Raw genomic sequence first — 71,304 nt, forward strand, 5'->3', positions numbered from 1 at the left:
AATATACAGGCTGCCGAAAGTCACATCAAATCCACTGACATCTCAAAACTCATTACTGGACATTTCATTGCACTCCAGGGAGAAGAAATCCAGCTCCACCCACCAGAACACCGACACAAGCTTCCCTAGCCAGGAATCCTTGACAAGCCACCTGTCCAACCCCACCCACAGCAAGGAACCTCCACAATAAAGAGGAGCCACCAACTGCCAGAATACATAAAGGCCACCCCAAACACAGCAACATAAACAAGATGAAATGGCAGAGAAATACCCAGCAGGCAAAGGAACAGGATAAATGCCTACCAAACCAAGCAAAAGAGGAAGAGATAGGGAATCTACCTGATAAAGAATTCCAAATAATGACAGTGAAAATGATCCAAAATCTTGAAAACAAAATGGAGTTTCAGATAAATAGCCTGGAGACAAGGATCGAGAAGGTACAAGAAAGGTTTAACAAGGACCTAGAAGAAATAAAAAAAGAGTCAATATAATGAATAATGCAATAAATGAGATCAAAAACACTCTGGAGGGAACCAACAGTAGAATAACAGAGGCAGAAGATAGGATAAGTGAGGTAGAAGATAGAATGGTAGAAATAAATGAAACACAGAGGAAAAAGGAAAAATGAATTAAAAGAAATGGGACAACCTCAGAGACCTCTGGGACAATGTTAAACACCCCAACATTTGAATCATAGGAGTCCCAGATGAAGAAGACAAAAAGAAAGACTATGGGAAAATACTGGAGGAGATGATAGTTGAAAACTTCCCTAAAATGAGGAAGGAAATAATCACCCCAGTCCAAGAAACCCTGAGAGTCCCAAACAGGATAAACACAAGGCAAAATACCCCAAGACACATATTAATCAAATTAACAAAGATCAAACACAAAGAATAAATATTAAAAGCAGCAAGGGAAAAACAACAAATAACATACAAGGGGATTCCCATAAGGATAACAGCTGATCTGTCAATACTCTTTCAAAACTCTTCAGGCCAGGAAGGAATGGCAGGACATACTTAAAGTGATGAAATAAAATAACCTACAGCCCAGATTACTGTACCCAGCAAGGATCTCATTCAAATATGAAGGAGAAATCAAAAGTTTTACAGAAAAGCTAAAGCTGAGAGAATTCAGCCCCACCAAACCAGCTCTCCAACAAATGCAAAAGGATCTTCTCTAGACAGGAAACACAGAAAGGGTGTATAAAGGCGAAGCCAAAACAATAAAGTAAATGGCAATGTGACCATACCTATCAATAATTACCTTAAATGTAAATGGGTTGAATGCCCCAACCAAAGGACAAAGACTGGCTGAATGGATACAAAAACAAAACCCCTATATATGCTGTCTACAAGAGACCCACTGTGAAACAAGGGACACATACAGACTGAAAGTAAAGCACTGGAAATAGATATTCCATGCAAATAGAGACCAAAAGAAAGCAAGAGTAGCAATACTCATATCAGCTAAAATACACTTTAAAACAAAGGCTGTGAAAAGAGACAAAGAAGGACACTACATAATGATCAAACGATCAATCCAAGAATAAGAAAAAAAAAAGAAAAGAAAAGATAACAACAACAAAAAAAGAAGATATAAAAATTATAAATATATAAATGACCCAACTTAGGAGCACCACAATATGTAAGCCAAATGCAAACAAGCATGAAAGGGGAAATTAAGAATAATATTATAATAGTGGGAAACTTTAATACCCCACTCACACCTTTGGCTAGGTCAACTAAACAGAAAATTAACAAGGAAACACAAACTTTAAATGATACAATAGACCAGTTAGACCTAATTGATATCTATAGGACATTTCACCACACAACAATGAATTTCACCATTTTCTCAAGCACACACGGAACCTTCTCCAGGATAGATCACATCCTGGGCCATAAATCTGGCCTTGGTAAGGTCAAAAAAATTAAAATCATTCCAAGCATCTTTTCTGACCACAATGCATTAAGATTAGATCTCAATTACAGGAGAAAAACTATTAAAAATTCCAACATATGGTCTTTATCTTTCTGGCTTACTTCACTCTGTATAATGGGCTCCAGTTTCATCCATCTCATTAGAACTGATTCAAATGAATTCTCTTTAATGGCTGAGAAATATTCCATTGTGTGTATGTACCACAGCTTCCTTATCCATTCATCTGCTGGTGAATATATGTAAATTCATGTCACTGTATGGCAAAAACCACTACAATATTGTAAAGTAATTAGCCTCCAACTAATAAAAATCAATGAAAAAAAAAAAAATTCCAAAATATGGAGGCTGAACAATATGCTGCTGAATAAACAACAAATCACAGAAGAAATCAAAAAGAAATCAAAATATAAATAGAAACAAACAAAAATGAAAACACAACAACCCAAAACCTGTGGGACACTGTAAAAGCAGTGCTAATGGGAAGGTTTATAGCAATATAGGCGTACCTCAAAAACAAGAAAAAAGTAAAATAAATAAGCTAACTCTACACCTAAAGCAACTAGAAAAGGAAGAAATTATGAGCCCCAGGATTAGTAGAAGGAAAAAAATCTTAAAATTTAGGGCAGAAATAAAATGCAAAAGAAACAAAAGAGACCATAGCAAAAATCAACAAAGCCAAAAGCTAGTTCTTTGAGAAGATAAATAAAATTAACAAACCATTAGCCAGACTCATTAGGAAACAAAGGGAGAAAAATCAAATCAATAAAATTAGAAATGAAAATGGAGAGATCATAACAGACAACACAGAAATACAAAGGATCATAAGAGACTACTATCAGCAACTATATGCCAATAAAATGGACAACTTGGAAGAAATAGACAAATTCTTAGAAAAGTACAACTTTCCAAACTGAACTAGGAAGAAATAGAAAATCTTAACAGATCCATCTCAAGCACGGAAATCGAAACTGTAATCAGAAATCTTTCAGCAAACAAAAGCCCAGAACCAGACGGCTTCACAGCTGGATTCTACCAAAAATTTAGAGAAGAGCTAACACCTATCCTACTCAAACGTTTCCAGAAAATTGCATGGAAGGTAAACTTCCAGACTCATTCTATGAGGCCACCATCACCCTAAAACCAAAACCTGAGAAAGATGCCACAAAAAAAAAAAAAAGAAGAAAATTACAGGCCAATATCACTGATGAACATAGATGCAAAAATCCTTAACAATATTCTAGCAAACAGAATCCAACAACATATTAAAAAGATCATACATCATGACCAAGTGGACTTTATCCCAGGGATGAAAGGATTCTTCAATATCTGCAAATCAATCAATATAATACACCACATTAACAAATTGAAAAATAAAAACCAAATGATTATCTCAGTAGATGCAGAGAAAGCCTTTGACAAAATTCAACATCCATTTATGATAAAAATCCTCCAGAAAGCAGGCATAGAAGGAACATACCTCAACATAATAAAAGCTATATATGACAAACCCACAGCAAACATTATCCTCAATGGTGCAAAATTGAAAGCATTTCCCCAAAAGTCAGGAACAAGACAAGGGTGCCCACTCTCACCACTACTATTCAACATAGTTTTGGAAGTTTTGGCCACAGCAATCAGAGCAGAAAAAGAAATAAAAGGAATCCAGATTGGAAAAGAAGTAAAACTCTCACTGTTTGCAAATGACATGATCCTCTACATAAAAAACCCGAAAGACTTCACCAGAAAATTACTAGAGCTTATCAATGAATATAGCAAATTTGCAGGATATAAAATCAACACACCAAAATCCCTTGCACTCCTATACACTAATAACGAGAAAATAGAAAGAGAAATTTAGAAAACACTTCCATTCACCATTGCAATGAAAAGAATTAAATACTTAGAAATATATCTAACTAAAGAACAATAAATTGGAAAATTCTAAAAGAGGTGGGAATACGAGACCACCTGACCTGCCTCTTGAGAAACCTATATGCAGGTCAGGAAGCAACAGTTAGAACTGGACATGGAACAACAGACTGGTTCCAAATAGGAAAAGGAGTATATCAAGGCTGTATATTGTAACCCTGCTTATTTAACTTACATGCAGAGTACATCATGAGAAACGCTGGGCTGGAAGAAGCACAAGCTGGAATCAAGATTGCCAGGAGAAATATCAATAACCTCAGATATGCAGATGACACCGCCCTTATGGCAGAAAATGAAGAGGAACTGAAAAGCCTCTTGATGAAAGTGAAAGAGGAGAGTGAAAAAGTTGGCTTAAAGCTCAACATTCAGAAAACTAAGATCATGGCATCTGGTCCCATCACTTCATGGGAAATAGATGGGGAAACAGTGGAAATAGTGTCAGACTTTATTTTTGGGGGCTCCGAAATCACTGCCGATGGTGATTGCAGCCATGAAATTAAACGACGCTTACTTGTTGAAAGGAAAGTTATGACCAACCTAGATAACATATTAAAAAGCAGAGACATTACTTTGCCAACAAAGTTCCATTTAGTCAAGGCTATGGTTTTTCCAGTAGTCATGTGTGGATGTGAGAGCTGGACTGTGAAGAAAGCTGAGCACCGAAGAATTGATGCTTTTGAACTGTGGTGTTGGAGAAGACTCTTGAGCGTCCCTTGGACGGCAAGGAGATCTTACCAGTCCATCCTTAAGGAGATCACTGGGTGTTCACTGGGGGGAATGATGCTGAAGCTGAAACTCCAATACTTTGGCCACCGCATGGGGAGAGTTGACTCATTGGAAAAGACCCTGATGCTGGGAGGGATTGGGGGCAGGAGGAGAAGCAGATGATAGAGGATGAGATGGCTGGATGTAATCACCGACTCGGTGGACATGAGTTTGATTAAACTCCGGGAGTTGGTGATGGACAGGGAGTCTTGGCGTGCTGCAATTCATGGAGTTGCAAAGAGTCAGACACGACTGAGCGACTGAACTGAACTGAACTGAACTGACAGAAACAAAAGACCTATATATAGAAATATATAAAACACTGGTGAAAGAAATCAAAGAGAACACAAATAGATAGAGAAATATACTGTGTTCATGGATCAGAAGTATCAATATAGTGAAAATGAGTGTGCTACCCAAAGCAATCTACAGATTCAATGCAATCCCTATCAAGCTACCAATGGTATTTTTCACAGAGCTAGAACAAATAATTTCACAATTTGTATGGAAATACAGAAAACCTTGAATAGCCAAAGCAATCTTGAGAAAAAAGAATGGAACTGGAGGAATGAACCTGCCAGACTTCAGGCTCTACTACAAAGCCACAGTCATCAAGACAGTATGGTAGTGGCACAAAGACAGAAATATAGATCAATGAAACAGAATAGAAAGCCCAGAGATAAATCCATGAACCACGAAACTTATCTTTGACAAAGGAGGCAAGAATATACAATGGAAAAAATACAACCTCTTTAACAAGTGGTGCTGGTAAAACTTGTCATCCACTTGTAAAAGAATGAGACTAGAACACTTCCTAACACCATACACAAAAATAAACTCAAAATGGATTAAAGATCTAAACGTAAGACCAAAAACTATAAAACTCCTAAGCAAAACATAGCAAAATATAGGCAAAACACTCTCCGACATAAATCACAGCAGTATCCTCTATGACCCACCTCCCAGAGCAATGGAAATAAAAGCAAAACAACAATAACAACAACAACAAAAATAAAAACAGACAAATGGGACCTAATTAAAATTAAAAGCTTCTGCACAAGAAAGGAAACTATAAGCAATTCTCCCTTCAGAATGGGAGAAAATAATAGCAAACAAAACAACAGAAAAAGGATTAATCTCAAAAATATACAAGCAACTCCTGTAGCTCAATTCCAGAAAAATAAATGACCCAATCAAAAAATGGGCCAAAGAACTAAACAGACGTTTCTCCAAAGAAGACACAGATGGCTAACAAGCACATGAAAAGATGTCCAACATCACTCATTATCAGAGAAATGCAAATCAAAACCACAATGCAGTAGCATTTCATGCCAGTCAGAATCGCTGCTATCCAACAGTCTACAAGCAGTAAATGCTGGAGGGGGTGTGGAGAAAAGGGAACCCTCTTACACTGTTGGTGGGAATGCAAACTAGTACAGCCACTATGGAGAACAGTGTGGAGATTCCTTAAGAAATTGGAAATAGAACTGCCATTTCATCCACCAATCCCACTGCTGGGCATACACACTGAGGAAAACAGATCTGAAAGAGACACGTGCACCCCAATGTTCATTGCAGCACTGTTTATAATAGCCAGGACATGGAAGCAACCTAGATGTCCATCAGCAGACGAAAGGGTAAGAAAGCTGTGGTACATATACACAATGGAGTAATACTTAGCAATTAAAAAGAATACGTTTGAATCAGTTCTAATGAGATGGATGAAACTGGAGCCCATTATACAGAGTGAAGTAAGCCAGAAAGGAAAACACCAATACAGTATACTAATGCATATATATGGAATTTAGAAAGATGGTAATGATAACCCTGTATGTGAGACAGCAAAAGAGACACAGATGTATAGAACAGTCTTTTGGACTCTGTGGGGGAGGGGGAGGGTGGGACGATTTGGGAGAATGGCATGGAAGCATGTAGATTATCATATGTGAAACGAATTGCCAGTCCAGGATCAGTGCATGACACAGGGTGCTTGGGGCTAGTGCACTGGGATGACCCAGAGGGATGGGATGGGGAGGGAGGTGTGGGGGGTTCAGGATGTGGAACACATGTACCCCTGTGGAGGATTCATGTCAATGTATGGCAAAACCAATGCAATATTGTAAAGTAGTTAGCCTCCAATGAAAATAAATAAATTTATATTGAAAAAAATTATCTCCAAACAAAGGAAAATGGAAACAGACATTTAAATCCTAGGGGCTGTTTCAAAATCAATTCTGAAATAGAAGTTTTGGAGATTACTGAAAATACTAAGAAATTAAAAGACCTCAAATAAACAACCTTACTTTACACCTCAAGGAATGAGAAAAAGGACAAATGAAGCCGAAAGTTAGCAGAAGGAATGAAGTAATAAAGATCAGAGCAGAAGTAAAGAAAATAAAGACAAGAACAATAGTACAAAAGGTCAGTGAAACAAAGACCTGGTTTTTCAAAGTATTTTTAAAAATTGATAAACCTTTAGTTATAGGAAAATACAAATAAATGAAATTATAAATGGAAGAGAAGACTTTACAACTTTATACTCTAGAGATATTTACAATCATAGGAGGATGTGAATAATTATATACCACAAAGTTAGATAACCTATAAGAAATGAATAAGTCCCTAGAAACACAACAACCTGAAAACCTGAATCAGGAAGAAATATAAAATTTAGATAGATCAAGGACAAGTAAAATTGAAACAGTAATTTTCAAAAGCCCAATACAGAAAACTCCAAAAGCAGATGGCTTAACTGGTGAATTATGTGTAAATCTATGGCTGATTCATATCAATGTATGACAAAACCCACTGAAATGTTGTGAAGTAATTAGCCTCCAACTAATAAAAAACAAAAAGAAAAAGAAAAAAAAAATAAAGCATTAATGCCAATTCTTCTTAAAAACTTCTGAACAATTAAAGAGAAGAGGTCACCTCCAAACTCTACAAGGCCAGCATTACTCTGATACCAAAGCCAGATAGGGATAGTACAAGGAAAGAAAACTCTGGACCAATATCCCTGATGAATACAGATGCAAAGAATAATAGTAAGCCAAATTCAAGAACATATTAAAAGGGTTGTGCATAATGACAAAGTGGATTTATCCCTAGAATGCAAAGATGGTTCAACATATGCAAATCAGGAAGTATGATACTTCATGTTAATAGAATGAAAGATAAAAGTTACATGATCACCTTAATAGATGCAGGAAATGCAATTGCCAGAATACAACCTTTCCTAATAAAAACCCTCTGTGTATACACAACCTATTGTGTATAGAAGAAACACATCTCAACATAACAAAGGCCACATAGGGCAAACCCACAGGTAACATTCCAGTCAATGGTGAAAAAGTAAAAGATTTTTCTCTAAGGTCATTGTCAAGAGAAGGATACTCACTCTCATCATTCTTATCCAATATAGCACTGGAATTCCTAGCTAGAGTAATTAGGCAAGACAAAAACATGAAAGGCATCCAAATCAAAAAGAAGTAAATTATCCCCATTTGCAACTAATTTTATATATAGAAAATCCAAAAGGCAACCCAGAACTGTTGGAAGTAACAAAGTCAGTAAAGTTGAACCATTAAAAATATCAAGATATGAAATAAGCATGTCTATAATGATGAAATATCTGAAAATATAAACATTTTAATAGTTCAAAATAAAATGCCTAGAAAAAAGTTAACCAATTAAGTGAAATATCTATACAATGAAAAGCATACAACTTTGTTGAAAGAAATCAAAAGCACAAACAAAATGAAAGATTGTGATGTTCATGGATTGAAAGAATTAATATTGTTAAAATGGTCATAGATTTAGAGAAAAATAAATAAATTTATAGATATAGGTCATCATCTATAGATTCAATTCTATCCCTATCAAAATTCTTTTTTTTTCCACTTTTGGCACAGATTTTATTTGCTTGTTAATCATCTAGGAGAAATCTTTCCTTCCATGAACTAACATAATCTCTTCCAGACTTCTTAAAATGCACAGACCTACTGGTCTAACTGTTTTAAACAAGAAAGAGTGTAGAGGCAGAGAGGAGAACTACCACCCTTATGCTGTCTGCTTGTGTGTGTGCACAGTAGTGTCTGACTCGTTAAGACCCCAGGGCCTGTAGCCTGCCAGGCTCCTCTGTCCACGGAATCTTCCAGGCAAAAATGCTGGAGTGGGCTGCCATTTCCTTCTCCACAGGATCTCCTGACCAAGGGATTGAATCCACATTACTTGCAGCTCCTGCATTAACAGGAATATTCTTTACCATGTGCTAACTGGGAAGTCCTGAGAACCGCCATCTGATGTTGCTATTTAGTTTCTAAGTTGTGATCTCATGGATGGCAGCACGTCAGGCTTCTCTGTCCTTCGCTATCTCCCAGAGCTTGCTCAAACTCATGTCCATTGAGTTGGTGATGTGATCCAACCATCTCATCCTCTGTTGCCCCTTTTTAATCCTGCCCTCAATCTTTCCCAGCATCTGGGTCTTTTCCAGTGAGTATACACTTCACGTTAGGTGGCCAAAGAATTCAACCTTAAACTCATCATCAGTCTTTTTAATGAATACTCCGGGTTGATTTCCTTTAGAATTGACTGGTTTAATATCCTTGCAGTCCAAGGAACTCTCAAGAGTCTTTCTTGGCACGACAATTCAAAAGCATCAATTCTTTGATACTGAGCTTTCTTCATGGCCCAATTCTCACATCTGTACATAACTACTGGAAAAACCATAGCTTTGACTATAAGGACTATTGCTGGCAAAGTGATGTGAGGAGAACATAGGCAAAACAGTCTCTGACATAAATCACAGCAGGATCCTCTATGACCCACCTCCCAGAATATTGGAAATGAAAACAAAAATAAACAAATGGGACCTAATGAAACTTAAAAGCTTTTGCACAACAAAGGAAACTATAAGCAAGGTGAAAAGACAGCCTTCAGAATGGGAGAAAATAATAGCAAATGAAGCAACAGAAAAAGGATTAATCTCAAAAATATACAAGCAACTCCTGCAGCTCAATTCCAGAAAAATAAATGACCCAATCAAAAAATGGGCCAAAGAACTAAACAGACATTTCTCCAAAGAAGACATACAGATGGCTAACAAACACATGAAAAGATGCTCAACATCACTCATTATCAGAGAAATGCAAATCAAAACACAATGAGGTACCACTACATGCCAGTCAGGATGGCTGCTATCCAAAAGTCTACAAGCAATAAATGCTGGAGAGGGTGTGGAGAAAAGGGAACCCTCTTACACTGTTGGTGGGAATGCAAACTCGTACAGCCACTAGGGAGAACAGTGTGGAGATTTCCTAAAAAATGAAATAGAACTGCTATTTGACCCAGCAATACCACTTCTGGGCATACACACTGAGGAAACCAGATCTGAAAGAGACACGTGCACCCCAATGTTCATTGCAGCACTGATTATAATAGCCAGGACATGGAAGCAACCTAGATGTCCATCAGCAGATGAATGGATAAGAAAGCCGTGGTACATATACACCATGGAATATTACTCAGCCATTAAAAAGAATTCATTTGAATCAGTTCTAATGAGATGGATAAAACTGGAGCCCATTATACAGAGTGAAGTAAGCCAGAAAGGAAAACACCAATACAGTATACTAATGCATATATATGGAATTTAGAAAGATGGTAACGATAACCCTGTATGCAAGACAGAAAAAGACACAGATGTACAGAATAGACTTTTGAACTCTATTGGAGAAGGCGAGGGTGGGATGATCTGAGAGAACAGCATAGAAACATGTATATTATCAAGTGTGAAACAGATCGCCAGTCCAGGTTGGATGCATGAGACAACTGCTCGGGGCTGGTGCACTGGGAAGACCCAGAGGGATGGGATGGGGAGGGAGGTGGGAGGGGCGTTCAGGATGGGGAACAACATGTAAATCCATGGCTGATTCATGTCAATGCATGGCAAAAACCACTACAATAATGTAATTAGCCTCCAACTAATAAAAATAAATGGGAAAAAAAATAAATAAAGTCCTGTTTGCTCCAAATGTGTGTTCTCAGATTGAGGATGCTCTGATGGGATGAAGGACATCTCATGAACTGCTTTCCTCACTCATTACCTGTGCCTCACAGTTTAAAACTTGATGACAGATTCCTTGCAGACCAGGACCTGGTGCTAACATTTACATCCTGCTCAGTGCTAGGCAGAAAGCTATGTTCCACAGATAGTTTCTCAGTGAACAGAGAAATGAAATAATGAGGAAATGAACAAATAAGTGAATGCACAAGTTAGCAGTACCTGACAGATTTCTTCTGTTGTCTTTTTGCACATGAATGCTTTACTCACAAGAGCCAAAAAATGGAAACAACCCAAGTGTCTTTCAACGTTTATCCATGGTGAATGATAAACAAAATGTTTTGTGTTCACACTATAGAACACTGCTCAACCATACAAAGGAATGAAGTACTGGGATGAGCCCCAAGAAGGTTACTCCATGATTAAAAAGCCAGACACAAAAGGTCATTTTTTGTTTGTATTTATATAAAATATTCAGAGTATATCATTGAGACAGGAAGCAGAACAGCGGAAGTCAGGGCCTGGGAGGAGGCAGGGACAGAGTGATGAACAGGTGTGAGGTTTCCTTTGGGGTTGATGACATATTTTTGAGTTAAATAGAGGTGGTAGTGGCACAATGTTCTGAATGAGCAAAATGACACTGATTTGTAAAAGCTGATTTTAGGGAATTCCATGGTGGCCCAGTGGTTGGGACTGAGCATTCTCACTGAGAGGCCCTGGGTTCAATCTCTGGTCAGGGAAAGAAGATTCTGCATGCCTTGTGGCACAGCCAAAAAAATTAAAAAGTTAATTATCTATTATGTGAATTTCATCTCAATGGATCAAGAATAACCAAATTCCCAGAATGGAGTGTAAAATTCTTAAAGAGGGGTAAATCTCATATAATTTCAGACTTAGGCATCCTTTTGTGAAGTAACATGTCTTTTTAAAAATGTTTGGTCACTTTTCCAACATAAAAATAATATATGGTCACCAAAGATAAAAGGAAGAAAATCAAGATGACCTGAATTGTGCCACATAGAAAGAACAACAGTGAGTACTTTTGTGTATGCTGTTCTTATAGTTTTTCCAATACATATTATGCACATGCATAATACATCCACAGGAGTGGATGTATTTATGAACAGAGTCATATTGAATAGGTGTTTATAACATACTTTTATCACTTAATGGTACATTATTATTTCTATTTTCTGTACTTTCAAGAGCATGTTACATAGTTTTTCCTCTTCCTTTTATTAAAATATAAATGACCTAAAATATATTAGTATACAACATAATGATTTTATATTTGTATATATTGTGAAGTGATTGCACAATAAGACATGTCAAAAAGCATCAACACACATAGTTACAATTTGTGTGTGTTTGATGAGGACTTTTAAATTCTACTCCCTAAGCAACTTTTAAGCATGCAACCCAGTATTATTAATTATAGTAACCTTGCTGTACATTGCATTCCTCGGACTCATTAATTTTATACCAGGAAGTTTGTGCCTTTTGATTACGTTTATCCATTCTGCTCACTTCCCAACCCCACCTCTAGCAATCATCAATCTGTTCTCTGCATCTATGTGTGTGTTGCTTTTGTTCATTTGTTTTTTAGATTCCAAATATAAGATCCTATGATACCTATATTTTTCTGTCTGACTTATTCCACTTATAACCATTTATAAGCCCTCAGGGTTTTGTCCATGTTGTTGCAGATTGCAAGATTTCATTACTTTTATGGCTGAATAATGTTCCACTGTATATACAAACTGCATTCTCTCCGTCCAATCATCGATCCACAGATTCTTAGACTCTAGGCTGCCTCCATGTCTTGGCTCCTGTAAACGATGCTGCAATGAACTTGGGATTACAATATCTTTTTGAATTAGTGTTTTCATGATCTTTGCTTAAATACTCAGAGGTGGAATTGCTGGATAGTATAGTAGACCTATTTTTAATTTTTGAGCAACTTCATACTGTTTTCCATAGTGGTTATATCAATTTACATTCCCACTGGGCTCAGTCACTCAGTCATATCTGCTTCTTGCTACCACATGGACTACAGCCCATCAGGCTCCTCTGTTCATGGGATTCTCCAAGCAAGAATGCTGGAGTGGGTAGCCATCCCCTTCTCCAGGGGATCTTCCAAACCCAGGGACTGAGCTTGGGTCTCATGTATTACAGGCAAATTCTTTACCTTCTGAGCCACCAGGGAAGCCTACGTTCCCACTAACAGTGCACAAAGATTCCCTTTTCTCCACATTCTCCAACACTCTTATTTGCTATCTTTTCCATCATAGCCATTCTAAAGTTATGCAATGACAGTTCATTGCGCTTTTGATTTATATTCCTCTGGTGATTAGTGTCAGGTGTCATTTCTGACATAAACCTTGGTTCTCAGAAGGTGGAGGACAGGGAGTCCATGGTCAAGGGTAAAAGATGACAGACTTAACTGCCATAAATACTGTGGCCTTGGGGTGGGGGCAGATGCATTGTATGCAGTCAGATGGGTCTTGTTTTGGATCTGCCTCCAACTCTGCAAGCCTGTTTCTTCACCTGTAAAATGGGGATGTGCACACACATTTACTGAATCACCAATGGACCAGTCAGGTAGAGGGGGAGTGTCTACACCCTACAGAACCCTGAAAGAATGCCAGGGCCCTGACTCTGCGGGCAGCTGGCTCCTCCAGGGCTGGGGTCAGCCTTATGTCCATCTCTTCTCCTGCCACAGGTTCACCAGGACCTGCAGGATGAGCAGGAATGCCTGGACCAGCTGGCCCCATTGGGCCGAAAGGGGACAATGGCTCTGCTGGAGAACCTGGACCAAAGGGAGACACTGGACCACCTGGTGAGCAGCTGGGCGTGGAATGCTGGTGTCTGCAGGTGGTGTGCTGCTGCTAGGACACGGCAGTAGGTGTGCACAGATTCCACCCCAGGAAGAGGAAAAAGGTCATTCTCAAGGTGGCATGGGGTTATTTCAGGGAAGGCTGGAGCTCCTGGGGAGGGCAGAGTGGGGGCAACATCTTTAGGAGGAGGCTGCCTGTCTGAGTTCTATTACAGCCCCATTTTTTATGCACTCGCACTTCCAAGGAGATTCAGTGCCACTGACTGGGCTGGTGCTTTTCCCCAGGGCCTCCAGGCATGCCTGGTCCAGCTGGGAGAGAGAGTCCCTCAGGGAGGCAGGGGAGCATGGGACCTCCAGGCACACCAGGCCCCAAAAGAAAGACTGGTCCCAAAGGTAGGAGGGTGGTATGTGGTGGGTGAGGGAGGGAGACGGGAGGGCTGACATGGGCAGCCCTGGTGGGGACCAAGGCACGTGTACAGTGCCTGGAAAAGCCTGGATCCTCCGCGCCTGGTAGCCCTGGCCTGGGCCTCACCCTCAACTCTCCCACACTGGCTGAATTTCCCCAATACTATTCCTGGAAGGGACCAAGCACTCAGGAGCAGTCTCCCAGGTCACTCTCTCACCTGGAGCTGTGGGTGACAAGCTGCACTGCTGAGGAAATGGTACCTGCTGAGCACACTCTCAGCCGTGTTTCTCCAATATGTTCCTTCCTCAGGAGGAGTGGGTGCCCCAGGCATTCAGGGCTCCCCAGGCCCCGCAGGTCTCAAAGGAGAGAGAGGTGCCCCTGGTGAGCTGGGAACCCCTAGAAGTGCTGGCACAGAAGGTGAGCACTGGTCATGGGCTGGGCTCACATTCCTTGTGCCCACCACCACCAGCCACCAGGTCAGAGCTGGCATTCCAGGACGAGAGCCAGTGTTGGGCTCTGGGAACTGTCTGTCTCTCGGGAGAGGATGGTGCATATAGCATAGACTGTCTGTATCCAGGGAAGGCTGGTTGTAGGGTTATTCGACAGTGTATGAAGAGGATGCAAGGAGAGCTTCCAGGCACAGAGGGATATTTGTATGTAGGAGGGTGTACTGCTGAGGGATATGACAGTCCATGTATTGGGGGAGGTAAAAATGCTGGAAAATGTGCCCAGAACACGTGCAATGATTCTTTTCTGGTCCCAGGGCCTGCTGGAGCCATCAGTCCACAGAGACCTTCAGGTGCTATGGTCCCGCCAGGACTAAAGGGGGACAGAGGTTATCTTGGAGAAAAAGGAGCAAAGGGAGAGACTGCAGTCCCAAGGAAGCCCTGGAGACCCCCACCAAGGTGTGTGGTAGGGAGTAGACCTTCTTCAGCTCAGTCCCTCTTCTCAGGCATCCCCCTTAGTTACAGGTGGGAGTGGAAGCAGGAAAGAATAACAGATGGACAGTGAGGCGGACCCTGGTCTTAGCCTCTATGACTCACTGGAGAATAACCTGAGCAGTTTTTCCTTCTGATCTTTGGGACAAGCAAACCTCCCTTCCCAATTCATCAGATAACCTTGAACTTCAAATAATCATGCCACCCGCCCCCCCAAACACACACGCACACACTCAAAAGGAAGTTATATCAGATTCCTAGAGTTTGGAATTAAAATGTCATCCGGTACAGTGTCAGTGAGGTGCAGGAATCTGATGAGGGAATACTGTTTACAAGAGAACCACAGGAAATCCCGTGGGCAGCAGAGGCTGGCTGTCAGCAGAGGTGGGCCTCCTATGGTTCTCTCCCAACTCCTTCCCCACCCCCAATATGCGTTGCACCTGGACACCCTCCCCTGAGGCCTGAGCTCTGAGTGACCCCAGGCTATGCTGGACCCATCTTCACTCAGCCTCTCTCTTCTGCAAACATCAGTGCTCTCAGGCATCAGTTTGTGATCTTAGAGGGACAACTACAACGCCTCCAGAATATCTCCTTTCAGTGTGAGAAAGGTGAGTTCTAGACCTGACCCTGAGCCAGGCCCTGATCGTGGGCCTCAGACTGGGTCTGGGGTTGGCTTGGAGTTTGCGGGGCTGGGTCTAAATTGGACTTGCTGGGACCATGACTGGGACTGGACCTGGCCCTGGGGCAGGAGTGGGGCTAAGGACGGGGCTGGGACAGAACCGTGCCCCACATGCTCTGGGAGCTCAAGCAGATGCACGAGACAAGGAGGAGGATGCAGTCCATGTCACCAGTTCAGCAGACCTTCACCCCAGCCTACTCTAGGCAGGTTCCTGTGACTGAGAAGGGGACACCCAACCCAGGATGCATTTCTTCCCTCTGTGGGGCCAGGTATGCAAATGCCCAGAGAAGCAGCCACACAGCCCAGGACAGCAGAGAATCCAGATCTTGTCCTAAGAGTGGGGGTGGGATGCTTCATGTGGGGTTCAAGGCTGCTGGGGTCCTGACCTTGGTGTGTGGCCACCAAGTATCTCACCCTAAAGCTGACCTTAAGTCTGGCAGGAGCAGACTGCCTCCAATATTTGGCCAGGGCTGGACTGTTCCTGCATCTCCTTGGGTATTTAAAGCAGAGATTCTTCCCTAAGCCTGGATTCTAAGCTGGCAGAGGCCTCCTGGAGCACACACCTGAGTGCCCTGTGCCCTGGGACTCTACACCAACTCTCCCTCCCCCTTCTCTGCTCTCCCTGATGACAGTTTTAAAGGCACATCACTTGTCAAAGCTTGTTGATCCAAAAAAGGAAGAGTTTTCTGAAGGAGCAGAGCATAAAGGGGCCTGATTGGGTGAGACAAAGGGTTGGCCCCTAAGGACTCAAGTCAACTAAGTAATGAAGTAGCAGGATGAGAATTTCCAGCAGTTTGTCTTCCTCCTTGCACAAGCATATCTGGACACCTATTTACTCCTTCATATGCAGACTGAAACAAACAAAGGAGATCTTAGGCATATGTGTGGGCCACACATGTGTACCTAAACACCGTAACTCAGTTGACAGCATCTACATACGTGAATACACATGCACACATATGCACACACATCATGATGGACCTTGAGTTGACCATGTACCTTCAGATGGACACACAGATATATTCACGCATGCACATGCACACCTACCCAGATGTGTGGGATATAACCAATTATGGCACTTGAGCTTGCACTGACCTTGTCCAGGGCTGTCTGGGTGCCATCCTGACTCCATGGAAAATCTGGTCTCTGACTGCTTGTTGAAGCTACTCAGAGGGAAAGGTCAGTGGGTCAGGGTGCAACCTGGGTTCCAAACCAGTCCCGTGAGAGCCCTCTTAGGATAGCTGAAGATTTCCATGCACAACTCTGGAAGTCAGAGGGGTATGGATGGGATGGAATAAAAAGAGATACATAACATGTTCACATAGGGGATACTGTTATGTAACGTATCTCTACCTTAGAAATAAGGGTGGAGACTCTGAAAAGGGAAGTGATTTTCCCTTGTCACCTGGACTGTCATTGCCAAGGTGGAGCTGAACACATGACTTTCTGAGGCCCAGACAGGGCTCTCTCCAAAGCTGATCCCACCCTGCCCTCCTGCCCCCACATAGAGCTCTCAGATGCCGTCATCCCCTGCTCAGTGAGTGGTCCAGGGAGGCTGACTGGCTGTAGCATCACCTGCAAGCATACGGAAGCCAACACTGGACTGCCCCAGTGCTGAGATCAGCACTTGGCTGCTCTCTCTGTCCTCCCTTTCTCCTCACCCCTTCACACAGCACAGAAGCGCTAAGACAACTCCACACGCCCGGTCATCATGCACGGGTGAGAGTGAGCTGCCTGCTTGGTGTTTTCCACTCTCAGGAGCTGCCCTGGACTATATGGTGTCATTTCCCTGCCAAAGCCCTAAGTATTTACACATTAATTAAAAACCCGGTTCTGGAATACAACAGTGGGAAAAACAGAAAGTGCACATGGGAGCTTTGGTGTCACGTCCAGCAAGGTCTGATCCTCATCTACATTTGACAATTGGGCAACTTTGGGCCTCTGAAGTAAGCACCTGAGTTCTGGGGCCTCACCTGTACCTGGAGACCACGGCACCACTCACAGGGCACATCGTGGAGCCAGGACTGCTCTGAACCAAGTGCCTCACTTTCTTCCTATCTAGTACCTGGATTGGAGGCTGCAGACTCCAGTTGAAGCACAAGGTCTAGGTGCTGCCACATCCCCAACCTGACTCTCCTCTTCCCCTAGCAGTGCTCTTCCCTGAGGGCCGGAGTGTCAGGGAGAAGATCTTCAAGACAGCAGGCTCTGAAAAAATGTTTCAGGATGCCCAGCAGATCTGCACACAGGCCAGGGGACAGTTGCCCTCCCCACATTCTACAGATGAGAACGAGGCCCTGACTCAGCTGGCCACAGCCCAGAACAAGGCTGCTTTCCTGAGCATGACCGACACCAGGAAGGAGCATACTTTCATCTACCCCATGGGGGAGCCCCTGGTCTATTCTACCTGGGCCCCCATGAGCCCAACAACAGGGTCACTGACAAAGGCCCGGAGAGGTGCATAGAGATCTATTGGGATGGCAACTGGAACAACAGAGCTTGTGCTGAGATGCGCCTCATGATGTGTGAGTCCTGAGCCCCCCAGGGAGGAACGGGGCAATGCCAGGGCTGTGTGCTGCCAGAATTCCAATAAAAAGGTGACCCTTGACTTCATGACTTCTCCACTGAGCCATGAGGTAAGGCCAGAAGGCAGGCCTTCTCTGGAACTCCTCCATCAGAATAAAGTTCGAAACCGACTTCACACCTGGAAGGCTTGTCACAACAAAAATGGGCAGGGGGCAGCCTGCTGACTTAGGGGCAAGGGCTAAAAGGAGATCTCCAAGATGCCCCTGTTGCAAAATCCAGTGTCTCCTCAACAAGACGGGTGTCTAGCCCTCCACCTCTGCCAAACATGGGCTGCATTTGACCCCACTGGTCACTGCCTCCTCCTTGCCTTTCATCTCCTGCCTTCAATCTTCTTCTCCTTCAGTCTTTTTCTCTCACCTCTCCTCCTCTCCTGACACTCCACAGAGGGGAGCAGGAGCCTCAGCTCTGGCTCCCTTCTCTCCTTGCACTCACTCTAGGCTTGCGCTCATTCTCTCCCATGGTTTCAAATTCCTTCAATTGAGGCCTCCCCCAGGTAGAGCCCTGTTTGGACCTCTCTCCAAACCCCAGAATCCTCTCACCAATGCAATCTGTAGCCCTGGGGCTGGAGGTCATGGCTTCCCTTTGCTGGAAGGGAGGTACTAGCCTCTCTGGCCATATTGAGTGGCCTTACACCCAGTAGAATCTTCTCACCCTTGACCTTGACCACCCAGGATCTCTCTTCCCGTGACAGTGTGACTGTGGATGGCTCATCAGAGAATGTACCATCTGCACAATTTTAATCCCTTCTAAAGTTTCAGGCAGAGAGGGTGTCCAGCCATGTTCAGATTCATCCCCCAACCTCTTCCTGCCTTGAAGTACAAGGGATGTTCATCTTCACTCTGCCTCAGGGATAATCTAGTCAAACCCTTCTCATTTTACAGACATGGAAACCAAGACACAGAGAGGAAGGGAACCTGCACTTTGTGAGGTAGGAGATAGTGTGCCTCTGGGCTGGACACCTGGTGTTTGTCAAGTCGAGTAAAATTCAAGCTTTGTTCACACCCAAACTCTCCAAGGACAATGCTAGTGGCAAAAGCGGAGCTCTGCTAAAGCAAAGAGATAAGGTGCCCACTCCTGAGTTCAACAAAGACTTCCCTGTCTACACATGCACAGGAAGACTTCTTTGGGGTGGAAAAGGGAACGGGCTTCACCCCATAAGTGTGGACATGCACCCATAGGCCTCTGTGGTGGGATCTTAGAAAACATTTTCACATGCACATTTTGAGGGTCCATGGACCAGTCAGGTATGAAGGTATTAACCAGATATTTGGCCAAAGGTAACAAAGATCCTAATGGACTATCTTACATAAGTTATTTATGTCACTTCTTTACTGCACTCCCCTGCATTCAGGACGACCACACTCCACCATGGGGTGTGTGTCTCTGCTTAGCTCTGACTTACTGTACTCCTCCTCATTAGAGAGGATGCCCATACCCTTTCTCTCTGGGGACGTATTTCTGCTTTGCTTCTGTCTTAAATAAACAACCTGTTTCTCTGTGTGCTCTGCCATACAGTGTGCTGTGTCTCTAACAATAAACTTTTAATCTATTTACAGTTTTTGCCTCCTTGAAACATTCTTGCTTTCAAATGGGGGAAAGAGCCAGAGTCACTTTGCTTCTAGCCTCTAGTCCCTGGGGTGTGTTGGCTAGGATTCCTGGGGTTTCATCCAGGGTACCCAGCAGGGAACTAAGATATCCCTTCAGGAGCGCTCACTGCTCTCCCTCCGAGATCAGGAGCACTGGTGCTGAAACTCACTCATGTAAAAGGCCATCTGTAAAAGACCCCAGAACTTGCACTTTCAGCTTGTAAATCTTTACATCAAAGGCCTCTGAGTACATGGTTGATTTTACTGACTCCCTACTGCAAAGAAAATTTTAAATGAAATCTCTACTTCAGAAATTGGAATGAGGCCTGAATGAACCACAGGCTCATGGAAAGGGGTGATGAATACCCCTCCCCCAGACAGGAAACCGGCCACTCTTTCCTTTGTTCCCAGGAACCAGGAGGACTGACCTCTCTGGCCCTTTCTGAATAGACCCTGAGTCCCACCCCTCTTCCCAACACACTTGCAGCCACACTGAGTATATGGGACAGCATGTCTGAAAACAAAGCCACACCTCTCAACAGCGTGCGTGCAGCTCAGGCTCCTGCTAAGATCTTTCTCCTGTTACTGAAAATATCCCCAATTCCTGGCAGTTTCTGAAATATAAACAGTTACACAACAGTGAGCAAACAGCTCTCCAGTACAAAGACCATGCCTGGTCATTCTTATCAAGGGAGTTTAGGGCAGCCTGTTTTTATTGCAAAAAGAAAAACAACTGGATCTAGTTAAGCCCAAGGGGAGGCATTTTTTTCTGAGAATGGAGAATTCTGAATTGACTTGAGAAGGACTGGGGGGGGGCAGGGCATAGGCAAACTGTGCCACCTCCCTGGCTTCTGCCTCTCTCTGCCCATCCTCACCTCTTGGTTATCAGTTGGGAGAGGGGTGAGGGCAATATAGAGGTGTGGGAATTGGAGGTAGAAACTACGGGATGTAAGATAGGCTCAAGGTTGTGTTGTACAATGTGGGGAATACAGCCAATATTGTGTAATACCCGTGAGTGGAAAGTAACCTTTAAAATTGTATAAAAATGCACAATTAAAGCAAAAGCAAACGATAAATACCTGGTTCACAGGAGTCACTTTAGATTTGATTCCAAATGCAGCAAGAGCAAACTAGAATAATTATTTGCCCAGTAGAAAGTATTGGTAATTGTGTCCTCTTGTTTCAATGAAATCTTATCACATTTTGAAACCTATTTTGGGTTTTGTATGCTCTTGCCTATGAGGAGATACCAGGTCAAGTGAAGACAGACAGACACCCATTGACACAACAGTAGGTTATAGGCTGGGGGAGGTAGAGGCTGAAGCATCAGAACACAAAGTAATAGATTAAACAAATTGAGAGAATGTCATGGGATAGATCAGATCATTGATTGAATGTATTTTCTATTCTTTTCTGTCTGAAAGGCAAAACTTAGATGCATATTATGTGAATAGAGCTAAATTAGACACAATTCAATTTTGGGATCACAATATTTCCTAAAAGGAGCATGAGGTCTTGACCCACTGTGGACAGTTGGATCAATAACCTGTGAAGGTAGTTTATTTTTTGGCAGGAGTACTTGACTTAACAGCTTTGGTGAGGTCACATAGCATGCAGTGACTAGTGAATGGAAGTAGCCAGCACATAATACATTATGTTTCTCAAGTTAGTAAAAGTCAGTTCATTTATTTGGAGTTATCATGCAAATGAATAGCATAAACCTCACTTGAAACTCTGCTTGCATAGATTAAGACCTTGAAGAATGCTTTTTGATCAGCTGGAGATTCTTTTAAAATATGCTCAAATATTCAATAATCATGTCATCCTTGGATTTTTAAAATTTAAAGTGGTTGGTATAACCATATTTTTCTGTGAACTCAGAAAGGAAAAGAAAAGCCAGAAAATTCATGATATCTATTTTTTTTTTAAACAGTAGTGTTCTGGGGAGTTGGCAAATAGTAACTCTTAAGGACACATTCAGAAATTTTCAAAGTTGGTCATTAAACCATTTGTAGATTAAATGCATGAAAATTAGAAAACACTATGAAGAAGTACTTTTTACTTTGATGAGCTACTTTGCCAGGACACCAGTAGATAGACGTATATGGTGAGCAAATATCCTAGTCCATAAACAAAGATGAACAAATCCTGGCATTTGGATTGTAACGCATCTGCTATCACTGGCAAAAATGAGGCTTAGAAATAGGGTGGTGTGCTATCATTCAAAATTATTCACCAAAAGTCATTAAAGTAGGCATATTTAGAATGTTTTTCATGTCCTTTGTGCAAATTTTCATATTTTAATTCTTTTCAGAACAGAATATCAGTAAAATGTTGGGCTTTTAAGTGAATTAATATGCTTCCTTCTGTTAAAGATGATAAATTATTTACCAATGGTTATTGCTTTAGTTTTGAAAGGAAATGTAATGCCAGTCAACTTAGTACTTTCATGGTTAAAGATATTTTTATTATTTACTTTTTAAAAATCCTATTTTATTTCATGGTTTGTAATATGGCATTTCTACTCATGTAATTTAGACAGTGCCACTAATGATATCCCAGGAAAATGATATTTACATGATAGAAGTATTTGGCAAATATACTGTTTCTTTTCCTATTATTTTTTATATTTAAGAGACCATATCACTTAAAGCCATTTTTTTATTAGAGTGTATTGAATTTACAGTGTTGTATTCACTTCTGCTGTATAGCAAAGGGATTCAGCTTTATATATAGCTGAATATATATATATACACATGTGTGTGCATGCATATATATGTGTGTGTGTGTGTGTGTATATATATATATATATATATACACGTACACACATTCTTTTTCCCTACTTTTCATCATGGTTTATCACAGGATATTGAATATATCTCCCTATGCAATAAAGTAGGACCTTCTTATTTATCTAGTCTGTATATAATTGTTTGCATCTGCTAACCCCAAACTATAACTCTATCCCTTCCCCATGGCCCCTAAAGAATGTTTTAATTGAACAAATTATGGATCATCTACAATCAGAAATATTATACATTTCTCTTTGTCTCTAATAACATTGATGTGTATTCTGAAATAATCACAATCAACATTTAAGCAAGACTTTAGAACCTATTTTGTGTTTTGTTTTTAACACTAATATGTCATTTTCATAATTATATTGTCTTCTTAAATCATAATTTAAAATATTGCATTGTATTCTATCAGATTGATATACTGAAACTTACTAGTTAACTTATTGTTTCACCAGAAGAACTTGATTTCCATTCCTGTTTCTTATCCTTGGTTTTCTGTGAATGCCATGTTTATTTCTGGAAAAGTCTGTGTTATTGCCTAGAGGGCTATTTCCTAGAGGGTTATTTCCCTTGGCAGCTGTCACAATAAATCAGTAGTAGAATAATTTGCTGCAGCAAATATAATTTGTCCATTGTCTTAACACCATCTCAGAGATTCATCCTAGAGCGCCTAATGGGCAGTGCAGGTAATATGATAATCACATGGGAAACGTGAACACCACCCGTTCCTTACAAGTACAGGGCTGACGCTTCCTCACCAGCTGCTGCTGCTGTTTAGTCCCTAAGTTGGGTCTGACTCTGCAATCTCATGGGCTGTAGCCTGCTACGCCTCTCTTCTGTCTACGGGGTTTTCCAGGAAAGAATCCTCGAGTGGGTTGCCATTTCCTTCTCCAGGGAATCTTCCTGACCCAGGGATTGAACCTCGGGTCTCCTGCATTAGCAAGAGAATCTTTTACCCCTGAGCCACCTGGGAAGCACCCCTCACAGCTGTAGCCTCTTATTCACTTCCCACCTGCTCTGGGGAAGAGGAATCCCTTTCACGTGACTCACTTCTGCTTCAGCTCCTACAGGGAATAATGAAGGCAGGCTTCAGAAAGTTTTATTTTTTCTCCTTTGATGCTCATTGTCACAGTTTTCTCAGTCTTTTCTATATATGTTGTCTTTTTTCATCAGTTATCATTGTTCTGTTTTCTTTCATTTTTTCCAGCATTGTTTTATTTATTTATTTTACTATATTGCACACCTTTTCTTAGTCTTTTACATGCTTCCTTTTCTCGCCCACGTCTCTATTAAAAAAAATTTTTTTCCTCTGATTTTATTCCATTCTCTTTTGAGTTGTCACAGCACAGTGTTAGAAGAGCAGTTTCTAAGTCAGGTTTTCTGGGTTAAATCTCAGCTCTGTCACTTGCTAAATGCATGACCTTGGGCAAGATATTTGTTCTCTCTGTGCTTCAGGGCTCTCATCTGTAAAATAGGAATAAATCTAATCCTCCCATAAAGTTGTGTGAAGATTAAATAAATTATTACAGGTAAATTGTTTAGAAGTGTGCCTGGCCCATAAGAGTCTACTATTAATATTCTAATTGCTTCACACCCTTTATTTGTATCTCATTTTAATTCTCTTTGGCATCTCTGTCATTTCTTGAGCCACACCTTTTTCCTCCATTGATAGCCTCACATGGGTTTATTTTTTGTTACTTTGCTTTCACTTGTGTTCCTTTACACTATTTTTGCTCCTTTAATTCATTTCTGCATTTTTCTATGCACAGAAAACATTATAATTTCCTTACAATTCCCTAATTCTTGATATATTTTTGTTTTATTGAGAAGTAATTGGCATATGTCACTGCTATTCTCTCATTCTTGACCTCTCTTTACTGTCTTTAGGTCCATTTTATTCATAGTAGGAATGCAGTCTTCTCTAGGTTTTACATTTATTCTGTTTCCTTTAACATCTCTTCCATTATTGTTTATCTATTTCTTCATCATTTACTAATCTGGACTAGTTATCTGTAGAGATGACATTTGTTCACATATTCTCTTTGTGCTTTATATATCATGTCTGCTTCTCTCATCATTTGTTCTTCCCTTTATGGTTATACAATGTTATACGTCTTCTATTGCTTTGTGTTTTTATTGATGAACATCTTTGCAATTTTAGTGTCTTTCACATTTTTCTCTTCTTCTTTGTTCTTCTTTATTATATTGTTATGTTTCTATGTATGAATACTTCTATACTCTTCATTTCTTTGAATATAAGTTTTCTTCTCACTTATCATTTGCTCTTTTTTCCCTAAACTATTCTCTCCACCACCTCATCCTTTCTTATTTTCAATTCAATAAATTTATTTCTCTAGAGAGTCTATTCTTGATTTCAGAAGCCTCCTTTATCTTATATTCTTTACCCACAACCTCCCTATATTTTTCACATCCTTTACTCTTTTTTCTCTAGCATAATTTGAATTCTCACTTGCTGTTAATATTTTCTCTTAAGGAAATCTTGCATGATTTATAGAATACCATCAAGGAACTGCTGTACACATTATGGGAGTCTCAGAGATAGAAGAGAAAGAAAAAGGAACAATATATTTAAGGAGAAAATGGCTGAAAACTTCCCAAATCTTGGGAGGAAAAATGGGCAATGAAACTAATAAAGCTCAAATGACACCAAGTAGCATCAACCCAAAGCAGATTACTCTGAGACATATTATAATCAAATTATCAAAATCGAGAACAAAGAGAATTTTGAAAGTAGTAATAGAAAAGCTACTTGTCATATATAAGTAGAAGAGAACTACTTATAATATAATATAATATATAAGAGAACTCCCATAATACTATCAGCAAACTTTTCAGCAAAACCTTGCAGTTCAGGAGAAAGGGCATAATATATTCAAAGCACTGAAAGAAAAAAATTTAAACTGAGAATACTTAACCTCAAAACGATAATCTTTTCAAAGAAACAGATAATGTCTTTCCCAGACAAATAAAAACAGAGGGAATTCATCACCACTAGACGTGCTTGTAGATCAACACCAAAATCAAATTGATATTCTTTGCAGCCAAAGATGGAAAAACTCTATACAGTCAGCAAAAATAAGACCGGAGTTCACTATGGCTCAGATCATAAATTCTTATTGCCAAATTCAGACTTAAATTGAAAAAAGTCGGGAAAACCACTAGACCATTCAGTTATGACCTAAATCAAATCCCTTATGATTATACAGTGGAAATGACAAATAGATTCAAGGGGGTAGATCTGATAGAGTGCGGGAAAACTGTGGATGGAGGTCTGTGACATTGTACAGGAGGCAGTGATCAAGAACATCCCCAAGAGAAAGAAAAGCAAAATGGTTGTCTGAGACCTTACAAATAGCTGTGAAAAGAAGAGAAGTGAAAAGCAAAGGAGAAAAGGAAAGATATACCCATTTGAATGCAGAGTTCCAAAGAATAGCAAGGAGAGATAAGAAACCCTTCCTCAGTGATCAATGCAAAGAAATAGAGGCAAACAACAAAATGGGAAAACTAGAGACCTCTTCAAGAAAATTAGATACCAAGGGAATAGTTCATGCAAAGATGGGCTCAATAAAGCACAGAAATGGTATGGACCTAACAAGCAGAAGATATTAAGAAGAGGTGGTGAGAATACACAGAAGAACTGTACAAAAAAGATCTTCATGACCCAGATAATCACGATGGTGTGATCACTCACCTAGAGCCAGACATCCTGAAATACAAAGTCAAGTGCGCCTTATGAAGCATCACTATGAACAAAGCTGGTGGAAGTGATGGAATTCCAGTTGAGCTATTTCAAATCCTAAAAGATGATGCTGTGAGAGTGCTGCACTCAATATGCCAGCAAATTTGGAAAACTCAGCAGTGGCCACAGGCCTGGAAAAGGTCCGTTTTCATTTCAATCACTAAGAAAGGCAATCCCAAAGAATGTTCAAACTACCACACAATTGCACTCATCTCACATGCTAGCAAAGTAATGCTCAAAATTCTCCAAGTCAAGCTTCAACAGTGCATGAACCATGAACTTCCAGATGTTCCAGCTGGATTTAGAAAAGGCAGAGGAACCAGAGATCAAATTGCCAACATCTGTTGGATCATCAAAAAAGCACGAGAGTTCCAGAAAAACATCTATTTCTGCTTTATTAATTACACCAAAGCCTTTGACTGTGTGGATCAGAACAAACTGGAAAATTCTGAAAGAGATGGGAATACCAGACCACCTGACCTGCCTCTTGAGAAATCTGTAGGCAGGTCAGGAAGCCACAGTTAGATCTGGACATGGAACAACAGACTGGTTCCAAATAGGAAAAGGAGTACGTCAAGGCTGTATATTGTCACCCTGCTTATTTAACGTATATGCAGAGAACATCATGAGAAATGCTGGGCTGGAAGAAGCACAAGCTGGAATCAAGATTGCCGGGAGAAATATCAATAACCTCAGATATGCAGATGACACCACCTTTATGGCAGAAAGTGAAGAGGAACTAAAAAGCCTCTTGATGAAAGTGAAAGAGGAGAGTGAAAAAGTTGGCTTAAAGCTCAACATTCAGAAAACTAAAATCATGGCATCTGGTCCCATCATTTCATGGCAAATAGATGGGGAAACAGTGTCAGACTTTATTTTTGGGGGCTCCAAAATCACTGCAGATGGTGACTTCAGCCATGAAATTAAAAGATGCTTGCTCCTTACAAGAAAGTTATGACATAACCTAGACAGCATACTTAAAAGCAGAGACATTACTTTGCCAACATAGACAAGTCTATGGTTTTACCAGTAGTCACATATGGATGTGAGAGTTGGGCTATAAAGAAAGCTGAGCACCAAAGTATTGATGTTTTTGGACTGTGGTGTTGGAGAAGACCCTTGAGAGTCCCTTGAACTACAAGGAGATCTAAACAGTCCATCCTAAAGGAAATAAGTCCTGAATGTTCATTGGAAGGACTGATGTTTAAGCTGAAACTCCAATACTTTGGCCACCTGATGTGAAGAGCTGACTCATTTGAAAAGACCCTGATGCTGGGAAAGATTGATAGCGGGAGGAGAAGGGGACAACAGAGGATGAGGTTGTTGGATGCCATCACCGACTCAATGGACATGAGTTTGAGTAAACTCTGGGAGTCAGTGATGAACAGGGAGGCCCTGCGTGCTGCAGTCCATGGGGTCTCAAAGAGTCAGAAATGACTGATCAACTGAACTAAACTCATACACATATGTGCAATGGAATATTATTCAGCCATGAGAAAGAAATATATCCTGCCATTTACAGTAATACGGATGGATCTTGAGGACATTAGGCTAACTGAAATTAGTCAGACTGAGAAAGACAAATACTCTAAGTTACCACTTATACATGGAATCTAGAAAAGAACAAATTCAAAAAACAGAGTAAATGGTTACTAGGGGATGACAGGGAGAAGGGTTAGAATATTTTTTCTAGTGTACAAACATGCAACAAGTAGTAAATATGTCCTAGAGATCAAATACCTAGTGAATATAGACAATATCCTATTGTAATGAAACTAAGAGATTAGAACCTAATATTCCATCCACTAAAAAGAAATTATAACTGTTTTATGATAGAGGTGTTTATTATCACTACAATGGTAATCATATTACAATATATAAATATATCAAATTAATATGTTGTACATCTGAAATATACACAGTGCTGTATGTCAAATATATTTCAATTTTTAAAAAAATGAAATTTTTGCATTCCAGAATCTAGAATCCAAGTATGTTTGAATTTCTCTTTCATTATCTCTAAGGATCAAGGTAAAGAGATGATCTGGGCTAGCAATTTTGAATCAATATTTTATATCAAGTATTTTGCTAAACAATTTTTACAAGTTATATTATACAATGTGAAGGATTAAATAAAAATAAATTTGTCTATATCTTCTACCAGTGGAAGAAAACTTGGTTTGGTGCATTCACTGATGGGGAAGGGACCTGCACTGGATATTCACCTCACAGTAGAAAATGAAGTCACATGAGGACATTGCAGAGAATGTAAGCAACAGGGTCCATTTGATTATGGGATGTTGTCCTTGATGACTATAGTCAACACTAGAGAATAATGAAGAGTATATACTATGTGGACTCCGGATGAAATAATACCCATATTATTTTCAGACCAGGATTCCTTTTTAGCACTACTGTTTCAGATGGCTTTGACACAGGACAGCTTATGGACTGGTAGAATAATTTTGAATGGAATAGTTCATATAAAAAAGGGAAAAAAATGTATCTAGTGATCAAAGAGACAGCTAGAAAGAAAGTAGTTAATCTAGAGGAAGCCATATTCAGACAGACTACCAACAAATAAAGTAAAGCAATTTATTAGAGATTGGGTTTTTTTACAAATGTTATAGTAGCCAATAAGCTATGGGGGAGCTTCCCTGGTGGCACAGTGGTTAAGACTTCTTGCTTGCAACGCAGGAGATATGGGTTCCAATGTTGGTCAGGATCTCGGATCCCCCATACCTTGCTCCATGGCCAAAAACTAAGAAACAAACCAATAAGCTATGGGTTACAGGGACTTGAAAGAGGGTACACTGTGGAGAAGACTTGTTTTTCTTTTTTTGGCTGCACCATGTGGCTTATGGGATCTCACTTCCCTGACCAGGAATTGAACTCGGGCCACAGCGGTGACACCCAGGTATCCTAACCACTGGGCCACCACTTGTTGGGGGTTCTTTGTACCTTTGTGCCAACCCCTTCTTGAACTCTCAAGAAGACATGTTTCTCTCGCTTCCCTTTGGGGTGTATGAAATAGCATTTACTCAAATCCTAGTAGTTAATGTTTATCCCTTGGGAATACATGTGGCCTTAAGTGGCTGAGTGGTACAGGCTCAATTTGAATGGATGGTCAAGAAGGAATGTGCATAAAATAATGAGGAATCAGGCTGGTTGGGCATGTGGTTTATTCCTTTATTCCTTATCTCCAAGGTACAAGAACAGACCATTTCTCTGGTAAGTTCTGAAGTAAGTGATTATGAAACAGAGGTACATTGGTTACAAAGATCTTGGGTTTGAGAGCCCTAGGAGCCCATACAAACCCTGCCCCAAATCCCCCCTCCCCTACCCCTTCGGATAACCTAATCGTCTCAGTTCATTGGGCTCATAGTTGGTTGGGGTTGAGACACAATTATCCCTGGTTGAGAACTGTTGTTCTCCAAAAGCTAGGAAGATAGTGGTTGGGGTATATCTGAGTCTCTGAAAGAGTCATTTGTATCCAAAAACCTATGATTCTGCTTCAAATGGCTTGCAAGACCCTGTGTTCATCTGTTCTGCATGGAAGGAATGGAAATTAGGCCTCAACAGAAAAGTGTCTCTCCCAATACAGCCTGAAGAAAGAGTGGTGATTCTAACTGAGGTGCTTTTCTTCAGGACATGGCTGCTTATGTCTGAACATCTGTACTTAAGAGATGAGCTTATAGTCATATCAAGTGGGCATGTGCCCATTTAAGGCATGAATTCACTGAAGGCATGACTTTCAATCCATGCCTAAACCAGGAGAGGCATCTGAGCCAGAGAAGGTGATTTTTCATTTGGGTCCCAGCTCTTAGCAGAGGGGGAAAGGTTTTAAGGAATGCCTGTATACCTGAGGACTTAAGTACTCTGGGTAGTGAAACGAAGGCAGATCACTATTTCCCCTAAGAATCAAAAAATGGGAAATATTAAGATGTCAACTTTAAGGAAATGAAAGGACAAGATAAGCAATAATGTATGAGGACCCCTCCATTCTAGCCAACCAATGGAGAAGCCACTCCTAGCCTGGTGTGGACAGTTGCTCTGAATTTGCACGTAGTTTGCAAGGACGAGATGAAAGGTATCAATCGAACCCCCTAGATTTGGCCTCAGAGACATTGCCCTCTGCCTGACAGGTCACGGGGGAAACAGCGGAATCTTGCTTCTTCTGATGTCCATGTCTCCTTTTTCCTGCCCTTGTTATGAATTTTAGAATCAAAGAGCTCAGCACCCAGAACAGAGGAGAAGTGGGTCTGTGAATGCTCTGGCAGAAGGCCTCAATGCCAGACCTCCCCTGACAGCTCCCAGAGACCAAAACGAAAGCAACCTGACCACTGCTGTTGGGATGGACCTCACAGGCCTTTGTGCTTTGCAGATGCCCTGCCTTAAGACTGAAGTAAGAGGGAGAGACAGCAACAAAGACATTAATGGTTATTGGACAGGGCATCTTACATGTTCGAAACAGAAACTCCTAGAGTGACATGCCACCGTTTATAGTGGATAGGAAATGGCAGCAATTTTTGGCACTGGGGAGAAGTGTCAAAGTGTCCCCCTATCATTTACAGGGGTAATTAATGTCAGCTGGGCTTATCTGTTACCAGGGAAACCTGCAGCTAGGGCAGCAGCCAGCATGTAGGCAGTTACTAATTAAGCCCTATAATTAATAGGATTGGGTAGTCCTGTGAGTGGAGCAGGGACTGGTTGAGCAGGGAGGTATAGAAAGAGCAAGAGATCAGCCATCATGAAGGGGCTGACCATATACTCCATCCTTACATAACCTGCATACCCCTTGATTTCTTGATCAACCCCTCTTCCACAACTTTCCTGGCTCAGATATATAGAGATGTACCACAAACAGATACCACAAATGCAACACAGACAACCACAGCTAGTGAATACTGAGTCCAAAAGGTAGGCAATCTTTGGAGACAGGCATTTATCAGGTCAATTTTTCATGGAATTCCTGAGGACAACAATAGCATATCGCTCTAGACCCAGCCATCAGGTTCATTTTGGACTGAGGTCATTATTGTTGCTCTCTCTGCAAACAGATCCCTCCACTCAGACTAGAAACATGAAATATAAGATGTCTAACAGGCTCAATGCAGGGAAGATCATGACCATTAAGCAAAATATGAGCAGTAACAGCACTGTGACATATTAACACCCTTGACTACGATTTTTGTCCTGGGCTACAGTACCATTACAGAGAAGGCAATGGCACCCTATTCCAGTACTCTTCCCTGGGAAATCCCATGGACAGAGGAGCCTGGTGGGCTGCAGTCCATGGGGTCTCTAAGAGTGGGACACGACTGAGCATCTTCACTTTCACTTTTCACTTTCATGCATTGGAGAAGGAAATGGCAACCCACTCCAGTGTTCTTGCCTGGAGAATCCCAGGGACAGGGGAGCCTGGTGGGCTGCCGTCTATGGGGTCGCACAGAGTCAGACACGACTGAAGCGACTTAGCAGCAGCAGCAGTACCATTATGCTGTCCAACCTCTGTCCTCTTCAGCCAGTGTCAGACACTGGAGGGGGTGTAACAAAACACAAGGTTAATATAATGGTGCCTTTCTCTAGTAGGGGACCTTGATTAATTTCTTAGTCTTCTTAGCTGGGTCCAGATGAAATATGTAAGTTCCTTTCTAGTCTTAATCCCCACAGGGCAGCAAACCCCAAACACCTGGGACTTTCCTGCCAGTTTTAGTCCCAGGCCACTTACAATATACTCCCCTGGGGGTAGATCCTGTGGCAAGGGCAAAAGTGAGTTATTCTCCTGATCCTTAGCTGGCAATGATACTTGGGTGGTCCACAGTTGAACTCCGATGATGTTGACTAATTTGCCTCTGGGTTAACACGATGTAGGTACGCCCTGTGCTCACTGCTTCTGGAATATTAATGACAAGTTCTGTGACTTAAGCTAGCCTCTTGGTTCACAGGTTTAGACAGTAGGTTTCCTGTATCAGTTGTTGCTTACTTAATCCATTCATCTCTCTATTAGCCCAGCAGCAGTAGGGCTGTAGGACAGGTGGAAATGCCAGGGTATGGCATTTTTATCAGCCTATTCCTGAACTTCATGGCCACTAAAGTGGTGTTTTTTTGCATTGCAACTGGAGTAGGCCCACTGTAACAGCTTCCACCTGTTGTAAAGCATATAGGCTGCATTGAGCTTTGTTCCTTGACACTATATCCCTGCCCCCTCCCACACCTGGGACCAGAAGCCCAGAGGGTGCTCGCTTTATTTTGCCATTGCCACAGGTCCAAACCAAACCCTTCAGGGTAACCGACCATGGCCAATTCACAAGCCTGTCCCAGTTAGTGTCCCTAAAGCCGGTACTTGTTTAGGGGTGGTGGGTCAGGGGTATGTTTGTATTTTGTAGAAAACAATAAAACCAGAAAGGCTCTTATGTTTTGCCAGTATCACAAGACCTCCCCAGGCAGTCAGGTGAAGCACAAGCCCAGGCTGCTACTTTTAAACTGGGAAGAGCCTCTGAGGTTAGCAGGATGTCATCAGCTTAATGGAAGAGAAAGATCTCTCTCACAGGAACCCACATGCTAGGGGAATGACACCCCGGGATTATCCCCACAACCCTCCCTTCCCTGTCCTCATTCTCCAACATCTCGGCACTCAGGGATCACCTGCAGCCTTCTGGCTGACTCACCAGTTGTTGGGCTGCACCCTGCAGGTGTGCACGCATGTTGATGCCCAGCCTTGAGACCAAAGCAAGAGCTAGAAGACAGGGACAAAGACGTACATGGCTTATTAGATAAGGAATCTACGTGTCCAGAAAAGAAGGGTCCTAGCGCAACAGCATACCATGTTCAGCAGAGAAGAGGAAGGACATGGACACAATTTTTACTGTTTGAGGGAGGATCCCACCAGTCTAACAGGAAGCTGATGTCAGTTTGCTCATCAGTTACCAGGGAAACCAGTGTCTGGGGCAGCAAGTATGTAGGCAGTTACCAGTAAGCCTGTAATGAAGAGAATTGGATAGTCATGTGAGTGAAGGAGGGTTGGGCAGGGGATGAACAGAGAGCATAGAAAGCCATCTTGAGGAAACTGGAGAGTTGTCCTAGAGCTACAACAGAAAGCAAGAGTGACCCCTACCAGATGACAGCTCCCCCAGACACTGTCTCCCACAGGCTGTTGCCTCAGCAGCCCTTCACCTGCCCCACTTCTGCTCAGATTGGCCAAGCAGCTCCCAGCTCTTTCCTGGTGTCTGAGCAGTAATGTTGAGATGAAGGTGGAAGAGAAGTGGGCACAGCAGATGCTGTTTCTTGGACACTGCAGAACCAGGCTGCTTTTACAAGAACTCTAGGTCATTGTGCAACTTGCTGGTCTTCTGTGGACCTTGGATTCCTGGACGTCATGAAATACAGACACTGATGCTGCCATTTTACTTACAAGGTTGAAGCGGGGTACCCATGAGATCCTGGGCTGAGGGTGCTCTTTGAACTCTAAGGTGTGTATAGTCCTATGAAATTCAGTGGCAAGAGTCCAGAACCCAGGTGAGGGTGCAATTGAGTGAGTCAATAAGGAAGGAAATTACGCTACTTCTTGAAGAGAGTTTTCAGGAACCTGGGGCTGAGAGTCAGGTTACAGGACAGGTATAAGGAGCCAGTTCTCACCCAGGAACTCTAATTTGCCTGGATGTGCTGGAGCCCTAAAGGAAGCAACTGTGAGTGTCTCTGTTCTTGCCTCTTAATTTGTTTTCCAATTTTTGGTGAATATCTCCCTGCCTATGTGGGTGGTTGAAGAAGGCAGGGTGTGTCTAGATCTTCCACTCTAGGAGGGTCAGTGTTGGAGATGGGAGAAAATGGGGTAATAAGGGGTGCACTTCATTCTGCTCCCTTGGTTTGGTGGGAGATGTGTTTCCAGGACAGGGAGAGGGGGAGAGTTGGATGTGACATCCAACCAGATCTCTGATACCATTGTGTGGAAGTCCCTTTGGAAAGTGCATGTCATCTTCCTCTTGGAAGGAAGCACTTCTCTGGCCAGGAAACCCCTTCCCTCCCACTACATCAGCCTGCTTGGCAACCCTTGGTCCTTTGCACAGGTCCCTCAGGATTTCTTCCAGGTCTCTGCAACCCCCATGATTCTTTTCCATGCTAAAAACTTTACAGTTTCTCTCTGAGAGAAGAAAGATGCCCAACACTGGGAGTGACCATGTCCTGTACCCACCCTGATCTCACTTAGCTCCTGAGTCCCTTTCTGATGGTGACTGGAAGCTCTGTTGGACATCGGCTTTCCTCCTCTGAAGCCAGCTTCCCCCTGATGGCACCCGTCTCTAACGTCCCCTCTTCCATGAGGCCCCTGTCCAGGTCCTCTCAGGAGGTCTGGGCAGGACTCTAGGTGTTCCAGGAACTTTCCTGGTGGAGCCCAGGAATGACCAATCCTGGCAAATAAGCAGTCATGCGCCATTCTGTGCTCAGGACAGACCTTACCGAGCATTAGCACTCTGGCTTTTTTTTCAGATAGCACTGCAGACTCCAGCACTATTCTGTGCAGAGCAGCAAGTGAGAGGAAACAAGCCAGCCTTGTAAGAGGTGAAGCTACCAACCTCCTGGTATAAAAAGGGATAAAGAGGCCCAGAGAGGGAAGGGTCCCACCTGAGGGCCCTCAGTGAGTCCCTCCTGGTGTGACAATGGCCTCAGTGAGGAATTCTACATCCTGACCACAGGGCCCCTGGCAAGGATGACAAGCCCAAAAAGGGATGACACAGAGCATCTGAGAGTAGATTCATGCTGCTGGCAGACCGGCTCAGAGGTCCAGCTGGTTCACTCATGTCCTCCCTAGCCAGACCTTATCCTAAATTTCCCTAAACTGTTTTTGGAGCCCTGCTACTCTTGGCCCCAGAGGATGGGGGAGGAGATGATGGAACCGCTTCTCCTGACCTCCAGGAGCTGGGCCAACCCTAATCCTTGTCCTTGGACCAAGAGCACCCCCTCTTTCTGTTCCTCTGCCTAGGACATGCTTCTCCTCCCGCTCTCCGTGCTGCTCCTGCTCACACAGTCCTGGAGATCCCTGGGAGCAGAAATGAAGATCTATTCTCAGAAAACAATGGCCAACGCCTGTACCCTGGTTATGTGTAGCCCCCTGGAGGGTGGCTTGCCTGGTCGTGATGGACGAGATGGAAGAGAAGGCCCCCGTGGGGAGAAGGGAGATCCAGGTAGAACTGTGTCCATGGGCTTGTCCTGGTGGGAAGGGGTGGGCACTGGAATTGTAACTAATCCAGAAACTCTGGATCTTGTGCTGTGGAAACCTTGAAGATGGGCTTCCCAAGTGGGTGGGTTTCCCCAAGATCTTCAGTCCACCTGAGACATGCCTTTACTGATTGGCAAAGACTGGCTTGCCCAAGCCCCTAGCTCCATAACCAGCTGTCCTGATTCCTCCCCTAGGATCTTCTGACTCTAACCACCCCCAAGAATGTACAATGAGACTGATATTCAGAGGCCCCTACTCCAGAACTCTTGGGTTTCCCAGGTGACGCTAGTGGTAAAGAACCTGCCTGCCAGTGCAAGAGATGTAAGAGATGCAGGTTCGATCCCTGGGTCAGGAATATCCCCTGGAGGAGGGCATAGCAACCCACCTCTGTATTCTCACTTGGAGAATCCCACAGACAGAGGAGCCTGGCGGGCTGTGGTTCGTTGGTTTACACACAACTGAAGCGACTTAGTACACACATGCAGGAGACATAGGAGACATAGGTTTGACCCCAGGGTTGGGATGATCCCCTGGATAGAAAATGGCAACCCACTCCATTATTCTTGCCTGGAAAATCTCATGGACAGAGAAATCTGTTGGGCTACAATCCACAGAGTCACAAAGAGTCAGATGCAACTGAGTACACACACTCCAAAACTTAACTGTTGTTCAATCTTATTAAATGTTGCCGCTGCAGAATGTTAAATATTTTTGAACTGATGACAGTGTTGTAAGTTTCAGTTTAATCATCTGTAGATGGGAATAATATCGACCACACAGTGACAAAGAATGAGCCAAGGCTTCATTTCTTTGTTGGGTCTTCAAGATCAAGTTTTATCCTTCTGCTGTACCAACCAGCTTAATTCTCCTGCAGTTTCCAAATTTACTGATTATTAAGGGAATTTTCTGGAAACACTGCCCCACAGGAGAAGATCTGGTTTTTACTGGCAAGAAGTGAGAATTTGATGAACCAGCAACAAGGATGAGGGGACCACCATGGCCCTGGGCCAGGGCTATGGGGGGATCAACTGAGGTCTTTTATCTTTCTGGAGTTTGTGCTTTGATTGGAAAGGAAAGAAATGAACAACATTAAAGTTGAAAAGAATACATAGCATCCCCAAGATTTGTAGGGTAAGAGTCAAGTCTGTCTTTTAGAGAGAAAGTAGTTCCCAACATGAATGGGCTGGGGCTAGGGAAGGCCACCTAGAAGTGATCTCAGTAGAGGGGTGGTGTTTAAGGTGCCAGCTCTCTCTAGCTCCCGAGGGGCCCTGAATTGAAAAGTATCCCTTCATCTACCTCCCTGCTCTCATGGCCGCCATGGTTTGTGCACAAGAATGGGCAACCTCTAATGCTCCCTTCTAAGGAGTGACTTGCTTCCAAGGTACCTGCTGCCCTCCCCAGCCAGGGGAGAGCCCAGCAGAGGCTCAGCCAGGGCCCAAGTGTCTCTGCCTGAGCACAGTGCACCAGGGGGTCTGGGATGCGGGGCTCATCTTCCAGGCTCCCATTGCTTGCCTAGTGAGAATTAGAACTAAGACAAGGACACAGAGGCTCTCATCACCCATCAAATACACAAGTCTTCCACCATATTCTTGGCCCAGGCATGCTTGGCCCTTCTTACCCTGGGGGAATGGTTTCCAGATCTGAAATGTCATCTCTCCTCTCCAGGTCTCTGAAACCTCTTCAACCTTGAAGTCCTGTTTGCTCTGAGTATATGCATGGGTTGGGGGTACTGGGATAGGATGAGGGACATCTCATAAGCTGTTTTCTTCACTTGTTACCTGTGCCTCACAGTTTAAAACTTGATGACAAATTCCTTGCAGACCAGGACCTGGTGCTAACATTTACATCCTGCTCAGTGCCAGGCAGAAAACTATGTTCCACAGATAGTTTCTCAGTGAACAGAGAAATGAAATAATGAGGAAATGAACAAATAAGTGAATGAATAAGTTAGTAGTAACTGACAGATTCCTTTTGTTCTTTTTGTACATGAATGCTTTATTCACAACAGTCAGAAGATGGAAACAACACAAGTGTCTATCAACATTTATCCACAGTGAACGAATAAAGAAAATGTATTGTATTCATACTATAGAACATTTCTCAGCCATAGAAAGGAATGAAGTACTGAGATGTGCTACAAATTGGATGATCCTCAAGAATGTCACTGCTAGTTTAAAAAGGCAGACACAAAGGGTCATATATTGTATGTATTTATATAAAATATCCAGAATAAATAACACAGACAGTGTTATCTGCATAGTGGTAGCCAGGGCCTTGGAGGAGGCAGGGCTGGAGTGATAAATGGGTATGAGGCTTTCTTTGGGATTAATGAAATAGTTTTAAAATAAAGAGAAGTTTTACAATTATGTCAAAGTTCTAAATGCCGCTGAATTGCATACTTTAAGTGACTAATTATAGGGAATTCCTGGAGGTCCAGTGGTTAGGACTTGGTGTTTTCACTGCCAGGCCTCAGGTTCAATCCCTGGTTGGGGACCTGAGATCCTGAAAGCTACACATCACAGTAAAAAAGAAAGATTATTTTTATATTATGTGAATTTAATCTCAATGAAAAAAGAATAATCAAACTAACAGAATTGAGTGTATAATTTGTGAATCAATAGGCATTTCTCCCTTTAGTCTTTGAAGGTAAATCTCTCATAAGTTCAGACTTAGGCAGCCTTCTTAAGGTAATGTGATTTTTTAAAATGTTTGATCATTTTTACAGGACAATTAACATGTGGTCACTAATCACAAAAAGAAGAAAATTAAAATTACCTGAATTGTGCCCCTTAGAAAAAACAACTGTTAACACTTGTATATGCTCTTCTTGTGGTTTTTTCAATGTGTGTTACATGTGCACATGCCTGACACATGCATGGACATGTTGAAGAAACCGAACCATATTAAATAGAGTATTTATAACCTACATTTATCACTTAATGATGCATATTAATTTTGACTATCTTCTTTAATTTTAAAAACATGTTACATAGTTTTTTCTCTTCTTTATATTAAAATAGAATTGATCTATAATATATTAGATTCAGATATATGAACTGATTTCATATTTGCATATATTGTGAAATGATTGTCACAATAAGTCATGTCAATGTCATCAACACACATAGTTACAGTTTGTGTGTGATGATAACTTTTAAGATCTTCTTGCTCAGCAATGTTCAAGCATGCAACCCAGGATTACTAACTATAGTAACTTTGCTATACATTTTTTTCCTAGGACTCAATTTTTTTCTTAACTGGACATTTGTACCTTTTGAAGATTTCTGTCCATTCTGCTCACTTTCCAACCCCACCTCTAGCAATCACAAATCTGTTCTCTGTATCTGTGAATATATTGTTTCTGTTTGTTTTCGTTTAGATTTCACATATAAATGAAATCGTATAGTACCACCCTTCTCTGTGACTTATTCCACTAAGCATAGTGCCTTCAAAGTTCACCAGTATTGCTGCAAATAGCAAGATTTCATTCCCTTTTATGGCTGAATAATGTTCCATTGTATATGCACCCTGCATTTTCTACATCCATTCTTCCATCCACAGATACTTGGGCTCTAGGCTGCATCCATATCTGGGCTACCATAAATGATGCTGCAATTAACCTGGGGGTACATATATCTTTTCAGGTTAGTATTTTCATTTTCTTTAGTTAAATACTCAGAAGTGGAATTGATGGATTATATAGTAGCTCTAGTTTTAACTTTCTGAGAAACCTCCATACTGTTCTCCATAGTGGCTGTACCGATTTACATCCCTACTGCACAGTTTCCCTTTTCTCCACATTCCCCAACACTTCTTATTTGCTGTCTGATAATAGCCATTCTGACAGGTGTGAGGTGACAGCTCATTGTGCTTTTGATTTCTATTACTCTGGTGATTAGTGTCAGGTGTCATTTCTGACAGAAATGGGGAGTGGGAGGGCAGGGAGTCCACAGTCCGGGGTAAAAGCTGACAGACTTAACTGCCATAAATATCGAGGCCTTGGGGAAGGGGCAGGTGTATTGTATGCAAAGTCAGGTGACTCTTGGTTTGGATCTGCTTCTAATTCTGCAAGCCTGTTCCTTCACCTGTAAAATGGAGATGTGGATGCGGTTTCCTAGATCACCACTGGACCAGTCAGCTGGAGGGGGAGTGTCTCCACCCTACAGAACCCTGAAAGAATGCCAGGGCCCTGACTCTGGAGGCAGCTGGCTCCTCCTGAGCTGGGATCAGCTTTATGTCCATCTCTTCTGCCACAGGTTCACCAGGACCTGCAGGACGAGCAGGAATGCCTGGACCAGCTGGCCCCATTGGGCCGAAAGGGGACAATGGCTCTGCTGGAGAACCCGGACCAAAGGGAGACCCTGGACCACATGGTGAGCAGCTGGGCGTGGAATGCAGGTGTCTACAGGTGCCGTGCTGCTGCTAGGACATGGCAGTAGGCATGCACAGATTCCACCCCAGGAAGAGGAAGAAGGTCATTCTCAAGGTGGCACGGGGTTATTTCAGGGAAGACTGGAGCTCCTGGGGAGGGTGGAGTGGGGGCAACATCTTTAGGAGGAGGCTGCCTGTCTGAGTTCTATTACAGCCCCATCTTTTAAACACTTCCACCTCCAAGGAGATTCAGTGTCACTAACCGGGCTGGTCCTTTTCCCCAGGGCCTCCAGGCAAGCCTGGTCCAGCTGGGAGAGAGGGTCCCTCAGGGAGGCAGGGGAGCATGGGACCTCCAGGCACACCAGGCCCCAAAGGAGAGACTGGGCCCAAAGGTAGGAGGCTGGTATGTGGTGGGTGAGGGAGGGAGACGGGAGGGCTGACATGGGCAGCCCTGGTGGGGACCAAGGCACGTGTACAGTGCCTGGAAAAGCCTGGATCCTCCGCGCCTGGTAGCCCTGGCCTGGGCCTCACCCTCAACTTTCCCACACTGGCTGAATTTCCCGATACGGTTCCTGGAAGAGACCAAGCGGTCAGGAGCAGTCTCCCAGGTTGCTCTCTCACCTGGAGCTGTGGGTGACAAGCTGCACTGCTAAGGAAATGGTACCTGCTGAGCACACTCTCAGCCGTGCTTCTCCAATGTGTTCCTTCTGCAGGAGCAGTGGGTGCCCCAGGCATGCAGGGCTCCCCAGGCCCCGCAGGTCTCAAAGGAGAGAGAGGTGCCCCCGGGGAGACTGGAGCCCCTGGACGTGCTGGGGCAGCAGGTGAGCAATGGACGTGGGGCTGGGCTCATGTTCCCCTGTGCCCACCCCCACCAGCCACCAGGTCAGAGCTGGCATTCCAGGATGAGAGCCAGCATTGGATTCTGGGAACTGTCTGTCTCCAGGGGGAGGGTAGTGATTAGCAGGGACTGTCTGTATCCAGGGAAGGCTGGTTGTCAGGTTATGGGACAGTCAGTGTAGACAGAGGATGCAAGAAGAGGTCCAGGCACAGAGGGACATTTGTACAGGTGGACGGTGTACTGCTGGGGGATATGAATTCCATGTTTGGGGGTGGGGAGTGGGCGCAAAAATGCTGAAATATATGTTCAGCACGCACCCATTTCTACTTCTCTTATCCCAGGGCCTGCTGGAGCCATAGGTCCACAGGGACATTCAGGTGCCAGGGGCCCCCCAGGACTGAAGGGAGACAGAGGTACTCCTGGAGAACGAGGAGCAAAGGGTGAGAGTGGGCTTGCAGGTAAGGAAGACTTGGGGGCCCCATTAGGGTGTGGGGCAGGGAAGTGACCTTATTCGGCTCAGCTCTCCTCTCAGGCAACCCGTTTAGTTACAGATGGAGGTAGAAGCAGGAAAAGTTGACAGGGTGGATGGCAAGGTGGACTCTGGTCTTAGCCTCTATGACTCTCTGCAGGTCAACCTGAGCAGATTTTCTATCTGATCTGTATGACAAGCAAACCTCTCTCCCCAGTTCATCAGCTAACCCTGAACAGCAAATAACTCAATGGATGAAAATATTCAAGCTGTGTGTATTCCTCTCCTACAACCATACCACCCCCTGCACCACAAAAGGAAGTGCTATCAGATTCCTAGAATTTGGAATTAAAATGACATCTGGTTCACTGTCAGTGAGGTGCAGGGACCTGTTCAGGGGATACTGTTCACAAGAGAAACACAGGAAATCCTGTGGAAGCAGAGGCCAGCTAGGTCAACAGAGGTGGGCTTCCCAGGGGTCTGTTCCACCTACACCTGTTCCATCTCACCCCCAACTTGTGTCTCCACCTGGACACTCTTCCCTTGAGGCCTGGGTTCTGAGTGACCCCAGACTGTTCTGGATCTGTCTTCACTTGGCCTCTCTCTCCTGCAGAGGTCAATGTTCTCAGGCAGCGGGTAGGAATCTTAGAGGGACAGCTACAACGCCTCCAGAATGCCTTCTCTCAGTATAAGAGAGGTGAGTTCCTGGACCTGACCCTGAGCCAGGCCCTGACCATGGGCCTCAGACTTAGTCTGGGCTTGGCTTGCAGTTCGCTGGGCTTGGGTCTAAATTGGACTTGCTGGGACCATGATTGGGACTGACCTAGACCTGGGGCAGGAGTGGGGCTAAGGACAGGGCTGGGACAGGGCCGTGCTCCAGGATCTGCAAGTAGACACACGGAACAAGGAGAAGTAGTCAGTGTCAAGAGCTCAGCAGACCTTATCCTGGCATACCCTGGGCAGGTCCCTACGACAGACAAGGGGACACCCAACCCTTGTCTTTCCTCTGTGGGTCCAGGTATGCAAGTGCACAGAGAAGCAGCCACACAGCCCAGGGCAGCAGAGAATCCAGGACTGGTCATGGGAGTGGGGGTGGCATGCTTCATGTGGGGTTCAAGGCTGCTGGGGACATGTCCTTAGTATGTGGTCACCAAGTATCTCTCCCTAAACATGCCTGTAGGCCTGGCAGGAGCAGGCTGACTCCAGTCTCTGGTCAGTGCTGGACTCCCTCTGCACCTCTTGTGGTGTTCAAAGCAGAGATTCTTCCCTAAGCCTGGATCCTAAGCAGGCAGAGGCCTCCTGGAGCACACACCTGAGTGCCCTGTGCCCTGGGACTCTCCACCAACTGTCCCTCCTCCTTCTCTGCTCTGCCTGACGACAGCTTTGCATTTACATCATTCATCCAAACTCAGTGATTGATAAAAAATTTTCTGAAGGAGCAGAGCATAAAGGGGCCTGATCAGGTGAGACATATTGTTGGCTTCTAAGGACTCAAGCCAACTAAGTACCAAAGTAGTTAAGGATGAGAGTTGCCTTTGGTATGTCTTCCTCCTTCCACAAGCGTATCTGCATACGTATTTACTCCTGCATATGCACACTGATGCAAACAGAGAACGTGGGCATATGCACTGGCTACACTCGTGTGTACTTAAACACCATCACCTATGTGACACCATCTACATACATGAGCATCATGTACACATAGGCTTTCCTATCCAGATGGACCTTAAGTCTGCCCATGTATCTTCAGATAGACACATAGGCACATTCACTCATACAAATACACATCCACCCAGTTGCATGTGATGTAAACCCAGTAGAGTCACATGGACTTACACTGACCTTGTTCAGGGCTGATCTGGGTGCCATCCTGACCCCCTAGAGAATCTGTTCCCTGAGTCCCTGTTGAAGCTACTCAGAGAAAGGCAGATGGTCAGGGTGCAGCCTGGGTTCCTAAACAGTCCAAGGAGCCCTAAAAATTTCCATGTATGACCCTAGAAGTCAGAGTGATGGGGACGGGTTACAATAAGAAGAGATACTTACGTCACACAGAGGATACTGTTATACAGTATACCCCTGCTTTAGAAATAACAAATGAGACCCTGAAAAGGGAAGTGACTTTCTTGTGTCCACCTGGACCATCATTGCCAAGGTGAGGATGAACACATGGTCTTCTGGATCCAAAACAGGGCTGTCTTTAGTGCTGATCCCATCCTGCCCGCTATTCCTACACACACTGCCCAGTGGTCCAGGGAGGCTGAGTGACTTGCATCAGCCACAAGCATGTCAAGGCCAATGTCAGGCTGTTCTCAGATGCACCCCCATCCTCTCCTTCCCCTCACCCCTTCAGATAGCACAGAACTCCCTGTGACAACCCCATGTGCCCAATCATTATGGAGGGGTTGGAGTAAGCCCCCTCCATGGTATTTCCCCCACTTTCAGGAACCGCCCTGGGCTGCATGGTGTCATTTCCCTCCCAAAGTCATTCCAACCTACAGAGTAACTGAAAACTTGATTCTGGCATGCAACACAGGGAGGAACAGAAAGTGCAAGCTTTAGTGTTACCTCCAGCAAGGTCTGATCCTTGTCTACATCTAACAGTTGGGCGACTTTGGGCCTCTAACGTAAGCACCTGAGTTCCGGGGTCCTCACCTGTACCTGGAGACAATGGCACCACTCACAGGGCACATCATGCAGCCAAGACTGCTCAGAACCAAGTGCCTCACTTTCTTCCTATTGGTGCCCTGGTACCTGGATAGGAGACTGGGGACTCCAGTTGAAGCACAAGGTCTAGATGCTGCCGCATCCCCAACCTGACTCTCCTCTTCCCCTAGCGGTGCTCTTCCCTGATGGCCGGAGTGTCGGGGAGAAGATCTTTAAGACAGCAGGCTCTAAGAAAACATTTCAGGATGCCCAGCAGATCTGCACACAGGCTGGAGGACAGTTGCCCTCTCCACGTTCTGCAGCTGAGAATGAGGCCCTGACTCAGCTGGCCACAGCCCAGAACAAGTCTGCTTTCCTAAGCATGACTGACATCAGGAAGGAGGGTACTTTCATCTACCCCACGGGGGAGGCCCTGGTCTATTCCAACTGGGCCCCCCAGGAGCCCAACAATGATGGCGGCTCAGAGAACTGTGTGGAGATCTTCCCCAATGGCAAGTGGAATGACAAGCTCTGTGGAGAGCAGCGCCTCGTGATCTGCGAGTTCTGAGCTCCTCCCACGCACGCACACAGTGTGTGTGTTGGGGCAGGGGGCAGTGCCCAGAGCTGCATTTTTCCAGTGTTTCAATAAAATGGTGACCCTCTGCTGGCCAGGGCTTCTCCACAGAGCCACAGGATAAGGCCAGAGGCAGGGCTCCTATGGAATACATCCCTCAGAATAAAGTTCGAAACTGGTTTCACACAAGAAAGATTGGTCAGAGAAAAAGAGGAGCAGCCTCCCTTCCCAGGAGCAAGGGCTAAAGAAAGGTCTCCAACTCTCCCCTCTTGCAAAACCCAGTGTCTCTGCCTCATCCCTCCATCTCTACCAACCATCGGTTGCATTTGACCCCACTGATCACTATCTCCTCCTCCTTCACTTTTCCTCTCCTGCCTGTGGTTTTCTTATCTTCCTGGCTGTTCAGCATCACTCTCTTTCCCTTCTTTCTCCTCCTCTGTCTCTCCTCCTCCTGGACCAGTCCACAGGGGAAGTTGGGAGCCTCAGTTCTGGCTCCCTTTTCTCCTCACACTCACTCCGGGCTTGGGCTCATTCTCTCCCATAGCTTAAATTCCTTCTATTGATGCCTCCCTCAGGTAGTGTTCTGTTCAAGACCTCTCCCCAAACCCTGGACTTCTCTAGCCAATGCATGCTGTAGCCCTGGGTCTGGGTGTGTTGCAGGAAGGAGGACCCCTTCCAGGGCCCGAAACTGGGCTCTTGTCTAACACTCAGAAATGAATTGTCTGAGGAGACACATGTGCTGACAAAGCAAGAGATTTTATTGGGAAAGGGCACCCGGGTGGAGAGCAGTAGGGTAGGGGAACCCAGGAGAACTGCTCTGTCACATGGCTTGCAGTTTAGGGTTTTATTGTGATGGGATTAGTTTCTGGGTTGTCTTTAGCCAATCATTCTGACTCAAGAGTCCTTCCTGGTGGTGCACACCTTGTTCAGCCAAGATGAAAGACAGAGAGAAGGATTCTGGGAGGTGGTCGGACATGTGGTGTCTCATTTTGGCCTTTCCCGAATTGTTTTGGTTGATGGAGGCTTATTAGTTCCGTGTTGCTTACCAGGACCTCCTGGTGTAAAACAGCTCATGCAAATAGTTACTATGGTGCCTGGCCAGGGTGGAGGGTTTCAATCAGTGTGCTTCCCCTAACAGGAGGTCTCTCAGTGGCTGCCTCTTGCTTCAAGCCCTGAGCCTAGGAAGCTGCACAGGTATAGAGGGATGACCTGGCAGGAAGGTACCAGCTTCTCTGGCCAGATTGAGTGGCCTTACACCCAGGAGGACCCTTACCCTTGAACACCCAGGATCTCTCTCTACCCTTGACAATGTGACTGCTATTGGCTCATGGGAGAATATACCATCTGCACAATCCTAATCCCTTTTGAAATCTCAAGTAAAGAGGGTGTAGAACCATATTCAGTTTCATCCCCAAAGCTCTTCCTGCCTGGCAGTTCTGGGGATGTTAATCTCCACTCTGCCTCAGAGATAACCTAGTCAAACCCTTCTCATTTTACAGACAAGGAAGCCAAGACACAGAGAGGAAGGGAACTTATACAGGTAGCATTGGTGCTACTGCTCACTCTTGAAAAAGGCCATGTGACTCCAGAGTTTATACTTTCAGCCTGTAAATTTTTAGATCAAAAATTTTTATATTTAGTTTAGCTTAAACTTTTATATTTAGTTGATTTTATTGACACAGTGCTGTGAAGAAAGATTTAAATGACATCTGTGGTTAAGAAATTATAATGAGGCCTGAATGAACCACACGCTCATGGGAGGGGGTGATGCATATCCTCCCCCAGACAGGAAACCAGCCACTCTTTCCTCTGTTCCCAGAGACCAGGAGAGCTGCCCTCTCTGGCCCTTTCTGAATAGACCCCCAAGCCCCACCCCTCTTCCCAACATGCTTGCAGCTACACTGCATAAATAGAACAGCATATCTGAAAACAAAGCCACACCTCTCAACAGCATGCAGCTCAGGCTCCTGATAAGATCTTTCTCCTGTTACTGAAAATCTCCCCAATTCTTGGCAGTTTCTGAAATATAAACATTTACACAATAATGAGCAAACAGCTCTCCAGCACAAAGGCCTGGAGCTTAGAGCAGCCTGTTTTTATTGCAAATAAGAAAAACAACTGGATCTACTTAAGCCAAAGGGAAGTGATTTTTTTCCCTGAGAACACAGAATTCTGAAATGACTTTAGAAGGACTGGGTGGAGGGGTGGGGGGCGGCGGGTGGCAAGCAACCTTGTGCCACCTCCCTAGCTTCTGCCTCTCTCTGCCCATCCTCACCTCTTTCCCTTCTTTACATATCAAATCCTCTGCATCCAGGTCTCTTGTGTGTCACAGAGATCAGAAACTCTTGCTCTCTTGCCTGACATCAATTCAAAACTATGTGAAAATGCATCTGCCTGTCTCAGATGCCCATCTCTGAGCCAATCAACCCACTCTGGAACCTCATAATTCAACATGGCCACTGGGATACATGGGAGGTCTTGGTGGTCTGGGCAGATGCTCTGTGGGTGATCACTACTCATCCCAATATGTAAGCCATATTTATTTCTTGACAAGAGGAAACTGTGTGATGCCACAGGAAGAAAAAAATCTGTGTTGCTGAAGTTGACAAATGCTGAGAAAGAAGCTGCAGATCAACCTGCACCATGGGCCTTGGGAGTCTGGTTCGCATCTCTCCAGCACAGAGAATAAGTAAGGAGAGTCATTTGGGTCTGCAGACACAGTTCAACTAAAGCAGAGGAAAGAGGCAAGTATTTCAGAAAATGCAGGTTTTTAACCATTCTTGAACACAGAGGTCTCTCCCTCTTACACCATCAGTCATGAGCAAATGTAAACATGGATCTCCAATCATATCAGCCCCACCCCAGCCACAGTAGCCATGACCCAAAGTTTAGTAGCCTAGGTGCCAAATGAAGCCAGAGCTGTGGGCCTCTTATTGTCAAGAGATGTTAAGACACGCACAAGGCCAGCTGACATCATGGGAGCAAGCTGGGATCCTTCCATGTCTGGAGGGGAGACAACCACATAGGGAAGCCCCTGTTTTATAATATGTTCTCAAGTATATTCTATATTTGCCTCTTGGTTCTCAACGATCCTGTCACCAGTCCAGCCCACACCCTATACTGAACACCCTATAGGAACCCCTCTGATGTTTACTTTTCTAGGATTCTAGCTTTGTTCTGAATTTCGCTGATATACAACACTGGCATTTGAGTTGTTTACATTCAGAACATTCTTGATCACTCTTACCTTTTAGATGTCCTTAATTCAAGCTTAATGGTGTGCTGGACCATTTCAGGTTACCTGTGTTTTATATAGTAGAGCAAAGAAACCAGGTACCTATCAGAAAAAATAAAATATTAATTGATATGCCAAACATTTATTCAGGCATGTCATGCCTTCACATATACTAAAGCCCAGAACTTCCTTAACATTAGAGATCAGATGTAAAATTGTGTTTCAGCAATGGGTGTTGGAGGTGCTCAGAGTGTAAACTGGAAACGAGTGGATGGACTGTAAAGTGTTTTCACCAGGAGAATAGAGGAGAGCCTTCTTCCTGTGGAGGCACCAATATATTCAGAGACCTCAGTTCAGCTCAGTTCAGTCGCTCAGTCGTGTCTGACTCTTAGCAACCCTGTGATTCGCAGCATGCCAGCCTTCCCTGTCCATCACAAACTCCCGGAATTTACTCAAACTCATGCCCATCAAGTCGGTGATGCCATCCAGCCATCTCATCCTCTATTGTCCCCTTCTCCTCCTGCCCCCAACCCCTTCCAGCATCAGGGTCTTTTCCAACGAGTCAACTCTTCGCATGAGGTGGCCAAAGTATTGGAGTTTCAGCTTCAGCATCAGTCCTTCCAATGAACACCCAGGACTGATCTCCTTCAGGATGGACTGGTTGGATCTCCTTGCAGTCCAAGGGACTCTCAAGAGTCTTCTCCAACACCACAGTTCAAAAGCATCAATTTTTCAGCGCTCAGCTTTCTTCACAGTCCAGCTCTCACATCCATACGTGACCACTGGAAAAACCATATTCAGAGACCTAGATACTCATTATTGTTCAGTTGAATTGCCTGGGACTATTAGGCCTCTGTATAACTAATGACTGGTATCTTTTGATAGATTTTACTGTTTTTCACTAATGTTTCAATAAGAGAGGCCTTATGGAGGCAGGCATTGCCCTGTTACATATGTTCCTCCTGGATAGAAGAAGATGAAGGCCAGTGAACATTGCTGAAATGCCCAATTTTCTGCTGCCCCAGTGAGCACAGAAATGTTGCTGATTATAAGGTTGGACAACCCAGGATTCTGGACACCTGAGCAAATGCATGGAAAACAAATGCCCTTTGGAGAACACCTAGATCTACTTGGATTTTGAGCGTGCTTTTAGAGTTGTTACTACATCCTCTGTAGCCCATCCTTACTGGATACATTCTGAATATTCACATATTTGATCTCCATTCAGTTAAGCAGAGCAGTCTCTCAGACTGCCTGGCTGAAACAACCTGGAGCCACAGAGGGACTCAAGGGGGCCCTGCCTGAGCAAAATGGTACTTTTCATATTTACTTAGTAAGGAGAAGGAATGAACAAAGCAAATAAGTGGAAGAGTTGAGTGAATAAAATCCTTCATTCCTACTTGTAAGTCTATTTATAGTTCTGAAGAAGGTGATTTCAAGATGTTTCCAGGCTCTCTGATCTGAAGAAACAGCACCATGACATCACTGCCAGCTTTTCTGCACATTTATCAACTCCCTGAATACTTCAATTCAGGCGTAAGGGCCAAAAGGTCAGATGACAACTTCAGGCCAGGCAAAGGCATTCTGTGAACAGAAGGATGGAGCAGGGTGGGAAGGAGAGGAAAACCAGTGGTGGGTTTTGAACAAGCCTAGGATGCTTCGTTCCCAGCTACTAACAGTCTGAGAGAATAGAAAGAGGATGAGGGGGATATGAATTCTCCAAAGACTCAATCCCCCAAAAAGAGTGATTGAAGCTGTGAAGACTTCATCAAAGGATTCCAAAGCTCTGGTGAGAGAGAATAAACATCCTAGAACAGACATAAAAATTAATTTAAAAACATAATGAGAATAGACTTGGTCATTTTAAAGGGTTTTAGAAAGCTAACAGAATTACAATAGTGTATTACTGACACAGGAATAAACAAAACAATGTAAAAAATAACAAAGTCCAAAAGTGGGCCCAAATATACATATATTTATACACATGTATCTTATATATGCATAATTAATATAAAAATAATTCTATTTATTTATTTATTTTTCCTCAAATTGCAGGAAAATAATCATTCAATTAATAATGGTGAGCTAAAAGGTTAAGCATTTAGAAGAAAAATGAAATCAGATTCTTTTAGTCATGTATAAAAATCAAAATCAGAAGAAAATGTTAAGCAATGATTTATGCAGTCTTAGAAGGGACTAGAGCAATCTAAGTCAGAGAGTGCAGTGAGATTCAAGGAGTAGTATATGGGCTAGTTGTCTCTGAAGGGCGGCAAGGGAAAAGGATTAGCTGTGCTGTCTTTAAATATATACAGTATCATGGGTAAAACAGATAGCTAGCGGGAAGCTTCTGAGTAACACAGGGAGGCCAGTCTGACGCTCTGTGATGGCCTAGAGGGGTGGAGTGGGGGAGGGAGGCTCAGCAGGAAGTGGGTATGTGTATGTATATGTCTGAGTCACATTATTGTACAGCAGAGACTGACACAACAGTGTCGAGCAATTTTTCTCCAATTTTTTTAAAGAATAAATAAAAATAAAAACAAATTGAAAAAAAAGAAAACATGATCTACACCACAAAAGCTGCAGTGGCCATTGGTCCCTGCAATCAGGCTGTGTTAGTCGACAGGACCATAAACATTTCAGGACAGCTAGGCGTGGACTCTGCAGGTAGACAGCTTGTGCCAGGCAGAAAGAGGCTAAACAACCTCTCACAAACATGGGTAAAATTCTGAAAGTAGCAGGCTGTGCCTTCACAACTGTGGTAAAAACAACTGTTTTGCTGGCTGACATAAATGACTTCAATACTGTCAGTGATATTCACAGACAAGATTTTCAGAGTAGCAGGTTGCTGCTTTGCCCAAAGGAGGCCAGGTTGAGACTGGAGCAGTAGCTGTGCAAGGACCTCTCCTGACAGCATCACTCTAAGTGGGCCCAGTGTCGTTCAGCCTGAAATTTAAATAAGATTTTTAGATTAATGTCTTCATTTTTACAATCTTCATTGGAAGGTGTAAGGTTGACTAAAATATCTGAAATTATTATGGAAATTCCATTTAATAAGGAGAATTGAACATGTATTGAAGATTAATGATGAATCTAGATACTGATGTTATAAATTACACTTTTAGAACACTCATATTACAGATGTGGAAATGTGGAAATGTGGAAATCCACATCATGTCTGGATGTGGGAAAACAGACATGCATATTACATAATTCTCAGAAACACAAAAGTAAAGGGAAATAACATGTAGGAAAGATGAGTTACTATTCTTGAGAAATAAAGAGCACATCTAATTCAATCAAATCCTATTAATTTAATGATGTGAAATATTTAGTTCTCATGTCAGATATATGATTCTACTTTTACTTGAGTAAAATTAAAGCATTTTGAAATGAAAATTAAAGCATTGAATGAAAAATGTAAAGGAAAAGAAACTGGACCAAACTTTATATAGATAGTATTTTTCTAATGGAAATAAAATGGCATCCAGATTAAAAAAATAAGACTATCAGAGACAAAAACCCAAATAAAATATTAATATATCTACACAAAAAATTAGTATCTAAGTAGAAAAAATAAGATAAGTGAGAATTAAAAGAGAAAATTCATAAAAGAAGAAATAATGATGGCCAATAGTAAGTATAGAACCATGAAAAAATGCACAATTTTAGTAGTAATTAAAGAAACTCATATTAAATAGTAACAAGTATCCAAAAATCTATAAGCTATAGTTAAAGGTATTCTCAGAGGAAAATATATGTTACTTTGCCATTAAAAATTTTAAAACCATAAAAATATGAACTGAAAATAATTGAACAGTTTATCATTTTGAAACAAATGTTAAAAACAACAACAAAAAAAGGACAAAACAAATAAATATAAAAGTGAAATTAGTGAAATATTTTAAAAATAAAAGAAATGATAAATTAACCCAGAAACCAGACATTTTTAAGTCAAATAAGAAAAATATATCCTGATAAATCTATATAAGAAAAAAAAGACAAAACACTAAGAAGCAGAGCAGTAGAGATAAGAAAGATGCTGTAAACACAAACATGAAAAAGAATTTTAAAGCAATACATTCATCTCCTTTCAGGTACTGGTCATAATTAAACAGGACAAGGATGAAGGGAATTTGGCATCTCAGTTCAGCCCTCCCTCACTTTAACTTCGTGGCCTGGGGTCAGATTTGATGTCCTTGCCTTGGGGCTCCGGGTGGTTACAGCTCCTGGTCAGGGAGGAGGAAAGTGGCACTGCTTTCTCTCTAATCTGGAATTTAGCCCAGAGCCCTAGGGTATTGGTCCAGAGTGTTCACATGAGTGTGGTCTTAAGCTGTTGAGTCCAGGGTGCTGGAGACACGTGTGGGCGTGGGGTTTCTGGATCTGGCCCTGCAGGTAGGGGCTTTTAGGGAAAGGCATTCCAAGTGAGTGGAGAAACCAGGGGGAAGGGGGAAGAGGGGGGAACAGGATCATGTGAAGTCTCAAAGTTCTCACAGAACCCCTCCTCTCACCTGGCTGCCTTGTAATCTTTGTTTGCTGACCCTGTCTTAGAGACACCAGCAGAGGGCAGCAGGAGGCCTCAGCTCCTGGGGCACAAAGTCACCGAACCCCATTACTGGAGAAAGGAGGCTGTGCCCAGAGCCATATTCCAAAACAAATCTGGCTACTTCTCTTTTGCATCCAGCCTGAAGCTGAGTCATGCTCCAGAGAAGGGAATCGGATCACACATTTTGGGGGAGGATTTAGATTCAGTCATTCATTTGTTTATGTATGTATTCAACTTTGTTGAGTGTATATGTGACTTCTTGGGCTTCCCCGATAGATCAGCTGGTAAAGAATCCACCTGCAATGCAGGAGACCTGGGTTCAATCCCTGGGTTGGAAAGATCGCCTGGAGAAGGGAAAGGCTACCCACTCCAGTATTCTGGCCTGGAGAATTCCACGGACTGTAGAGTCCATGGGGTCGCAATAAGCTGGGCACAACTGAGCGAGTCCTTTTCTAGGCCCTGGAACTACAGAGGTGAGTGGTAGTGTGGTAATACAAGAGCAGCGAGAACAAATGCTGGCACGGCACTTACTGAGGCTGATACCGTTCTTAGTGCCTTACTTGTATCAGTTCATTTACCCCTCACGACATCCCTGTGATGTGGGCAGTACTGCTATCCCCATTTTACCAAGAAGGCAACTAAAGCGCAGAGTGTATGTGACTTGCTCAGGGGCACATAGCTACAGAGTGGTAGAGCCAGGTTTGTATCCAGGCATTGATTTTGCCACACTGATATAATTAGTGGTCAAGATGATTTCGGGTAACTGTAATTGCTAAAAATAAAATAAATAGGGCATTGCAATGATGACTGGGGTTGGGCCAACCTTGCTTCAGTGGTCAGATAAGGAGTTTGGGGTGGGGGATGGGAAGATTCCCTGGAGAAGGGAGTGGCTACCCACTCCAGTATTCTTGCCTGGGGAATTCCATGAACAGAGGAGCCTGGTGGGCTACAGTCCATGGGGTTGCAAGGAGTCGGACATGACTGAGCACTGAGCAATCAATAGTGGTGATTACAATGCAAGACCAGGCAGGGGTGGAGAATCTTATTAGCACCCAGATAATCTCTGTTGAGCCCTAAGGGCTCCCAGCACACAATTTGCAGCCACTTCCGGTCCCTTTAGTCCATAACCAAACACCTACACACCTTACCCAGAGCCTCTGGAACCACCCAAAGACAGTGGCCCTCAGTGAGGGGAGTGTGGAGAGCAGCTTGGACACAGGCTGAGGGCAGGGCAGAGGCTAAGCCCCTTAACAACAGGATGCCCGGAACTTCAGCGCTGAGTCTATTGGTTTTTGTATACACACACAAACACACATACACACACACACACACATATGAACATCCCCCAATCCAAGTACACACTGTTTCCCAGGCAGAGTGTCACTTGCCCAGGGCCTCACCCTCTCTGACACCTCCCAGGGCCATTCCAGGCCCAGACCCCTCCCTGATGTCCAGGAAGATCCTGGAAATGCACAGGGAAGGATTTCGGTCAGCAGCTGCTTTTTATCAGTGGGGTATCAATCAGTTGAAGGAGATGATTTGGGGGTCTATCAATACAGAGTGAAGCAGGACTGTCTTCACTCCATGAAGGGTCTACAAGGTAAGGGGAAGTCTGGCTTCCTGGCTCGAGGCCTCCTGCAAAAGTGAGGGGGAGGCAGAAGGCAGTGATGGTGATGCTGTTTCGTGGGACAGTTGTTTCCCAAACTGACCAAACACACTTGGTCACCTCAAGGTCTCATGAAGGTAACCAATTTCCACGACTTTGGTTCACTGGGTGCAGAGCAGAGCTGACAGCCTGTGACTTTGTCAAGCATTCCAGGCAATTCTGCAGGTCGCTGCTCTAAGCACTGTGGTTGCCAGGACAGGGCAAGCTGGATTTGGGGTCAGCAGCAGCTGACTCAGCCTGAGGCATTTGTTAGGCTAACGAATGGTTATTTGCGTGTTACTTCTTTAGAGCATGACACTTGCATTTGCCTGGACAAACCACAGGTCTGGGTCCGTAGTTGTCTCCTCTTCACCAGGTTGCCCCACCAGGGCTCCCCTTCCAGGTGGAGCCCTGCACTGAGCTCCTCCTCTCCTCCCAGCACCAGACACTGAGGGTTACAAGGACAACATCGATTTTCAAAGTCTGCTTCCTGACATCTCCAGCCCACGCTCCATGATAATAAACAATCCCTTCCTGGTTAACAAGAAAAAAAATCGCTGATTCCTGGGTGGTTCTAAAGCACAGTTCAGTTACATAATAATGAGCAAACAACCTTGACAGCAATGAGCAAACTGTGACCCCTGGGGCCAGCCACAAAGAAGGAAGGCAGGCTAGTCCTGAGCAGGAAGGGGATTTGAGGAGAGTGAATGCTAGGCCTTCAGCTGGTACCCCAGACCCCTATCCTCTGTTTTGGACAGGCTAAAAGTGAGAACAGCAGAGCTGGAAGATTCCAAACAAAGACTGCCCTGCAGTTTTTGCAAGGTCTTGCTGCGCTAGGATTCAGGATCCAGGCTGGAGCCTGGGCTTGAATGTTGCAAGTTTTGGTAGTTATATTCATTCTGGTCCAGGAATGAAACCTGTATCTATACTTTAACAGGAGAGAATTGACTTACAGACACAATTTAAACTCAGAGTCCCCATCTTAAGAGCAGGGAGTATTTGCTATTCTAACTCACTCAGAGTGACTTTCTATGAACCTGAGAATTGGTGATAAGTTGTTCAGGGCACAATGAGTTTGGAAAAAATTATCAGGTTAAAAAAATGGAAGACAATCCTTGGATCCTGCAGCATTGCCCCTGAGATGGGGCCTGTAGGTCTGAAACTATGTGTGATCATGGATTCATCCAGCTTTAAAAAGGAGAAGCCATTACAGACCAATTTGCAGATAGGGAAACTGAGGTCCAGGGAGCCAGCATGTCATGGCGAAGATGCCTCTTCCATCAGAACAAACAAGACTCAAGAGGTTCCTCAGAGTCCTGAAGTCCCAATGGAAATGTGCTGCCTGAGGCCCTTGAGGTCTGTCCTTGGAGCAGCTGGCTTAATTAGGTCCCCTGTGCAAGAGATATCAGTCATCACATGCCCTTTAGAAAAGGAAAACAGCCTGCTTGCAGCCCTTAAGAGAGTGAGAGAGATTATCTGGACAGTCTTCTTGAATCCATAATTTCCCTCTTGTCCCAGGTCTAGGGAAGCCTGGCTTAACTGCAGTTTCTATCTTTGGACTCTCATGAGAATCCATTTTTAGATTAACTCCTTGTTTTCTTGAGCTGCTCGGCATGGACCCCACTGCTTGCTGATAAGAACTGGAAAGTGAATTTAGGGAGGTGGTTACCCCAATCCTAGACTGAGGGAAGGATGCTGCCAGGTATACAACAATTCAGCAATACGTGAACTGCGAACTTCCAGATGTTTAAGCTGGTTTTAGAAAAGGCAGAGGAACCAGAGATCAAATTGCCAACATCCGCTGGATCATAGAAAAAGCAAGAGAGTTCCAGAAAAACATCTATTTCTGCTTTATTGACTATGAAAAAGCCTTTGACTGTGTGGATCACAATAAACTGTGGAAAATTCATAAAGAGATGGGAATACCAGACCATCTGACCTGTCTCTTGAGAAACCTGTATGCAGGTCAGGAAGCAACAGTCAAAACCAGACATGGAACAACAATCTGGTTCCAAATAGGAAAAGGAGTACGTCAAGGCTGTATATTGTCACCCTGCTTATTTAACGTATATGCAGAGAACATCATGAGAAATGCTGGGCTGGAAGAAGCACAAGCTGGAATCAAGATTGCCGGGAGAAATATCAATAACCTCAGATATGCAGATGACACCACCTTTATGGCAGAAAGTGAAGAGGAACTAAAAAGCCTCTTGATGAAAGTGAAAGAGGAGAGTGAAAAAGTTGGCTTAAAGCTCAACATTCAGAAAACTAAAATCATGGCATCTGGTCCCATCATTTCATGGCAAATAGATGGGGAAACAGTGTCAGACTTTATTTTTGGGGGCTCCAAAATCACTGCAGATGGTGATTGCAGCCATGAAATTAAAAGACGCTTACTCCTTGGAAGGAAAGTTATGACCAACCTGGATAGCATATTAAAAGCAGAGACATTACTTTGCCAACAAAGATCTGTCTAGTCAAGTCTATGGTTTTTCCAGTAGTCATGTATGGATGTGAGAGTTGGATGGTGAAGAAAGCTGAGCACTGAAGAATTGATGCTTTTGAACTGTGGTGTTGGAGAAGACTCTTGAGAGTCCCTTGGACTGCAAGAAGATCCAACTTGTCCATCCTAAAGGAGATCAGTCCTGGGTGTTCTTTGAAAGGACTGATGTTGAAGCTGAAATTCCAATACTTTGGCCACCTCATGTGAAGAGTTGACTCATTGGAAAAGACCCTAATGCTGGGAAGGACTGGGGGCAGGAGGAGAAGGGGACAATAGAGGATGAGATGGCTGGATGGCACCACTGACTCGATGAACATGGGTTTGGGTATACCCCGGGAGTTGGTGACGGACAGGGAGGCCTGGCGTGCTGTGATTTATGGGGTCGCAAAGAGTCAGACACGACTGAGTGACTGAACTGAGCTGAACTGAAAGTGGTCCTTAGCCCATTCACGAAACATTTTAAATCTCATTTTGTGACTGACATACAGTTGAAGCCAGAATTCACTATCTTCCCCCAGTTTGTTACCTGGGCTCTATATAATCTCAGCTCCACTACTCTGAGATTGCTCAAGAACATCCATGGTCTTGAGCTGGACTGTCAGCTAAGATGGTGTCAGAACTCTGCTCAGAGGGGACGTTTTATTTGCTGAGTGGATGGTGCTGCATAACTTCCCCTCCAGGGTATGAAACTCACCTTTATGAAGTTTTCCTCTTGTCTTTACTGATAATAGACCTATTGATCTATAATGGGATGAGGATGTCACAGAAGGAAGGGGATGCTGAATATGGAGGGACCAAGACCAACAATGCCGTAGGGAATGATACAGCCTGCCTGACCATTTGCTTCTATGATGCTGGCATATGCTGCAATATCAAATCAGTCTCCTAAAAGTATGCAAGAAGGAAAGGCTGCCCTTTGTCCTCAGGATCACCCCAGTGGCTATAGGGAGACCACAGCCACTTGAGCAGGTGAAGGGATTCCTAGGACTATTCATTGTTACCCATGCCAGATGTTATAGTTTGGCAATGAAAGATTTTCAGGGATAGCTCATGAATAACTAAAAACAACAGTTATGTTGTAGACAGGGTTGGGGTAGCCATTGGAAGGAAGGAGACTTTGACACCAAGTAGTGTCAACTTGGAAAAATGGGAATTGGATCTCTTGGAGGCTGAGACTAATGCTTGCTTGGACACAGATGTGGTCCTCCACTGATCCATCAGCTGGGCTGCAGTGTCCTCACTAAAAACGGAGAGAGTTTGTTTGCTTTTTCTGTAATTGACTCTGACCCAATGCTGTACTCTCAGGCAGCACAGATGGTGTCCTTTGCCATGGACTGGACCAGAAACCCTCATGCCCCACTGGTCAGCCTCTTTTCACTTCCTCCTCCCACAATCCAATACACCCCTTCACTTTCCTCCCATCCCCAAGAAGGAATGAGTCAACACTGGATGTGGGAAAATAAGCACTGAATTCTCTTCCAGAGCAGCAGAGAGGTCAGCAGGGAGTCACTGAGGGAGCAGAGGAACTTGCCTCTTCAGGCTGGAAATTCACAGATGGCCAAGAAGGAAGAAGAACAGGAGATGTCATTCCAGAGCCCGTCTCGTAAGAGGAGCACACAGTCCTCCCCTGAGCCATGGTCATTGGGTTCATCCTTCTTCCAGTTGCTGTAGCCTAGCCTTCCTCCGGTTACATACATAAACTGCCCTTCGGTCGCCTCATCTGTGATGCCCAGGAAGGCAGTATCTGGGGCCATGTCCTGGATGGCTTTGTTCTCCTCTGCATTCTTGGGTGTGGCCACAGTCGCCCCAAGTGCTGTGCACAGAGCCTTCACGCTGGAAAAAGGCATCTTTTCACCATTGGTCACGTACAGCTTCTTCCCAGACTTCTTGCCCAAGGAGAAGGTTTGCACTGAAATCATAAAGGGTAGGTGGGGTTGATTTGGCTTAGAGCCCAGCCCTGGACAGCAGATGAAAAAGCCCTCTCTGGGAATCTGGGGTTGAGCCCCATTCTTCACCACCTCTGGTGAGATCCTGGTAAGAAGGTAAAGGCAAGTCCCTGGCAGCAAGCCAGGGATCTCCTGCGAAATCCCATCCTTAGGATAAATATCTGGAAAAATTGTCCCTGTACTGGTGAACCTAGGAAAACATGCTAGAGCCCCACTGCCAGGTGTAGGCACCAGGGTGAGAAAGAGGCATGGATACCCATCTGAGACCCATGGGTGCTGAGGAAGGAGCAAAAATCCCAGAGTCAGCAGACCTCCACTCCATCCTCCTTCATCTTCCTAACTGCATGCTGGTGAATTAATTATCCACACTTCTTGGACCTAGTTTTTTCTCACCTGTCAATAAAATGGGTGTAATGCCCACACATAGGGATGGCAAGAGGATTGAATGAAATCATATTATTAAGAAAATGACAACCAACCTAGCCCTGGTATATAATAAGTGGTCATACATGTAAGTTCTTTTCCACCCTTCCCCCAAAACCTAGAGCTCTCTGGAGATAAAAGAATCCAGAACACATTGGCGACAGAAAAAAAGCTTACACTTTTTAACACGATCCAGTTCTGATTGCAGGTTCCTTATCTGTCCCTCCAAGCTAGCCAGCTTAGCCTCGGCAACTATAAAGCAATAGGGAGAGGGTATTTATTGAGAAGAAGACCTTAAATTGGAGAGCAGAGTATTTTGAAAATACATGCTTATATTAGCATAGTAAAAAGTATTCCAGAAAAATAAAAAGAAGCAAAAAGAAAATAAAATGTATTCCTGCCTTCCCAAGTATAGTAACTATTAGTAACTATTGTAAACTATAACTCTGGAAATAATAATAATAGTAGCAGTAACAGTAATACCATAAACTATAGCTCTGGGTCCCTTTCTTCATATATTTCTTAAATATTATAATGACTCATAAGAAAGGTCCAACAAATGATTCTCCTTTCTGAAAAATTTTCCTAATCCTATTTTAATTTCTTATTGTAGGCAGACTCTTAAATACATTTGTTATTTTGATAGGCCAGTGGATAAATATTAGTAAGAGGTCATCATTTTGGTTTTGTTGTTACTGAATTTATTTTACTCTCAACTAAGCTGCTATGACGTCACCCATTATCCAGGCATCCTATGAGGCCAACACTTTTCACACCACTCTTGTGACAACAGACATAAAGTAAGGGCAGAAAAGACCCATCTCCATCCTTGCAGCCTGGAACCACGCACTGGACTGCTGCAGCTGAAGAAAGGCCAGGGCACATGTCCTACAGTGGCCTGCTGAGGGAGCAGCTGGCGGAGCTTGGAGGTCTGTACCCAGGCGCCAGTGGGAATCCCCTCAGGCCCCAAGGAACTGAGAGGAACGAGAGTGCTGGGTCAGGAAGCAGAGCTGAGCAGCTCCCAGTGGGGCAGCAGGAGACGGGGCACCTCCCACCTGGCCTGGAGTTCCCAGGGCCTGCGCCCCCTCAGCCCCTACTACATGCTGGGGTGAGCTCCTTACCCGAGCTATCTCCACGATCTCCTTTGTGGCCCCTGGGTCCTGGAAGCCCAGGATTCCCTATATTTCCTGGAGGCCCCATTTTCCCTGGAGGGCCCTGTGAGCCTCTGAGCCCTTGCCCTGTTGGAAGATGAAGGAAATATGATGAGGTTGCTGTCACTCATTCTCTTTCTCCAAAAGCTCAATAGTTGATCGACCCCAAGAAACTGCCACTCAAATTGTGGTGACCCAAGGAAGAAAGATCCTCCTGCCTCCCAGGGATGGCCTGTCCTGAGGCAGCTCCCTGGCAGACAAGACACCCCTTCTCCAAGGACAACCATGCATCACCAATTCCAGGGTGGCAATGAGGGGTTCTGGAGAGCCAGAGAAGCATCTTTAGAGAGAATGCCCTTTCACAGGCACCCACCATAATGAAAGGTGAGCCTCCTCCTGTCTCTATGCTAGATCCCTCAGAGGGGACACTCTCCTGTTGGGGTAAAGCTTTAAGAAGGTGGAATGCCCTGTCTTCTACCTGGTTCTCCCTTTTCTCCCTTGGATCCATCTCGCCCGTCTCTTCCTGGGGTGCCGTTAGTGACTGGGATGGCACAGGCTACCACTGGACAGGTCTTCTGAGCATCCTCACCCACTTTTGCATTTGAGAAGGTTACTGTCACCACACACAGGAGGACAGGAAGTGATGAAAACAGGAACATGATCCTTACCTTAGAATGAAGAGCATTGAGGAAAATAGTTTCATCTCATTTTGTTTAGCCAACATTTGCCACCACCTCTGCAAAGAGGAACTAAAAAGCCTCTTGATGAGGGTGAAAAAGGAGAGTGGGAAAACCTGGCTTAAAACTCAACATTCAAAAAACTAAGATCATAGCATCTGATCCTATTATTTCATGGCAAACAGAAGTGGAAAAAGTAGAAGCAGTGACCGATTTTATTTTCTTGGGCTCCAATATCACTGTGGACGGTGACTGCAACCATGAAATTAAAAGACACTTGCTCCTTGGAAGGAAAGTTATGACAAACCTAGACAGTATATTGAAAAGCAGGGACATCGCTTTGCTGAAAAAGGGTCTATATATAGTCAAAGCTATGATTTTTCCAGTAGTCATGTATGGATGTGAGAGTTGGACCATAAAGAAGTCTGAGTACCGAAGAATTGATGCTTTTGAATTGCAGCGCTGGAGAAGACTCTTGAGAGTTCCTTGGACTTCAAGGGGATCAAGCCAGTCAATCCTAAAGGAAATCAACCCTGAATGTTTATTGGAAGAACTGATGCTGAAGTTCCAATTCTTTGGCCGTCTGATGCGAAGAACCGACTCATTGGAAAAGACCCTGATGCTGGGAAAGAGTGAAGGCAGGAGGAGAAGAGGGTGACAAAATACGAGATGATTGGATGGTGGCACTCACCCAATGGACGTGAGTGTGAGCAAGTTCCGGGAAATGGTGCAGGACAGGGAAGTCGGGCATGCTGCAGTCCATGGGGTCGCAAAGAGTTGGACACGACTGAGCTACCGAACAACAACTGATGTGCTGGGCCCTGTGCTCAGGGCAGTTGACACAGGGAAATATCACAACTCTTGGCTCTGAGTTACTCCTAAGCTACTAGGAAAACTACTACTAGGATAAGTAAACTGTATTAGAGTTAGATTAGTGCTAACACAAATTTAGATGCAAGTGTAATCTGATAGGGGCCCATTTTCCCTGGGACTCTTTTGCCCTGTGGGTTCAAGGCTTAGTAGTTTAGGCAGCCCTAAAGCATGGAGCCCATGGGGTCTGCACAGGACACACAAGCCCTGTCCCTTTTAGAACAGGTGATGGCCCAGCAAAGAGAGCTCATTGCTGGCATGAGCTTTGGCTGCTCTCTTAACTCCCTTTCTTGAAGGTCTACATAGCCTAAATTTCCCTCTTCTATCCCCTCCTATGGACCTGAAAGCTAGACTCAAAACTGCTGCAGGTGATCCAAGGTCCCACAAGGCCCATTGCTTGATGGCACCTGTTTCTACAACATCCATTGTCTCATTTCACATAAAAATCTATTTTACACCCAGGGTCCCAACCACCCTCAGAACCATAGCTGTTTCCCAACAGCCTGTCAATCATCTTGTTTAATAAAGTCTCTATTTTGTGACAGGCACTTGCTGGGACTAGGGACCCAGATTGCCCTGAGGTATGGAACCTTATTCTGACCCTGAGAATGGAGGCTTCTTGGTCATTGATACCAGTCAACTGAGACTTAGATTTACCTCCTTCCCTTCGTTTGAATTTTCCATGGAGAGGCCATTTGTCCAGCCAGAACCCGGGCTTCTAAAATTTCTGTTCACTCTGGGCCCAGTAGGGTCAGCTCACGTTCCTCCTCCTGGCAGGATTCTCTGCGAGCTTCCCAGATGCCTCTCTGGCTCTGCGCCCCATCCAGCTATCAGATCCCCATCCAATCTTTGCCTGAGCTGGCCCCCTTCCAGGAAGCCTTCAGAGCCCAGCCGCCATGGGCTTCCCCCTCTGCTTATCTCTGGCCTCTAACCCCAGTGTCCCTGGAGCTGCTTCATGACTACTGCATCTGTCCTTGCTTCCCCTGGCCTATCAGCTCTCTTAAACCTTTCTTTCCTCCAGGACTCAGTAAGAAGCAATGAGTTGGAAGGGAAATGTTTTTCTTTTATAGGATTTTGAATTTGGGGATTAAGTAATCTCTTTTTTTGGCTGTACCACACAGCAAGTGGAATCCTAGCTCCTGGACCAGAGATGGAACCACTGGTGGGTAACCCCTGGATTGCTGGGGAAGTCCAGGAAGGGAGTTTTCTTGATCAGATCTTCACCTTTCTCCTTTCTTTATCTCCCCCTGATTATGCTAGAGACCAAAGCCAGAGCTAAACATGTTGCTAGCATATACACCCCACTTCCATCCTTCCATTTGGCTGAAAAGACCACCTTTAGTTTGCAGATGGTCAACTGGATTCAGGAAGGGCACAAGACCCCAGGTCAGAGAGAGACAGAGGCCCTCAGAGAGCCTGATGACCCCACCATAGCCCCTGCCTGGAACTCACCAGGCTCAAGTCAAATGGCCAGACTCTTGTCCCAGGCCCCCACTTCTCTCCTCCACGAGTGACCTACTAGGGCCTCCTCAGAGCACAGAGGCTGTGGCTGGGAAGTTGGTCCTCCAGCCTGGGCCTTTGGCAGATGCCTCAGCAACGTCAGCCCCAACTAGTCTAGTGAGCAGGGACAGTGGTGGACTGGCCTTCAACCCCAGATTAATGAACAACCATCCTTAGAACTGCCACATCCTGGGCAGTTCTCCAGAGCTGCTGGTGGGTTCTCCACCTTAGCACTGGGCAGCTCCCTACTGCAGCACCCCAGACACCTCCTACTGCTCCCTCCCACACATCCATCTCTACCACTCAGCTATCTGATCATCTAGAATCACAGATTCTCAGATCATGGATCAGAATCACAGAAGATTGTTCTTTCCCAATATTTATTTCTGGGAGAGACATGCATACACATCCTACCAAACACATGCTCATGCACACGCACACGTACCGGCAGGCACACACACACACACACACATACAGGTACACACCACTGTGTTAGTTGTTTTGCCTAGTTCACCCCTTCATCCATATTTAGTGTACTGGGGGTAGGAGGGAAGGAGTTAAAGACCTACAACATGAAGTCACCTCATCCCTTTCTCCTCATTCAGAACGTCCCTTATCTGTCCTCCCTGGGTGCATCACAGGCCTAGGTACAAGGAGAGGAAGTATTTGTAAATAACTCAAATTCAGAGTTGAGCATGGGCATTTGTACTAGGTGTTCTAGCCAAGAACACTTCTCTCCATCTTTGCACAATTACTTGTTGTCATTCAGATTTCAGCTTAAGTGATATCACTGGAGAAAGCCCTATCACAAAATTATAGTTCTCTGTTTTAATTATCTGCTTATAGTCCATCTCTATGTAAAATTGTCTTATTTCTTTGGTTGCCATATGTATTGACCAGCCTACTCCTTTAGAGCAAGAAGTTCATCAGAACAGGGATCTTACATCCCCACCTACAGGAGGGCCTGGAACAGAATCACTGTTCAATAAACATTATGAAACAAAGGAATCCTCCAGCATTGTGTCTTCAAAGCGGCTCTCTTGACTTCCCTCCACCTAGAGCTGATATCTGTGCTCTCTTTTCCAGGGCAGGAGCTGCCTTTGATTCTTTTCTCCTTGTCTCCAGGGTGTAACTCAGGGCTGGGCACACAGAGAGGATCCATTGACAGAGTGAGGAGAGAAGCAGAGACCATGAGCAGGGCAGACACCAGACCAGTCCAAGCCTCCTCCGCGCCTGGGTTTCCAGGAGCATCCGGTTCTTACTTCCAGAGTCTGAGCAAACGGCCTTTTTCAAGTCCCTGATGCAACTTTGAATTCCTGCCTTCCCCTAAACGTACACCCACTCTTTGAAACACTTATTCTAACAACTAAAGCAACTCTAGAGGTTTGCTTTGTCTCAGGGGGTGGGGCCGCTTCCCGTTGACTCTACTTCGTGATTGGTGATTTGCCTCCTCAAGGGTCATTGGCCCTTGTGTACTCAAGTCACCGTGCCCTGTTCAGCAAGCCTCCCAGATTCCTGTCATCAAGGAGCTGCCAGGCGCTGAGAGGAACCCATTGTAGAGAAGATCGCTGCCTCCCACCAACACACCAGGATTGTGTTTCCTGATGCCATTGACATAACTATGAAGGGCCCTTAGGTTCAGAGGACAAAGAACACTTAAACCTTACAGCAAATGAGCAGACCTCCCAGAAAGGTGGAAATCTGAAACAGAGATTTACATACAACTAGGACACTATATGTGGGCTTCCCTGGTGGTTCAGATGGTAAAAAATCTGCCTCCAATGCAGGAGACCTGGGTTTGATCCCTGGGTTGGGAAGATCCTCTGGAGAAGGGAATGGCAACCCACTCCAGTATTCTTGCCTGGAGAATTCCACGGACAGAGGAGCCTGGCCAACTTCAGTCCATGGGGTTGTGAGAGTTGGACACAACTATGTGACTAACACTTTCACTTTCAGGACCCTATCTGTGCTACAGATTTAGAGGAAAGGTAGCTATAGAAGGAGGGGAAAACTTGGAACAGGAGGAGGGAGGGGTGTGCACTGTGAGCAAAGGGACAATAAGAAATACTTGACTCTGGAAGGAATAAAGATCCTCCCTTGAGGATGCCATAAGCCTGTCCTCTCATAGATCTGGCATTTGAATTTATGCTTATTAGTATTATTTTGCTATGATTGTTATTATTGAATTTTTCCCTTTATGCCAAGATGAAAAACTGTTTTTCAAGTGTTGCAGTTCATCACAATCTAGTGTACTGTGGGGACATAAAGACAATCAAGGACCTTACCCTTAACCCAGGCACTCAGAATTTTCCCAGGTGGAGGTCAGGTCAGTTTGAACCTACCTTGTAAAAACTACCAAATGCAGTGAGAAGTAAGCAGAGTGAAATCTGACTGATACGAGACTCAAAAATAGGCCTCTGAAGACTGTCGCTCTGGACAACAGATAAACAGACAGTTTTAAAAAGACAGTATAAGTGGAACTTCACTGCTTGTCCAGTGGCCAAGACTCTGCAATCCCAATGCGGGGGCCCAGGCTCCGTCCCTGATCAGGGAACTAGATCCCACATGCCACAAGTAAGGATTCACATGCCACAATGAAAGCTGAACATCTCATGTGCCACAACTAAGACTCAGCACAGCCAAATAAGTAAATAAATTTTAAAATAAGAGTGTAAGTAAGGAATAAATAAGGAATAATAAAGGTATAAATAAAAATTTAGCCATGGAATTAATGAGCTAGTATAAGGAAATAACTATAGAGCTATTAATAAAATTTCAAAAACCTTGTTCTTTGGAAAATCAAATATATTTGGCAGATAGGTCCACAGTGGCTTGAATGATTGCTCCCGTTTTCTCATGCCTTCTTTTCATAGAGATACATAGCCATGCCCTTTGCCATGGTACTTTGTAGCACCTCCCACTAGAGTGTGTAGAGTAAACACCCCAACCCCTTTGGTATTTGATTTGGCTCTGTGACCATGAGCAGATACTCAGGGAACAGCAGCTTTAAATGTGAGAAGAATATGTCCCTAGTAGCCACTAATATCAGGATAATTAAATGATGTGGGGAAAATATGAAGCCCCCAAGGAAGCTTGAAGTAAAAAATAGTTATTAAAATCTAGTCGTGCATCAATGGTTAATAGCCCAGTCCCTGGACTCTGACTTCCTGTATTTACAGCCCATTTCTGCCATGAACTAGCTACATGATCTTTGGAAAATCATTTTAACCTATATGTGCCTCAGTATTCATTTTTAAAGACCCCTGGTGCTGGGAATGATTTGAAGGTGGGAGAAGGGGACAACAGAGGATGAGATGGTTGGATGGGATCACCGACTCGATGGACATGAGTTTGAGTAAGCTCTGGGAGTTCGTGATAGACAGGGAAGCCTGGCGTACTGCAGTTCATGGGGTCACAAAGAGTCGGACACAACTGAGCAAATGAACTGATTAGTTTTTAAATTGGGCATAATGATAGCATCTACATATTAGGGTTAATGAGGATTATATGAGTCAGTACAAGTATAATATATGGCACATAGTAAGTGCTATGCGTATATGAGCCATTAGACCAAGTTGGGTATATTCCAGGAATGCAATTGTTCAACATTAAGAAATGTATCCATGTAACTCACTAATTTTATAACAAGTTCAAGAATCTTAATAATCTTATAGATAGGTACAATCTTGAAGCCTTGAGGCTCACTCTTTTCCTCAAACTAATACACAGTCTCAAAATTATTTACATATATTTTTCCTAAGAATGCAAACTTTCTGGGGTTGATTTAAAACATAGTCCAAATGATTATTGCCCCTAGCTTTGTCATTAAAATCTGTCTAATTTCTGATTCATCACCACCCTGGCCATAGAGTGGTGGCTTCTTAAAGTGAAAGGTAGGCAGTAACTTTTTCTCTTATTTTTTTGCATGTGTGGGTGGTAGAGAGAATGATGGTGCCCAACGTGCTTCCAGGATGGAACCAGGTGGCCCCTATCACCCAACAAAGAAAGTTTAACCTGAGATTGAACTTCCCACTTTTCAGGTAAGTAGGGGTTCAGAGCCAGAGTTAACTTGATTTCGAAAAATACAGAAATGTTTCTTGAAACCAAAGCAGTGGAAACTCATGTTAACACATTCATGATTTATTACACTTGAATCATCTCTGTTCAGTGAGAAGGTGGGGTAGTTATGAGCACAAGCTTCAGGTCCAGGTAGATAGGTTTGAAACCAGCCTCTGCCAATTGCTTCATGTTAAAAAAAAAAAAAATTCAAAACATTTCACTTCTGTAAATTTCAGTGTCCTTGTATAAAAGATTGGGGAAAATAATGCTCGTCCCATGACACTGTGTGAAGATTAAATCATATAAGATGTCTTAGAAGTGCATGTCATGGTGCTTGGTATATAGTATGTGCTCAATAAATGGTGGTGTGACAAGTGGCGTGAACTCCTCACTGAGGTTTGAAGAGGTGGGGAATGTGTTCATCAGCAGGCAGTTATTTGGGCAATGTCTAAGGTGGGGGTGAGATCTTCCTTAGAGGTGCTGGCTGACACCCAAGACTCAAGGAAGTGGATAATACATGCCAATCACTAGGAATGAGCTGGCCATCACCATGCTGAAGTACCACCTGGCCCTCTGACTTCATAGAGAGCCTAACAAGATGCCTCCCCACAGACCTCAGGTTGATAGATAAACCCAAATGTATCCTTAGCTCCACATGTGTGAAATTTCCCAGAAGTCCACCTATCATTGTGCTTGAGCAGAACTGCTAAATCTTGATGAGGCTGGGCAAGCAGTGAGCTGCAATGACAGAGTAGAGGGGGCCAGGAAGCAGGCACCCTGTGTGGTGCTTTGGAGGGAACCTTCACCCCAGGACCTTACTGTTGCCATCTGTAAATAAAGGAACTGGACAAGAAGAGGAGGAAAGAAACCTCTGTCCCTTGCAGAAGGGCAAAGTTAGAATGGCTGCCAAGAGTGCAATGCTGAGAAGGGCTTCCAGGGGAGTCAGACTGATTAGTGATCATTGGGGAGGAGTCAGGATCCACCCAGGAGTGGAATGCTCAAGAGTAACTTCAATTCTGATAGCCACAAAGGAGTAATAGCACCTGATCCGTAGACCAGGTGGATCCCCAGGATGGAGGCTGGAAGGAAAGATAGGACTCCGTCCACCCTGTGGCTTTGGTGCCTGCTCAGAACTCACAGATGGCCAGTCGGTACTGCAGGCAGTTCTTGTCGTTCCACTGACCATCTGTGTATATCTCCACACACTTCTCTTTACCCCGGCCCCTAGGCTCCCCTGAGTACCAATTGGTATAATTCACAGGGGCTCCATCCAGGTAATAGAAGTCTCCAGCGGTGGGGCCTTCGACCAGGCCCAGGTAAGCATAAGTGTTGTGCTTCTTCACGATGCTGGTAATGGCTTCATTCTCCTCTGGACTCCTCGGGGTAGCAATCTGTCCACCTGCTCTGGCACATAACTCTTTAATGGCATCAAAATTGACTGACTGCCCATTGGTAGAGAAGACCTTCTCTCCCACTGCCATCATGGACCCCTGCAAACTGAGGACTGACAGCAGAAGAACCCAGGTCAGGCCACAGACCTCTTTGCTTCCTTCCCTTCAGGCTCTCCACCTTTGTGTTCTCCCCAGTCTCCTTATCTTTGCCTGTCTCTGTCATCCCCCCCTTTTCCAATTCTAGTCTTTCTGGATTCTCCACTATGCTCTCGTGATTCTATTTATTCATTCACCCATTTAACAATTACCTATTATTATGTGTCATAAACTGTGCGATTTCCTGGGATTCAAAGAAAGCAATATTGCTAGGGACCTTGCTTCCCCAGGACATAGGGAGCTAATTCGTGCCTACTTCTCTCACCTCTGGCATTTAAGAACATCTAAAACATGACTTCCACATCTACACTTGTTCATCAAGTCTCTACATTCTGGAGCCTGGTTCTAAGGATGAGGAGAACTAATGGGAGACCCCCTACCATATAAAGCCCCAAGGGGGATCCCTTACCGCCCTGTGACTGCAGAACTTGATGTCTGATCTCATGGAGTGTACCCTGGAGCTCTTCATCTAGATACGCTGGAAAGCCTGTAGACAGATCCACAACAAGATGAGAGGATCAACAGGTCAACAACAACCCCACTTGCTGCCAAGCAGATTTGAGATCAACTGCGAGCCTGGAATTCTGCCCTTCACTTGTCTAGAGCCACTGCCCAGGCCCCAGGTCATAAGGGTCCACAAGGCCAGAGTGTGTTTCCATATTCCCTACACACTTGTCCCTTAGTGCAGCCTTGCACCTGCTCGCCCCTTCCCTGCTCTTCTTCCCTTCCATGTCCTTTCATGTATCTGTCTGTCCATATCTGTGGAGTTTTCCAGTTCCTGGGCAGGGCCCCTTTCCCACCCTCCATTAAGAGCAAATGTGGTTCTTTCTGTACTCTGATGAACCCTGATTACTGCTATAAGGAATAGTAAGGAACCTAGAACTCCAGAGGTCCCCTGGGCAAGCAGGGTCCCCAATTTCATCATCCGTCTGCTCCTTGGTCCATGTGCGCCCATACACCTCAGCCCTAGGAAGTGCCTCCCCTCCTCCCATCACTATTCTATTTCCCACACCTGATGTCTTGTATCTCCCTGTCAGCAGTTGTAATGCACAGAAAACTTTCAATTCCCACCAGACTCTGCACTTATGACCCACACCACAGGCACCTCTGGGATGGATGCCCTTTGGGAACTTGCACAATTTTGTCTGACCCCCATCATTCCTCATGTAACTGAACACATGGGCATGGTGTCCAGTCGCCTCTGCCCGTTGGCCCCATCCAGCTCACCTGGAGGACCTCTCTCGCCAGGCTCTCCCTTTTCTCCACGCTCTCCAGTGAGGCCAGGGGCTCCAGTCATCCCATCACGCCCAGGGAGGCCTGGCATTCCTCCAGGGGGTCCCATGGGGCCTGCAGAGAGAGGGAGAGGAGGATGTATGGTATCTGTCACCCACAATGAGTTGGGGCTGATGTGACTGGACCTCCATTTCAGCCAGGCTGACTTGCCTGTCCCTCCATGGGCACCATGAGGATAGACTGTCCAGGGCTGTTCCAGTCTAAGGGTCCCAGGAAATACCCACCAACCAGCTGACCCTTGGACCCAGCCCAGACCCCTGGACCCAGTTGGGCAGGTGGTCCCCTTGAAATCAGGTCACTGTCCCCCAGCTCCCACTCAGTACCTGGAGGCCCAGGGTCTCCTTTGATACCATCTCTCCCATCTCTTCCTGGCAGGCCATGGGATCCAGGAGTGCCAGGAGTGCCAGGACTTCCAAGACAAACTTCCTTCATGTCACACTCGAGGCCAGAAGCCACCATCCAGAGGAGGGTAAGGGTCAAAGAGCACAGCAGCATGGCGCCTGCTCCAGCAACTCCTCCTGCAGAAGAGAAGGGCCATGGCCCCTCTGAAGCATTAATGAGGGCCTCCCCTTGCTCTGCTTTGTCAAGATTCAGCACATGCTGGGGCCTGAGGGCTGGGTTGGTACAGACAGGAACTCTGGAAAGACCCAGATTTTTCTTGGAAACTGCCAGCATCATTTGGTACCTAACACGGTCTCATGCCCCATCCCCCTGGCTGGAGGTGGTATGGTACCTGGTTAGGTGAGGGGTTGTAAAGAGCTCTGGAGAGTCAGAGGACCTGGATTCTACTAGAGTCTCTGTTCCTCGCTGTGTGACCACAGGGAACTCACTTTACCTCTCTTGGCTTTCCCTAACACATCTGCCCTGGAGGCGAGCCTGGCCTGTACCTCCCAGGCTGCTGGGAGGAAGGAAGTGGTCACTCACTCACTCGTTCTGTCTGTCCCTCATACTCTCAGGTGCCCTCCTTTTGAGTTGAGGGATCATGATCCTGAGGATGAGGAGAAATGACCAGGGCCCATGGCTTGGCCATTCCCAGTTAGTCAATGATGGGGAGTCCCCTCCTCCCTGCTCTGGTGTCCCTTTCTCCTTGGAAGGCTGTTTCTCCCCCTGCCTGCAGGGGTCCTCTCCTTGGGGAGAAGGGACCTGGCCTAGGAGCACAGTGAAGAATGAGGATATCTGCAAGCCCATCATCCTGCACCCATAGTTAGGACTCTGTGGAATAGCTCCTAGTAGTACAGGGGAGGCCCCTCCTTCCCACCTGACCTGTAGTGAAGCCTGTGCCTGCTGGGCTGGTTCACCCTGGGGAAGACCCAGAGGATGGGGCTAAACTCACCTGCAAGAACACAGCCCGTGCTCCTTGCCTCCAGAGCAGGGTGGCCAGGTGGATGGTGCCATTTATACTGATGTAGGCCACCAGGCATCCTCTCCACCCTGTAGAGGCTTCTGTCACAAGGGCCTCTACACCAGAAGGACCAGGCAGGAAGCTGCCATCTTGTTTACTCAATAACATTTCCTCAC

The 71,304-nt window shown here is 44.3% G+C and overlaps 3 protein-coding genes and 2 pseudogenes across 7 annotated transcripts in view; 3 read left to right on the plus strand and 2 right to left on the minus strand.

The window, feature by feature from the left end:
• The first annotated feature begins 13,287 nt into the window (after positions 1–13,287).
• Positions 13,288–18,091, plus strand: LOC122708519 (annotated as a pseudogene).
• A 15,797-nt stretch (positions 18,092–33,888) lies between these two features.
• SFTPD (surfactant protein D) lies at positions 33,889–44,580 on the plus strand. 3 transcript variants are annotated; one of them, XM_043925802.1, is made up of 9 exons: positions 33,890–33,973; positions 34,770–34,841; positions 35,263–35,464; positions 39,756–39,872; positions 40,155–40,262; positions 40,584–40,691; positions 41,050–41,166; positions 41,791–41,874; positions 44,012–44,580. In XM_043925802.1, exons 3-9 carry the CDS (start codon positions 35,266–35,268, stop codon positions 44,386–44,388), a joined length of 1,110 nt encoding a protein of 369 aa, XP_043781737.1. In that variant the 5' UTR covers positions 33,890–33,973; positions 34,770–34,841; positions 35,263–35,265; the 3' UTR covers positions 44,389–44,580. The 3 variants fall into 3 exon arrangements, with proteins under 3 accessions (XP_043781738.1, XP_043781739.1, XP_043781737.1); XM_043925803.1 differs by lacking the exon at positions 41,791–41,874 and having other exon boundaries at positions 33,889–33,973; XM_043925804.1 differs by lacking the exons at positions 41,050–41,166; positions 41,791–41,874 and having other exon boundaries at positions 33,889–33,973.
• A 5,607-nt stretch (positions 44,581–50,187) lies between these two features.
• Positions 50,188–50,551, plus strand: LOC122708954 (annotated as a pseudogene).
• Positions 50,552–57,772: 7,221 nt separating this feature from the next.
• The window catches only part of LOC122708952 (mannose-binding protein A-like), an 18,016-nt gene continuing 4,484 nt past the window's right edge, over positions 57,773–71,304 (minus strand). The window contains exons 1-6 of one of the 3 annotated variants that reach the window (XM_043925822.1): positions 62,840–63,152; positions 61,209–61,338; positions 60,319–60,508; positions 59,811–59,927; positions 58,867–58,941; positions 57,773–58,229 (exon numbers count right to left, since the gene is read on the minus strand). In XM_043925822.1, the coding sequence (XP_043781757.1) occupies positions 57,856–58,229; positions 58,867–58,941; positions 59,811–59,927; positions 60,319–60,508; positions 61,209–61,280 (828 nt within the window). In that variant the 5' untranslated portion in view covers positions 61,281–61,338; positions 62,840–63,152 and the 3' untranslated portion in view covers positions 57,773–57,855. Of the gene's footprint in view, positions 58,230–58,866; positions 58,942–59,810; positions 59,928–60,318; positions 60,509–61,208; positions 61,339–62,839; positions 63,153–71,304 lie in introns of those variants that run through there. The other 2 variants (XM_043925823.1, XM_043925824.1) reach the window with 2 other exon arrangements.
• Positions 67,007–71,239, minus strand: LOC122708951 (pulmonary surfactant-associated protein A). The gene is made up of 5 exons (XM_043925820.1): positions 71,120–71,239; positions 70,110–70,304; positions 69,721–69,840; positions 68,903–68,980; positions 67,007–68,450 (listed from the first exon to the last, which is right to left on the minus strand). The coding sequence occupies exons 1-5, from the start codon at positions 71,205–71,207 to the stop codon at positions 68,074–68,076; spliced, it is 858 nt and encodes a 285-aa protein (XP_043781755.1). The 5' UTR covers positions 71,208–71,239; the 3' UTR covers positions 67,007–68,073.

Source organism: Cervus elaphus, chromosome 15 (assembly GCF_910594005.1).
Source record: "Cervus elaphus chromosome 15, mCerEla1.1, whole genome shotgun sequence".
NCBI classification, from domain to species: Eukaryota; Metazoa; Chordata; class Mammalia; order Artiodactyla; family Cervidae; genus Cervus; species Cervus elaphus.

Bases quoted from the DNA above. Each gene is read 5' to 3' on its own strand.
- SFTPD (XM_043925802.1), top strand. From the start codon at position 35,266: ATGCTTCTCCTCCCGCTCTCCGTGCTGCTCCTGCTCACACAGTCCTGG. The intron at 35,465-39,755 runs GTAGAACTGTGT...CTTCTGCCACAG, and splicing joins TGGGGAGAAGGGAGATCCAG to GTTCACCAGGACCTGCAGGA. The intron at 41,875-44,011 runs GTGAGTTCCTGG...CTCTTCCCCTAG, and splicing joins CTTCTCTCAGTATAAGAGAG to CGGTGCTCTTCCCTGATGGC.
- LOC122708951 (XM_043925820.1), bottom strand. From the start codon at position 71,207: ATGCCTGGTGGCCTACATCAGTATAAATGGCACCATCCACCTGGCCAC. The intron at 70,305-71,119 runs GTGAGTTTAGCC...TCTCTTCTGCAG, and splicing joins CACGGGCTGTGTTCTTGCAG to GAGGAGTTGCTGGAGCAGGC. The intron at 69,841-70,109 runs GTACTGAGTGGG...CTCTCTCTGCAG, and splicing joins AGGAGACCCTGGGCCTCCAG to GCCCCATGGGACCCCCTGGA.